The 70,178-nt window shown below is 47.7% G+C and overlaps 3 protein-coding genes and 1 pseudogene across 5 annotated transcripts; all 4 read left to right on the top strand.

The window, feature by feature from the left end:
* Positions 1-15,736: 15,736 nt before the first annotated feature.
* On the top strand, positions 15,737-16,969 carry LOC118643827 (annotated as a pseudogene).
* Positions 16,970-23,407: 6,438 nt separating this feature from the next.
* Positions 23,408-29,531, top strand: LOC118643826 (tropomyosin alpha-1 chain-like). Its single transcript, XM_036282196.1, has 2 exons — positions 23,408-23,566; positions 29,289-29,531. Exons 1-2 carry the CDS (start codon positions 23,453-23,455, stop codon positions 29,529-29,531), a joined length of 357 nt encoding a protein of 118 aa, XP_036138089.1. The 5' UTR covers positions 23,408-23,452.
* A 231-nt stretch (positions 29,532-29,762) lies between these two features.
* On the top strand, positions 29,763-45,096 carry TPM4 (tropomyosin 4). The gene is made up of 8 exons (XM_036240893.1): positions 29,763-29,930; positions 33,889-34,022; positions 36,726-36,843; positions 37,389-37,459; positions 38,635-38,710; positions 40,494-40,556; positions 40,639-40,708; positions 44,836-45,096. Exons 1-8 carry the CDS (start codon positions 29,799-29,801, stop codon positions 44,916-44,918), a joined length of 747 nt encoding a protein of 248 aa, XP_036096786.1. The 5' UTR covers positions 29,763-29,798; the 3' UTR covers positions 44,919-45,096.
* Positions 45,097-49,066: 3,970 nt separating this feature from the next.
* Positions 49,067-69,680, top strand: RAB8A (RAB8A, member RAS oncogene family). Of its 3 annotated transcripts, none has more exons than XM_036240378.1 (8): positions 49,070-49,223; positions 54,006-54,066; positions 55,868-55,928; positions 60,098-60,175; positions 61,670-61,759; positions 62,279-62,344; positions 64,066-64,116; positions 68,107-69,524. In XM_036240378.1, the coding sequence occupies exons 1-8, from the start codon at positions 49,100-49,102 to the stop codon at positions 68,197-68,199; spliced, it is 624 nt and encodes a 207-aa protein (XP_036096271.1). In that variant the 5' UTR covers positions 49,070-49,099; the 3' UTR covers positions 68,200-69,524. The 3 variants fall into 3 exon arrangements, with proteins under 3 accessions (XP_036096272.1, XP_036096271.1, XP_036096273.1); XM_036240380.1 differs by lacking the exon at positions 68,107-69,524 and adding an exon at positions 64,978-65,010; XM_036240379.1 differs by lacking the exon at positions 62,279-62,344 and having other exon boundaries at positions 49,067-49,223; positions 68,107-69,680.
* Positions 69,681-70,178: the final 498 nt, after the last annotated feature.

Genomic DNA, 70,178 nt, shown 5'->3' with positions numbered 1-70,178 from the left:
AGGGGGAGTGAATGGAAGCTACACAGACCATCTCCTAAGACAAAATAGAAATTACAACTAAAATAAAGACAAATCCTCAGGAAAAAGCAACAGAAAAGCAGCAGGCCAGGACTATATAACCAGGGACACTGGTAGGATCTGCAGAGGTGTGAGAGGGTGGTGGGATAGGAGCCCACGGACAGCAGCAATCTTAGCTGTGAACAGCGCCCTTGGGGAATAAAAACCAAGCCTGCTCACAAGTGCAGAGAGCTGGAACAGAGCGCTAAAATAGCCACTCACTTAGGGGCTACGGCAGAGGGAGGGCAGACTGGGCTGGAACTCTGTGGGGACACCTGGGATTTGGAGGGCACTCAGTTTTTGCTGAGTTGTGGCCACAAAGGATGGTGGCCAGTGTGCTCCTTCCCAGAGCTGTAGGGAAAAGCAGCAGCCCTCCCCCACTCGAAGATTCAGCCTTTGCCAGGTGAGGCAAAGAAATGCAAATTGAGGCTCATTAACAACAAGCATCTATCCCACCCTCTGGAAATCTTCTTATGCAGAACACTAGGGCTACATTCCAAGGCCCTGAGTAACTGAGACAACTAGCCTCCAGGAAAAAGCTAGAGGATAACTGAACCTTCCCTGGGATTGCAAATATACCCAGGAAAGTGAGACTTGACAGTGGTGTTTAACATGGGCCCACCCAGGTTCATCCAAACCCAGTAGAAGGAGCCACAAACAGCAGAAAACCAACACCCACAGGGAAAATTTGGCAGGCTCCAAAACCCACTGAGATAGCTAAAATGGTGAAACAAAGACGCAAATCCCAAATGAAAGAACAAGAGAACTCTATTGAAGATGAGATCAATGAAATGCAGCAAAGCAAATTATCAGAGGTAGAATTCAGAGCCATGATCTTGAGGAAGCTCAACAGCATGAGTAAGGACATCAGCACCATGAGTAAAGATATAGAAACATTGAAAACCAACCAAGAGGAAATGAAGAATGACATAGCAGAAATTAAGAACACATTGGAAGGACTAACCAGCAGAGTAGAGGAAGCTGAGGACCGGATCACTGAAATAGAAGACAGGATAGAAAAAAATCAACCATTCAGAAAACCAAAAAGAAAAAACAATTAAAAAAACAGGAAGATAGCTTAAGAGAACTGTGGGACAACTAGAAATGTAATAACATTTGCATCATAGGAGTCCTCGAAGCAGAAGAAAATGGGCAAGGGTTAGAGACTATATTTGAAGAAATAGTGACAGAAAGTTTCCCTAACTTGATGAAGGAAGAAAGCATTCAAGTTCAAGAAGCACAGAGAGCCCCACGTAAGAAGAATCCAAACAGGCCCACACCAGACACATAGTAATTAAAATGCCAAAAATTAAAGACAAAGAGAGAATCCTAAAGGCAGCAAGAGATAAGCAACAGGTTACCTACAAAGGAAACCCCATAAGACTCTCAGCTGACTTTTCAACAGAAACACTACAGGCCAGAAGGGAATGGTATGAAGTAATCAAGGTCATGAAAAACAAGGATCTGAATCCAAGATTACTCTATCCAACAAGGCTATCATTCAAAATAAAAGGTCAAATAAAGAGCTTTCCAGACAAGAAAAAGGCTTAGGGAATATATTAACACCAAACCAGCACTGCAAGATATGCTATAAGGACTGCTGTAATTAGTAGAAGAAATAGGAAGAAAAATATCACCACACTAAACAAAAATGGCAATAAATAAGTACATATCAATTATCATCTTAAATGTGAATGGTTTGAATGCTCCAATAAAAAGACACAGAATAGCTGACTGGATAAGAAAGCATGACTCACATATATGTTGTTTACAAGAGACCCACATCACAACAAAAGACTCATATAGGTTGAAAGCAAATGGAAAGGAAAAAAAAGCTGAGGTAGCAATACTCATATCTGATCAAGTAGATTTCAAAATGAAGACCATTAACTAGAGACAAAGAAGGCCACTACATAATATTGAAAGGATCTATCCAACAGGAAGATATAACCTTGGTAAACATATATGCACCCAATATAGGAGCACCAACATATATTAAAAATCTTCTGGAGGACTTCAAAGGAGAAATCAACAGCAATACAATCATAGCAGGGGACTTCAACATCCTGCTGACATCACTGAATAGATCATCTAGACAAAAAACTAACAAGGAAACACAGACTCTAAATGAAGTGCTAGATCAAATGGATTTAATAAATATCTACAGAGAATTACACCACAAAACTGCAGAATTCATATTCTTCTCAAGTGCACATGGGACATCCTCAAAGATAGACCACATGTTAGGGCACAAACTAAGTCTCTACAAGTTCAAGAAGACTGAAATCATATCAAGCATCTTCTCAGATCACAATGGCATGAAACTAGAAATTAATTGCAACAAGAACATGCAAAGACATTTGAAAACATGGAGGCTAAATAGCATGTTATTGAACAATGAATGGGTTACCATGGAGATCAAGGAAGAAATTAAAAACTTCCTGGAAACCAATGAAAATGAACACACAACAACACAAAATCTATGGGATGCAGCGAAAGCAGTTCTGAGAGAGAAGTTCATAGCACTACAGACCTACCTCAAGAAATTTTTTAAAAATTTCTAATTGACTATCTAACCTCACAACTTAAAGAACTAGAAAGAAAGAAGAAGAAGAAAAAAAAAACAGAGCAAGTAGAAGGAAGAAAATAGTAAAGACCAGAACAGAAATAAATAACATGAAGACAAAAAAAAAAAAAATTCAAAGGATCCATGCAACAAAGAGCTGGTTCTTTGAAAAGATAAACAAGATTGATGGACCCTTAGCTAGACTCACCAAGAAACAAAGAGAGAGAACCCAAATACACAAAATCAGAAATGAAAGAGAAGAAATAATAACTGACACCACAGAAATACAAAGGGTTGTTAACAAATATTATGAACAATTATACGGCAACAAATTTGACAATCTAAGCAAAATGGACAAATTTCTAGAAACACATAGTCTTCCAAAACTGAATCGGGAAGAGACAGAAAACTTGAACAGATCGATAGCAACAGAAGAAATTGAAGATGTAATCAAGATTCACCCAGCAAACAAAAACCCAGGCCCGGATGGCTTCACGGGGAAATTTTACCGAACATTCAAGAAGGACTAATACCCATTCTCCTCAAACTATTTCAAAAAATTCAAGAAGGAAGACTTCCAAACTCATTTTATGAGGCCAGCATAATCTAATTCCAAAACCAAATAAAGACACTACAAAGAAAGAAAACTACAGACCAATATCCCTGATGAATATAGACGCCAAAATACTAGCAAATTGAATCCAGCAATACATCAAAAAAATTATCCACCATGACCAAGTGGGATTCATCCCAGGGATGCAAGGCTGGTACAATATTCGCAAATCAATAAATGTGATACACCACATAAACAAAATGAAAGATAGAAAACACATAATCATATCAATGGACACTGAAAAAGTATTTGACAAAATCCAACACCCACTTCTGATAAAAATGCTCAGCAATCTAGGAATAGAGGGATCGTATCTTGACATAATAAAGGCCATATATGAAAGACATACAGCCAACATCATACTCAGTGGGCAAAAACTAAAAGCATTTCCCTTAAGAACAGGAACAAGAACAGGAAAACCACTCTTATTTAACATAGTACTGAAAGTCTTAGCCACAGCAATCAGACAGTAAGAAAAAATAAAAGGAATCCAAATTGGATAGGAGGAAGTGAAACTGTCATTTTTTGTAGATGACATGATACTATATGTAGAAAATCCCAAAGACTCCATCAAAAATTTACTAGACTTAATAAATGAATTTGGCAAAGTAGCAGGATATAAAATTAACATCAAGAAATCGAGGGCATTCTTATACACCAATGATGAACTCACAGAAAGAGAAACTAAAAAAAAAAATCCCATTTATCATCACAGCAGAAAAATTAAGATATCTAGGAATCAACTTAACCAAAGAAATAAAGGACCTATTTGCAGAAAACTACAGGTCATTGACAAAAGAAATAGAGGAAGATATAAAAAATTGGAAGCACATACCTTGTTCATGGATTGGAAGAATTAACATCACTAAAATGTCCATACTAGCCCTGGCCAGTTTGGCTCAGCAGTTAAAGCATCGGTCTGTGGTCCAGAGAGACCCGGTTCAGTTCCCACTAAGGGAATGTACCTTAGTTGCAGTTTGTCCATGAACCTGGTAGGGTTGTGCGGGTAGCAACCACTCGATGTGTCCCTTTCACGTCAATGTTTCTCTCTCTCTCTCCCTCCCACTGTATCTGAACAGAAAATGGAAAAATGTCCTAGGTTGAGGATAAGAAAAATGTTCATACTACCCATAGCAATCTACAGATTCGATGCAATCCCCAACAAAATACCAACGACATATTTCACAGAACTAGAACAAATACTTCAAAAGTTCATATGGAACCAAAAAAGACACCAAATAGCCACAGCAATCTTGAAAAAGAAGAACAAAGTTGGAGGGATCACATTACCAGATTTCAGATTATCCTACAAAGCCACTGTAATCAAAACAGTCTGGTACTGACACAAGAACAGGCAGATAGATCAGTGGAACAGAATAGAAAACCCAGAAATGGACCCAAGACAATATGCTCAATTAATATTTGACAAAGGGGGCAAGAGCATACAGTGGAGTAAAGAGCCTCTTTAATAAATGGTGTTGGGAAAATTGGACAGCTACATGCAAAAAAATGAAACTAGACCATCAACTCACTCCATACAGAAAAATAAATTCAAAATGGATAAACGACTTAAATGTGACCCATGAATCCATAAAAATTCTAGAAGAAAATGTAGGCATCAAAATTTCGGACATCATACACAGAAGAATTGTCATTGAAACATCACCTGAGGCAACAAAAATAAAGGAGAAAATGAACACATGGGACTACATCAAACTCAAAAGCTTCTGCACAGCAAAAGAAACAACCACCAAAATGGAAAGGCAACCCACTCTATGGGAGAGTATAATTGCCAATGATACATCAGGTAAGAGGTTAATTTCCAAAATATTATACAGAGTGCTCATACAACTCAACAAAAGGAAGACAAAGAACCCAATTAAAAAATGGGCAGAGAAGCTAAATAGACACCTCTCCAAATAGGACATACGAATTGCCAAGAGACATATGAAGAAATGCTCAACATCACTAATCATCAGAGAGATGCAAATTAAAACAACAATGAGGTATCATCTCACACCTGTCAGAATGGCCACCATCAGCAAATCGTCAAACAACAAGTGTTGGTGAGGGTGTGGAAAAAAGGGAACTCTAGTACACTGCTGGTGGGAATGCAGACGGGTGCAGCCACTGTGGAAAACAATATGGTGTTGCCTCAAAAATTAAAAATTAAAAATTGAACTTCCATTTGACCCAGTGATCCCACTTCTAGGAATATACCCTAAGAAGCCTGAAACACCAATCTGAAAGAATATATTACCCTCATGTTCATAGCAGCACTATTTACAATAGCTAAGATCTGGAAACAGCCCAAATGTCCATCAGTAAACAAATGGATAAAAAAAACTATGGTAAATATACACCATGTGGTACTATGCAGCTGTAAGAAAGAAAGATCTCTTGCCCTGGCTGGTTTGGCTCAGCGGTTAGAGCGTCAGCCTGCGATCCAGAGAGACCCGGGTTCGGTTCCCACTAAGGGCACATACCTCGGTTGCAGTTTGTCCCTGGCCCTGGTTGGGCCCTGTGGGAGGCAGCCACTTGATGTGTCCCTTTCACGTCGATGTTTCTCTCTCTCTCTCTCCCTCTCTCTTCCTCTCTCTCCTTCCCACTCTATCTGAACAAAAAATGGAAAAATGTCCTCGGGTAAGGATAAAAAAAAGAAGAAGAAGAAAGAAAGATCTCTTATCCTTTGAGATGACATGGAAGGACCTGGAAAGCGAAACAAGCCAAACAGAGAAAGACATGCAAAGATATGTATCATATGATCTCACTTATTTGCGGGATATAATGAACATAACAGTCTGAGGAATGGGGTAGTCCCAGAGACGTGGAAGTGGGGTACAGACTGACAATCCCCAGAAGAGGGGGTGGGGGGAAATAAACCACAGAATTTGTATGCAGGTATGTGTGAACAATGGACATGGACAACAAAGCTGGGGACAGGGCGGAGTGGGACGGGGAGGGGGGATTCAGTTGGGGGGGAGAAGGAGAAACATCTGTAACAAAAATTAATAAATTAATTAAAAAATTAAAAAAATTTTAAAAAGATAAAAAATAAAACAAACAAACAAAAGGAACATGTATGTTACTAATATTTTCTGTATTGCTAGCTTTCCACCTATTTTGTTGTTGTTGTTAATTCTCACCAAAGGATATTTTTCCATTGATTTTTAGAGAGAGTGGAAGGGAGGGAGGGAAGGAGAGAGAAAGAGAGACATTGATGTGAGAGAGACACATCCATTGGTTGCCTCCCACACACACCTTAACCGGGGTCAGAGATTGAACCTGCAACTCAGGTACATGTCCTTGACCAGGAACTGAACCCGTGACTCTTCAGTGGGAAGGCCAACGTTCTAACCACTGAAGCACAGTGGAGGGCACTTTCAGCCTATTTTGATGTGCGGAAAGCAGTTTCCATGTGCCAAGATGAGTAGATTTACTGATTGTATTATCCATTTTTTCCTCAACCCATCATTAAAAATAAACCTGTGACAGCCACCAGCCAGGTGATTCAGTTGGTTGGAGTGTCATTCTGTACACCAAAAAGGTTATGAGTTTGATTCCCATTCAGGGCACGTACCCAGGTTGTGGGTTCCATTCCCGGCCGGGGCATATATGGGAGGCAATCAACTGGTGCTCTCTCACATTAGTGTTTCTCTCTCTCTTCCCCTTCCTCTCTCTAAAATCAATATACATATCCTCAAGCGAGCATTAAAAAATGATAAAAAATAGCCCTGGCCAGTTTGGCTCAGCGGTTAGAGCGTCGGCCTGCGGTCTGGAGAGACCCGGGTTCGGTTCCCGCTAAGGGCACGTACCTCGGTTGCAGTTTGTCCCCGGCCCTGGTTGGTCGTGCGGGTGGCAGCCACTCGATGTGTCCCTTCACGTCGATGTTTCTCTCTCTCTCTCCCTTCCTCTCTCTCCCTCCCACTCTATCTGTACAAAAAATGGAAAAACATCCTCGGGTGAGGATACAAAATAAAAAAATAAATAAATAAAAAAAATGATAAAAAATAAATAAACCTAATACATAAAAAACCACAGGTTGACCACAAATCCCAATCAAAGACTGTTGTTGGAGACACTTTTACCTCTGAAATGGACTCTTTCAGCTGCATCACAAGGGGAAAAAGCAATGACAGAGGGGATTTGTGATGAGAAATAACCAAGCATTGTGCAAGTGTCAAGAAGCCTATTTGTGATAAGCATTTTTGTCCATGACCCTTAACCATGAACTTTGCCCCAGGGCATCTGCACGTATTAGCTATTAGTGCTATAGTTAGAGTGGTTAGAAACAGCCAAGAGTTTATTTCATCCTAACAGTGTCCCTTTTTTATTTCAATTTGGGAAACATTTTATAACCATTAATCACACACACCATTACAACAGTGGTGTGCCATTTAGTTTTAAAATAAGTATACATGTAGCAGGAGCATGTGCTCAAATAAATTTTACCAGTAGATATGTAAAAAGGTTTGGAACATAAAATGATGCTCACTAATCATCAAGGAAATGCAAATCAAAACATGAGATAACACTTCACACCCATTAGGACAGTTACCATAGTAAAACAGGAAGCAAGGGTTGGTGAGAATGTGGAGAAATCGAAACCCTTGTGCACTGTTGGTGGGAATATAATGATATAGCCGCTGTGGAAAATAGTATGGAGGTTCCTAAAAAGTTAAAAATAGAATGACCAGCCCTGGCCAGGTGACTCATTTGGTTGGAGCATCGTCCCATTCACCAAGAAGGTTTCAGGTCATGTACAGGAGGCCACTAATCTCACATTGATGTTTCTCTTTCTCTCTCTCTCTCTTCCTTCCTCTCTCTCTAAAATAAAAAATATATATATCCTTGGGTGAGAATTAAAAAAAGAAAAAGAATGCTCTTTCATTTCTTGGTAGGTTCCCTGAAAGAATTTAAAGCAGGGTCTCAAAGAGATATTTGTACACCCATGTTCATAGTAGCATTATTTACAATAGCTAAAACATGGAAGCAATCCAAATGCTTGTGAATGGGTAAGCAAAATGTGGTGTATATGTACGATGAGATATTACTCAGCCTTAAAAATAAAGGGAATTCTGACACCTGCTACAACATGGATGAACCTTGAGGACATTGTGCTGAGTAAAATAAGCCTCCACAAAGGACAATACTGTGTGATCTCACTTATATCAGGTACTTAGGGTAGTCAAAATCATAAAGACAGAAAGTAAAATGGAGGTTGCCGGGGTGGGGGTGGGGAGTAAGGAGGAGTTGGTTTAATGGGGACAGAGTTCCAGTTCTACAAGATGAACGAGTTCTGGACCTGGATGGTGGTGATGGCTGCACAGCAATGTGAATGTAGGTAATGACACTGAACTAGACACTTAGAAATGATTAATATCGTAAATGTTATGTTATATGTATTTTAACACAATTTTAAAATGTGGAAAAAACGCACAATGAGATACCAATCCACACCCACAAGGGTGGCTATAATAGAAAAATAGAAACAATAACAAGTGTTGATGAGGATGTGGAGAAATTGAAACCCTATGTATTGTCGGTGGAAACATAAAATGGTGCAGTCACTGTGGAAAAAAGTCTGTGGTTCCTCAAAAAGCTAAACATAGGATTGCTACATTATCCAGCAATTCTGCTCCCAGAGATATACTCAAAAGAACTGAAAACAGGGATTCAAACAAAAACATGTACACCAATGTTCACAGCAGCACTATTCACGATCACCCAAAGGTAAAAACAACCCAACTGTCTATCAAAGAGTGAATGGATAGACAAAATGTGTTCCTTCCATGCAATGGAATATTACTCAACCATGAAAAGGAATGAAGCTCTGACAAAGGCTGTGATGTGGATGAATCTTGAAAATACTACTCTGAGTGAAAGAAGCCAAACACAAAATGTTACACATTGTGAATGATTCCATTTATCTGAGATGTCCAGACCAGGCAAATCCATAGAAAGAGAAAGCAGACTGGGAGCTGCCAGGGGCAGGGGGAAGAGAGGAAATGGTGAGTAACTGATATTGGGGACAGAGTTTTATTTTGGGGTGATGAAAATGTTTTGGAACTAGATAGAGGTGATGGTTGCACATCATTATAAATGTACTAAATGCCACTAAATTGCTCACTTTAAAACGGTTAATTGATGCTGCGTGAATCTCACCCCAGTTTTTTTTTCTTTTTTAAAAGTAAAATCTAATTTTCAATTACAGGTAGCATTCAATATTATTTTGTTTTTCTCTAATTTTTATTAATTTATTTTGTTACAGATGTTTCTCCTTCCCCCCAACCCCAGACCCCTCACCTCAGTTTTAAAAGATGAATGTTAGGAGGCCATTGTCCCAGCAGTGAGGAGCCACAAACATACTCCAGTGGTTGCAGGTCCAGCAGAGCTCGGGAATTCCTCTGGGCCCATAAAGGAGTCCCCCAAAAAGGCTTGGAACCGCCACCACCACAAGCTCAGGAATATTGGGAAGAGCCCAGAACAAGTTACAGTCACATCCTCCCCAAAGACAAAGGCCCAGCAGGACAGCATGTGGGGAGGACAATTAGTAGGTGCCCTAACAAGATACAAGGGACTGAACCCGAGCTGCAAGGATGGAGGGTAAATGGTCTCTGCCCTCCTTGTGCTCCATTCTGTGGGTGCCCCAGACCTGCCTCCATAGCCCAGGACGCTCTCCCAGTGAGAGCTGGCTCACTTCCTGCCAGGCATCTCCACAGCCAGAAGAGACAACTCCCACGGGTGAGTGGGGAAAGAGGGAGGCAGGAAAAGAAATCAGCAAGCTTGCTGTGTGACTGTAGGGAAGTGGCTTTGCCTCTCTAGGCCTCAATTCATGTGTCTGTATAATGAAAACAAAATAAAACAGAAAACACCCTGCGTGTGTAAGCCCTGCTAAGTGGTTCTAGCTCTGGGTCTCTCGTCAAAGATTAAGAACTTCAGAACAAGAGAGATTGTAAGATACTGTTCTCACCTCTTCATCCTATAAATGGAAGTAAAAGCGCCTACTTTAGAGGATTAACTAATGAAGAATGTCAAACGCCTTGTCATGGTGGCACATGTACAGGATCACGTAAGAAATGTTCGTTGTTAGCAGCGGGGCAATAGGGAGCCAGTGCAGGAGAGGCAGATCATCTGCCCTTGGTAGTGGCCACTGTGAAGGCTGAACTGAAAGAGCAAGCTAGGGCCAAAGAGACCAGGGAAAGGACAGGTATGAAGTCTAAGAGCAACAAGATGAGAATCTGGTGGGGTTCTGGGAAGGAGGGAATGGGTCAGAAAGACAATAAAGAGGCCAGGTAAAACTGTCAGTCAGGATGCAGTTAGTGGGGCAGAAGACCTGGTGCCACCAGCATCTCTGGCCTAGGTGTCTGGGTGGTCAGCAGGGCCAGTGCTAAGCTTGAATACAGAGGGAGAACAGGATTGAAGTAGACGCTGAACTGGGTCAGACCCAGGGTCTGTGGGGGACTGGACAACTTCAGCAAAGGTGGAGCACCCAAGAGGTATGTCTGGACCTTCAGGATGAGAGCTCAAGGGACACAGTGACCTTGACCATAGAATGAGTGTGTAATCTATTTGCCCATCCATCTGGTCCTCTCTTAGTGGCTTCCTTGAAGGTAAGTGGGGATCAGGATGTGCGTGTGTGTGTGTGTGTGTGTGTGTGTGTGTGTGTGGTGCATAGATCATAATTAAGCTGCAACACAACTTGTATTCATCACCCAGCTTAAAGAATAAAACGTCCATGTACATTTCCCTACTCCTTCTCCCTCCTCTCTCTCTCCTCCCTCTCCCTCCTTACTTCCCTCCCCCGTCCTCTCTTCCTCTCTCTGAGATAATCAGCACTCTACATCAAGTGTTCCTCACTCCCATGCACGTTTTTCACCTTCCTACATGGGATGTATCCACAAACAATATACAAAATTACGTTGAATGTTTTTAAAATTTACAGAAGTGACATTATTCTGTGCACTTCCTTTGATGGTTATTTTCCTTCTGCCCAGCATAATGCTTTCGAGGTTCATCCAGGCTGGTTTAAGCAGTTCCACATTTCCTCCATTTCTATGACTAGAGACACCCACAGAGTGGGAGGATCACATTTGATGGGTGCACTCCTAGTATGACATTTCTCTTTCCAAATGTCCTTGAACATGCCTCACCATGCACCTTCCAGAGAAGTGCTCTGCGGTGGAATTGCTGGGTCAGGAGGGAGACCCTGTCTCTGTCACTATGTCAGATTTCCTATCCTCAGCTTGGGGACTGCATAACTGAGGATGCCGCATAAGTGGTTGACAAGTCAACAAGGAAGTGAGACAGGGTGTGTAGACTTCCTGGGCAGGGGAGGAGAGCTACAAGGCAGGGGGCAGCGGGACCACAGTCATACAAGGACAGAGGAGCAAGTGGTCACTATGGGCTAAGCTGTAGGAGAGGAACATTTTTGAGGTGGGTCTTGAAAGCAGAAGAGAAGTTCCAAGGGAAGAGCATGAGAGGCAGATGAAACACAGTGCAAAGGCCCAGAGGCAGTACCAATCTTGGACCAAGAGGCCTATGTGGCTTGGGGACATTGATGTGAGTGTTGAGATGGAGAGGATGTGAAGAGACTAGAATGCAAGATTCATTGTTTTTTGTTTTTTTACCTTTTTAAAAAGATTCCACATATATGTGATACCATGCAGTACTTATCTTTCTCTGACTTATCTCTCTTAGCATAATTCCCTCAAGTGGCAGGCTTTCCTTCTTTTTCATGGCTGAATGATATTTCATGGTGTATGTGTGCCACATTTTCTTGATCCATTCATCCACTGATGGTCACCTAGATTCTTCAATGCCTTGGCTATTGTGAATAATACTGCAATGAACATAGGTGTAAAGATATCTCTTCGAAATCCTCTTTATTGGATGCATAGTGGCACATGTAAAGTTTTGAGAAAAATGTTTAAAGTGTTTCATTTGAATTACATCTTTTTAAATCATGTGGAGATAACTTAACAAAGAGACTTGAATGATACCAAATTAAAACATCAGAATGTTTTGCAAATTTTGCCTGAAACTCAGAATTACATTATATCTGTACAATGTCCAAGAAAGTCTTCATGTAAATATTTTTCACTGAAATGACATTTCTAAACTACCAGCAGAATATCACAAACATCATTTGATCACAGTTTAGATTCAATAAATGTAATTCTATGCAGACTGGTGCAGCCACTATGGAAAACAATATGGTGTTACCTCAAAATATTAAAAATTGAACTTCCATTTGACCCAGTGATCCCACTTCTAGGAATATACCCTCAGAAGCCTGAAACACCAATCCGAAAGAATATATGTACCCCCATGTTCATAGCAGCACTATTTACAATAGCTAAGATCTGGAAACAGCCCAAATGTCCATCAGTAGACGAATGGATAAAAAAGCTGTGGTACATATACACAATGGAGTACTATGCAGCTGTAAGAAAGAAAGATCTCTTATCCTTTGAGACGACATGGAGGGACCTGGAAAGTATTACCCTAAGCGAAACAAGCCAAGGAGAAAAAGACAAATACCACATGATCTCACTTATTTGTGAAATATAATGAACATAACAGTTTGAGGAATAGGGTAGACCCAGAGACGTGGAAGTAGGGTACAGACTGACAACCCTCAGAAGAGGGGGTGGTCGGGGAAGGGAAGAGATAAACCACAGAACTTATATGGATGTACGCATAACCGATTGACATGGATAACAAAGCCAGGTACAGGGTGGGGGGTATGGGGAGGAGGGTGTTAATGGGGTAAAAAAGGAGAAACATCTGTAACAAAAATAAAATAAAAAATAAATTAAAAACATTAAAATAAAAACAGAAAAAAGAAATAAATGTGCCCTGGCCGGTTTGGCTCAGCGGTTGGAGCGTCGGCCTGCGGTACAGAGAGACTCGGGTTCGGTTCCCACTAAGGGCACGTACCTCGGTTGCAGTTTGTCCCCGGCCCTGGTTGGTCGTGCGGGTGGCAGCTGCTTGATGTGTCCCTTCACATCGATGTTTCTCTCTCTCCCTCCCGCTCTTTCTGAACAAAAAATGGAAAAATGTCCTCGGGTGAGGATAAAAAATAAATAATAAATAAATAAATAAATGTAATTCTACTTTTTTTTTACTTTTTCCAGATTTTATTTCAGATGTTGTTCTGAAATAAATCACAGCCTCATGTGATTAACAACAAACTTAAAATTCAAAGTCTTGAATTTTGCTTTCAAAAAAAATAAATTACAGAAATAATTTTAGTGACACTGTTGAAGCTTCATTGATCACATTTGAAATTGTACTGACTCACAGTTTTCCACAGAGCTGTGTTGTCTTTTCAGTAAATGGGTATTGCCACGACCAGAGCTGTGAGTCAAATGGCAATGTCATGCCCATGTCAACATTACGTTTCTTAAAGTTCTATGATTTTATATCTGAAAAGTCTCAATTACTTTTAAATGTACATTGTAGTGTTTCAAAAGTCTTATATTACTTTCTAAATGCTTTCCATCTGCTTTATCAACATTCTTTAGCGTAAAACAAATTTTTTTCTGGAACTTTTTATTAGTCGAATTCTTTTTAGTGTGACACTGAATAATAACGTCCTTTCCATTTTTCCTCATTGACTATTACAAATTTTCTTTATTTGAGCCAAAATAAATAAAACATGATTGCCATTCAGATGAAATATTTAAGTATTGGCCTACTACTGTAAACTACCCATATTTTTATTCAAACTTTTTTTTATTCCCAAAATATAAATTAATTGTTATATTTTACAGAGAGCCTTACACAGTAGCAAAACCATTCCAGGCCGCTCTGACTTCTGCAAGTATCGGATATTCCAGGGCTGCAATGTGCTGTAAACATTATTTCTTCTCTGTTCTCCCACAAATACAGCAGAATGGTGTTCATGGTATTTTTTTTTAATCCTCACTCAAGGATATTTTTCCATTGATTTTTTTTTTTTTTTTAGACAGAGTGGGAGGGAGGAAGGGAGAGAGAAAGAAGCATTGATGTGAGAGAGACACAGCGATTGGTTGCCTCCTGCATGGCACCAGGGATCAAACCTGCAATCCAGGCACATGCCCTTGACTGGGAATCAAACCCATGACTCTTCAGTCCATGGGCCAAGCTCTAACCACTGAGATAAACCAGCCAGGTTGTTTGTGATATTTAATAGGAACATTAAAAAGCTTTCCCAAGCTTTGTTGCCTTTTTGTTCTGGATGCTTTCTTCTAATGTTTTATTATAAGCTTTTGATTTATAATCATGAAAACATTGCACATTTGCAACTTACACAAAAATTACAATATACAAAGAATAAAAGCCAAAGTAAACCCTAGCTATTTAAAACCAGAACCAACCTGGAAATTTGAAGGTATTGATAAACTGGCAACGTCTCCTGTAAGCCAGAGCAAATTATACACCCACAACCACACTGCTCACAGTGACAACAGTCAAATTGGCAAAAAGCTTCACAAATGTTTCTCAGATGTCTCAGTGTACCAAAGCTCATTGCAACATTCAACAACAATTAGCTCAAAATGTTGAGTTTACATTAAAATTCATAGCATTTATTAATTTTACTTTGGAAGTAAATTCTTCAGACACACTATAAGGGTATTTTCTAGACTGTGCCAAATATTTCTGGATTTTAGCAATGGAACAATTGTACTAGTGCATACTATCTGTACATTAGCCTTGGATTAACAATAGAAGGTCATGGTTGCTCTTGATAGGAAAGGACAGGCAATGTTTTGAGGAGTGTTGGGGTCCAATGAAGCAGAGCAAGAGGCAGTAGCTGGAGGGGTATTTGGAATGAAGAAAGGATTCTATTTTTTTTTTTTTTTTACTTTTTTTCTTTATTGATGTTTAGAGAGAGATAGAGGAAGGAAGAGGGAGAGAGAGATAGAAACATCGATGAGAGAGAACATCAATTGGCTGTCTCCTGCATGCCCCCCACTGGGGATCAGGCCCACACCTGGGCATGTGTCCTGACTGGGAATCGAACCAGTGACCTCTTGGTGCATGGGTCAATGCTCAACCACTGAGCCACACCAGCCAGGCAGGATTCTTTCACAGATGGAAAAAATTTTGGAGTCCTGTCTTAGTTTGGGTTCTCCCCAAAGCAGGTTCTGAGTCAAGGACTTGAATGCAAATAGTTTTAGAAGATAATCCTAGGAGATCCAGTGAACATTTGGGAAAGAAAGGTGTGAATGTGCAGCTTCATTCTCTGGTCAATGAAGGGGTGATCCTTCTAGGGGTCTCTGAGAGATTGTAGCACACACCCCAGAACTACCTCACTCAGGACTGATGAAGCCAGGAGATTCACCCAATAAGCCCTGTTCTTCACTGTCCAAAGGTCACTCCTGAGAGTGTCAACTCCCAGCACTTTCTTGTTACCCTTGTGAGAGCTGAGGCTATTCTTGTGGCCAGATAAATCCCTGGGGTATAGAGATACAGGTGGTGGACGTGAGAAATGGTCAGTGTACCTGGGAGCCATGTGCCAAGCTGCAGGTGACATTCTGCAGGTGAGCTGTGAGCAATAAGCAGTGGGTTCACTGGTGGAAATAATGCAGCGAATGGCTGGGGGGATCCTACTGCGGGAGAAAGTGGGAAGAATTGATGAATGTCTGAACTAATGACGGGGGATGAGGTCCAGGGCGCAACCGAGAGACTGGCCTTGGCCAGGACCACGGACAGCTCCCCCATTTCCTCTCTGATTGATCCAGGATGGCAGTGAAAGGGTGAACCTCACCTGGGTCTCTGAGGCCCTTCTACTGGCCAGATAAATCCCTGGGGTACAGAGATACAAGTGGTGGACGTGAGAAATGCTCAGTGTACCTGCGCCTCTCAGAAGACCCCAAGCAACAGCAGCTGCTGTTTCTTCTGTTCCTGAGTATGTACTTTGTTATGGGGCTAGGAAACCTACTCATTATCCTGGCCACCACCACTGACACCCAGTTCTATGCACCCATGTCCTTCTTCCTGGCCAACCTGGCTTTTGTGGATATTTGCTTCACTTCTGCCATCATCCCCAATATGGTGGTCAACCATGTGTCAGGACACAAAGGGATCCTTACCTTGGCTACCTGACCCAAATATTCATCGTCTGGTTCTGGCATTGACAGTTTTCTGCTGACTGCCATGGCCTACAACCGTTATGCAGCCATCTCTCACCCTCTGCACTATGCCATATCTGTAAGACCTCAGCTCTGTGGCCTCCTGGTGGTGGCATCCTGGATCATAGCCTTTGGAAATGCCCTGACCCACACGGTATTACAAACCCACCTCTCATTCTGCACCGTCAACCAATTCCCCCACTTCTTCTGTGATGTAAGCCCTCTGCTGAAGCTGGCCTGCTCTGATACCTTCCTCAACAATGCAGTGGTACACACCGTGGGCGCCCTGCCCATCATCATCCCTTTGGTGAACACATTGGTCCCCTACACGTGCATCTTTGCTGCCATCCTGAGGATACTATCCATGAGCAGCAAGCAGAAGGCTTTCCCCACCTGTGGCTCTCATCCCTCTGTGGTGAAGCTGTTCTATGGGACACTCATTGGAGTTTATTTCAGCTGCATGTCCTTCTACCTGGCCCAGAAGGACACTGCGATGCGGTGGTGCACACTGTGGTCACTTCCATGCTGGACCGCTTAATCTACAGCTTTCACAACAGTGACACAAAGGGCGCCGTGGCGACCCTCATCAGCAGGAAGCCCGTTTTTATTTAGTGACCGAGTGTCCATCCGAGTGTCGACACAGAGTGCCTATCTGTCCTGAATTTCCCTGCCCAGTCCCAATCTTAAATGTTTCCTTCACATTGTTCTGGGCTCATTTGTTCATTACTTCATCCTTCCTACAGCTACTTAGTGAGCATCTATTACATTTTAGGCACTCTTTTAAGGGGTGAGGGTACAGCAGGAAACAAACAAAATCACTGCCTCAGTAGGAACCATCAGCCTCAGAAGGAACCAACCTGCTGACACCTTGATTTCAGGCTTCTGGTCTCCAGAAGTGTGAGAGAATGAATTTCCTTTATTTAAGCCACCCACATGTGACAGTTTGTTACAGAAGCCCTAGGAAACTAATACAGCAAGTAAGCTATTTATCATAGTACAGATATTGGAACCAGAAGTGGGTGCTGCCATCACAAAAATAAGAAATCAGCCCTGGTCCCTTTGGCTCAGCGGTTAGAGTGTTGGCCAGAGAACCAGAGCCGCAGGTTCGATTCCAGTCAAGGGCACGTACCTCAGTTGTGGTTCTTTGGTCTCCAGCCCTGGTCGGGTCTTGCGGGAGGCAACAATCAATCTCTCTCTCTCTCCTCTCTCTCTCTCTCTCTCTCTCTCTCTCTCTCTCTGTCATCTTTTTCTCTCTCTCTCTCTCTCTCCCTCCCTCCCTCGCACTCTATCTGAAGATAAATGGAAAAATATCCTGGGGTGAGGGTTTTTTAAACAATGAAAAATCAGTTTTGTCAGCTTAGTGGTGTGGTGGTATGGGCGCACACACTGCAGGCTGGAAAGCTGGTGACCATTGTTATGCCAAAGCACAGCATTTGGCAATACCATCACCTATGATAACCTGAGAGGCAGATCATATGTCTACAGAGACTGTGTTTCTAAAATTGATTGGAAAGAGCTAGAATGTCACTGTGAGTTGGCTGCTCCTTGATGCTTGTAGCAAGAAATTGCAAGAATGAGATGATCTTAGACATGAATTGGCCACTTTTCGGAGTCAGAAACATCTCAAGATTGAAGGAGCTAACAGCTTCCTGTTCCCCAAAAGAGTATAAATAGAAATATTGCCTCTCGCCCAAGGCTATTGTTCCAGATGCCCATGAACTGAGAATGACAAAGCTGTAGGTGGTGTAAGGAAACACGCATTGGGTATTTTTCCCAACAAGGAAACCAACTACAAGCACCTAGACCAGATGCGTACTAAGGTTTTCAAAGGAATTATCTTGCTAAAGTAACAATGAGCTCAATTTGCAAACTCATGGGACTTTTGAGCCTTTGCATTTTGGGTCTTTTTGTTATAAGAGCTTAACCTGAACCTTACCCCCAAGTAGGGCTTGAGTCCTGGTGTCTGGTCTCCACAACACTTCCCTCTGACCATGATGTGTTCTTCAGGTTGCAGTGTAACTCTTCACCGCCCAGGTCAGAAAAGCAGCAACCAAGGTGGAACCTAGGCAGGCTAAATGTAGAATCTCAAGAAAGACACCTTGGTGACAGGTGGCATCTCACAGAGAGTATATGGGTATCAACAACTATAAAGAGTCTGGGAGTTTCTCTACTTTCAAATTGTTGATTTAACCTGTGATGGTATCACCGATGCTGGCAGAAAATGCAACACTCCAGGGTCAGAGACAAAGGACTTAATTACTCACAGCACAGCAGGCAGCATGAACTTCGTGTTTGCTTGTTCCTCCCAAGTCCCACGGGGACAATGCAGGTGATCCCAGATTGGCATTGGATGGACACTGGGTTTGCATCACAGCTGAGGAACTCCAGGCTTAGAAACCCCAGTCTTTTCAAGTAGACTGCAAACAAGCCCCTCTCCTTTTACCTCAGGAGAGGCATTGCTCTTTATTATATGGACACCAAACAAGCCTGTCCTATGCTCCACAGGAAGAACTCTCTATCCTCCACGACTGTTTGCTATACAAACATCCTTGAAAATATAACCAGAACAAAAAGCTGTTCACACCCCTGCTTGTGAGTTACATGAAAATACCAGAAGCTCAGGAAGAACTGTCTCTCTATAGTGGTAGCACTGACTTCCAATGGGCAGTGGCAATCATCTGAAAGTCAAGTATATGAGGCTGTTCAGAGTATAGTGTAGTGGTTCAGTGTGTAGATTGTGGAGTCAGACAGCCTGGATTCAAGTCCTGGTTCTGCTACTTTATAACTGTGTGACCTTTTGCAAGTTACTTGACCTCTCTGCCCCAGTTTCTCCTGTAAAATGAGAATAATAATAGCCCCAATCTCACAGGCTTATTGTAAAAATTAATATAAGAGTTTATTATATATGCAAGGCACTTCGAACAGCGCAGAAAGATTGAGGGCCATGACAGTGTTAACTATAATTATTATTAATTATCATGATGATGCTGCAAAGCTTGTGGTCATGCCTGTTTTTCCACATTTGTGAGCAAACTGTGTAACCCACACAGTTCCTTTGGAATCTGTCTCAGAGATTTGGAGAGGACACCAGGGTTCTTGACTCCCTCCTCCCCACACACTGACTTAATAAATAGGACTGAGGGGCTGAAGTGGTGGTGGTTTCAGGTTCCAGAAAATCAAATGGACTCAGGTTCAAATCCTGCCTTTGCCATGTGTCAGCTGTGTGACCTTGGAGAGCAACTTCCCAGCTGGGGACCTCCAAGTACTTACTGCACAAGGGTCTGGGTGAAGGGAGAGCAGAATCCCCCTTCCCCTCACCAGCACTCGCCCCATGCGACCTGCTCAGCACATACTCTGGGTCATCCTTAGCCAATGCCATTTTGATTATCACCATCATATTTATTCAATGAGCAAGACTCCATAGAGTGCAAACTGAGTACACCCTTGTTCTTTTCCTCCAGCACTCAGTAAATTCACTCTGGCCCCACCATCTCTCTGCCTGCCTCAAACTCCAGGAGAGACTGAGGGGGAGGCACCCCCATACCCTTCTCAGAGGTCTGACCGTTGCTCTTGCTGTGCCACATCACTCAAGAAACACAAAGCCCCTCTTAGTTGTGGTCTTTGAATATGTAACACCCATACCACCCCATCACCCCTCTCAGTCCTCCTTCAGATCTCACCTCAATTGCTACCTCCTCCGGGAAGACTCCCTTGACTTCCACCCAAGGCTCATTAGGTCTCCATGTTAGATATTCCATTAACATTTTTATTGGACACTCTCCCACTGCTCCCCACCCCACCCCACCCTGCTCCTACCCAGGGATTCCTTCTTCCAACACCTGCATGTTTTGGGGTGGCGGTCTTTCTCCAGCTGCTGACGCTAGAGTGGCCCAGGCAAAGACTGACCAGAAGTGCTGGCAAATCAGCAACCTGCCTTTCCTGCCGCCCAACCAGGGAGCAGCCTAAGGAATGAGGATGGGGATTGGTGGATGAATAACCTAGCTCCCACCCCCTCAGCTCTGATAACTCCAAAGAGGGTGCTTCCTGCTGCCTTCCAGAGGTTCCGCGGGACTGCACCCTGGTTTTCCAGAGTGGCAACAACTGACTTCATTACTGCAGTTTCTGGTGCCTTCCCTTCTCTGTCTCACCTCCTACCACCTACCCTTGTCTCCTTGGGCTACCTCCCAAATAAGTTACTTGCCCCCGAATTCTTGTCTCAGGGTTGGCTCCTGGGGGAGCCCAACCTCGGACAGCAGTTTGCCTTACCCTAATGAAATCTGTAATTTTGGGCAGCTATTGGGCCTCTCTCCCCACTGGCCTGAGTCATGTCCACCCTCTTGTCTTCAACACCCACCCAGTGCCTGGCATGTAGTAGATGTTCAGTAAATGACTCCAAGTCTCCTAGCTCGGGGGGCCAGATGGTAACAGGGAGCTCTGCCCCCACTAAGGTCCTCAGAAGCCCCCAGTTGGAGAGTTAAGGTGTAGGAGGGGAGCTTACTTCTTCCAAGCTATATATGGCAGCCTCCTCCTCCCTGGTGCCCCAGGCTGCACAGCCTGGACAGCTGGGCCAGGGCCCCCAGGGACCAGGAACCCCAGATGACCCTTCAGGCCTGTCCAGAACTCCTGGAATGTCCACAAGGCAGGTACACAGAAAGGACATAATTCCAGTCCCAAGACTGCGGGGCAGAAGTGGGGATGGCACAGCTGGGCTCTCAGGCCATTCCTAGGTCCCGTCTCCCCTTCCAGGTATCAGATTCCACCTCCAACAGCTCCCTGAGCAGAGGCCTGTGCAGGGACAAGGGTCTGCCCTACAAGGCCATGGAGTGAGCAGGCACCTCCTGGGGGAGAGATCCCTTTTCAAGCTGCTGGTGTCAGACCTGGAATTAGCCACCCCACCTGTGGTGAGGCCAGTCTCGGGGTCTCCCAGGGGCAGCAGGGGTGGAGGGAGCTGACCTCTGATGACTCAGCTTGAGACAGTCAGGGAATGGGGGTGGGGGTGCTAGAACCTCTCTCCAGGTCTGTTGTAGAGTAAGCTAGGTCAGGTTCCAGCTCAGCCACTCACAAGCTGGGTGACCCTGGGTGGGCCACTCTGGACTTCAGCTTCCTCCTCTATAAAATGAAAATACAAACAGCCCCCTGTCTCAGGGTTCAGAGAGGCTGAAGTGAGGCGCTGTGAATCGAATGCTCAGCACTGTCCCTGGCACATGGAGGGCACTCAGTGAACAGTATCCCATGATCTTCCTCTACACGCTGCCAACCAGGACATGGGGGGGTGCAGAATTGGGGAAGGGTCTGGGCTGGGCCTCCTTGGTTCTCCAACATGAAGAGAAACCAATATCCTCAGAGCATGAAAGAGGTTCCAGAATGTTCTGTTTGCTACCATTTTGGTCCCAGTGCCTTTGAGTGGGGTAGTTCTAACCATGACCAAGAGAAGAAATAACAGCTTAAGGAGCAGTGAAGGAATCAGAATGGGGCAAAGGGGAGCTGAGAACTCTGGGTCTTGGCCTGAGCCCCAAGCTCCCCAGTGGTGCTGACTACTTCCTAGCCTCTCTCTTTATCCCACCACTCTGTGGCCTTGGGCAGGAGACACAAAGCCTCTCTGCCACATAGAATCGTGGTGCTGGGCTGCGGGTGCAGGGCTCTGTTCAGAAAGGCTTCCTGGAGGAGGAGCCATCTGATCTGGGTTTTGAAGGATGAATAGAAAGTTCCCTAGTTAAAGAAGTATGTGTGAGAGTGGACTGTTCATTTTAATTAACAATTTCTGATTATCTGGGTACCAGACACTCAGGGACCCTCAGGCAAGACCAAGGCACAGGCCTGCCACAAAGCAGCTCAGTCTGAAAGTGATGATCAAATAATAACAATAAGAGTAATAGCTCTCACATTCTGAGCATGTGCCCCTAGGGGTCAACCTGCGAGAGGCACTCTGTTTGTCAAGTGAATGAATGAGCAAACAAATCATTCTAAAGCAGGGAACCTGCCCCAGTTGATGGTGGAGAGAAGGAAGGTACAATGGGCAGAGGGGACCACAAAGGCAAAGGCCTGGAAGTAGGAAATGGCAGCCCTTCCTGGGAGCTCTGAGCTCGGAGTTAGGGAGAGTTGGGTGTAGGTAGGGATGGGGTTGGGGTGGGATTGGACAGGAGTCTTGAGTGAGAGGCTGAGGGGCAAAGGCCTCCTGTTCCTGTGGGAGCTGGAGAGCCACAGCCGGATTCTGAGCTGGGGAGGGAGGGCAGGCATCGGGGTCTGGTCTGGGACCGCCTTGGCCTCAGAGTTTCTGAGAAAAAGACAATCCAGGTCAATCTCAGCCAGAGATCTGGTGAGCCAGATCCATGGGTGCAGGGAAGATGACAGAGAGAGAGGGAGACATAAAGGAGACAGAAAGACAGAGAGAGAGACAGAGGGAGAGAAATGGAGATCGACACAGAGACATGGAGAAAGACACAGCAACAAAAAGAGAGAGAGAGAGAGAGACAGAGAAATAAAGAGAAACAGAGATAGTCACCAAAACAGAGACAGAGGGAGGAGATGATGAGACAAAGACCCTCCAGAAAGAGGTGGGAGTGGCCCGGGGAGGACCCCAGGAGCGGTAGCAGAATGTGGGATAGGGGCCTGACTCCAGTGCCTGGAGAGTCCTAGAGGGGAGGAGAAGGGAAGACAGGCGCCTCCCTAGTCCCCTCCACACCAACCCACAGGTTCTCTTCAGCCCTCCCAACCACAGATGGGGAAATTGAGGCCAACCAGCAGGCCACAGGGGATCCTCCTGGGCCAACACTGTGCCCCCAGGCTCATATGGGACCTGTGTCACCAGGTTAAAAATGGAAACAGGTCAGGCCTTTTTTTTTTTTCCTTTGAGAAAATCCTAGGACCAAATAAGGTACGGGCTGCGGGTGGCTGGTGAGCTGGCCAAGTTCTCCTGAGCGAGCGAGTGGTGGCTAGCCCTGCCAGCCTGGGCTTGGGCCTCTTCCAAGACTCACCCAAGCAGGGCGGCACACCCTGGGGAGGCTATAAGGGCCTCCACTCCACCCTGCTGTTCACTCGGCCGCAGCCACAGATCCCGCCACAGACCCTGCCACTCACGCCCCTCTCCACCCAGCCATGGAGGCCATCAAGAAGAAGATGCAGATGCTAAAACTGGACAAGGAGAATGCCATCGACCGAGCTGAGCAGGCTGAGTCAGATAAGAAAGCTGCTGAGGAGAAGTGCAAGCAGGTGAGGGGTCGGACGCTGGGCCGCACCAGGCTGCCCAGTGCCCTCTCTGAGCTGGCGAAGCTCTGGGCCAAGGGTGGCGTTCTCAGAATCTTTGGTACCTGGAGGTTAGGAAGGGGACAGGGGGTGATGCTCCAGCCAAGACTGAGGGGATCATTGTCTTCCCTGGAGGGGTCCCTAGGCTGGAAGAGAGGGGTGACAGGACCCACCCAACAAGGCCAGCGGGAGCCAAGTGAATAAGAAGGGGCATTTGTGTGTGCTGGATACATGTGTGCAAACATAAGAGTGTGTGTAGGTGTGTCAGCGTGAGTGTATCAGTGTGGGTGTATGTGTATTGGATGGAGTGGCTGGGGAAGTGTGTGTGTGTGTAAGTGTATTTGTGTGTGAGCATTTCTGTGTGTACACATGTACATGTGTGTTTGTGTTTCGGCTGGAGAGAGTGTGGAGGAATGAGTGGTTGTGAACACGAGTGTGTGTAGAGAGGTATGAGCGTGTGGCTGTTGGAAAGTGGGTGTGAAGAATGCAGCTGTGTTTGTAAGTCTGTATGTGTGAATGGTGGCATCAGTGTGGGGTTGTGTGCATGGGCGAGAGGCTGGCTGTGTGTGTGTTTTTGCAAAAGGTGGCATGACTAATGGAATGTGCGAGTATCACGGTGAGTGTGTGTGTCGAGGTGACTGTGTTGGGGTTGGCCTGTGTGTGCTTGCTGGGATTACTCTTTCTGTTAGTGTGTGTGTGTGTGTGTGCCTGTTGAAGTGAGGGTGGCAATGCAAAGCTGTGTGTGTGTGTTGGGGGGTGACCCTGTGCCCGTGTGACTGTGAGCCTGTGGGTCCACATTGATGGCTGCCCTGGGAGGGTGGCCACGTGTGGGTGTGTGGTGGGCCTGGCTGTGACTGGCGGCAGGGGCGGCTGGGTGAGGCAAAGGATGACTAAGAAGGTCAGGCATGGAATCCAAGTGTCCGGAGGTCAATTTCCCCATCTGTGGCTGGGAAGGCGGAGTAGAGATTTGAGACTTGCCATGAGGCTTTGCTTACCTGGGGTGCCCCTTGCTGTCCCTGCTGTGAACCTGGCAGGGCTGCCTGTGGCAGGCAGAGGCCCTGGACCCAAACTTTGGGGACAAGAGTCCCAGGAGGCTCCTGGAATAAGGGTACATCAGGGAGCGAATGGAGGAGCAATGGCAAAGGTCTGGGCTGGGCAGTCCCAGGGCCATGGCTGGGGGTGGAACAGAAATCAGTCGTAGAGGTCTAGGTAGCCAGAGCAGCCATGGGAGGTAGGAAGGGAGCCCTGCCTCACACAGAGCTCATCCACATCCCCAGGGTCAATTGCCAAGCCCTCAGGAGCACCAGGGTCTCAACTAAGCCCCAAGAACTTCCCAGGACAGTAACACCAAGTGCCCAACCCTACCCAGCACAGGCTCTGAGCTCAGAGCGGCCCTGTTCACAGCTGGTCACTCAGCACCCCGGAGCAAATGCCTTTACTTCTCTGTGCCTTGGTGGCCTCATGTGTGAAATAGGGAAGTAACAGAGGTACTTCCCTTGCAACCATGAAAGGATTAGAGGTATGCAGGGAGATCCCTTGTCATCGCACCTGGCACAAAGTAAGAGCTCAATAAATGCAGGGTTGTTTCCTGCCCCTCCCTACTTCCTGGGGCTGTGACACATCTGCATGGGTCAGCTCCACATCAGCCTTCCGTGCCACAAATGCTCCTCCTCCCTCCCTGTGCCCTCCTTGACAAACACTGCTGGCCCTGAGCTGCCTGCTTCCATCTATTATTCAGCCTTCACCATGAGAAGATTAGCAGAGAAAAGCAACTCGAAGACTCTAATTTTCACTAAGGTGTGAGTGACTGATATAGTGTCTTCTACCAAGGCAGACACATGTTCAAAAGGGAAGGCTTCTCAAAGCCTCCAGGCAGCTGTGTGGCCAAGGAGGCAGGGATAGGTTTTCTGGCCTTCAGCTGGACTTTCATTCTGTTTGTTTGTTTATTTTACCCACAAAGCCTCCCACTAGGGTGGACTTGTGCTCAAATCCAGGCCGGATCATCTAGTTTTGTGACTTAGGGCACATTGCTGCCCCTCTCTGAGCCCTCAGTGTTCTCATCTGAGAAATGGGGCAAATGATGCTTCCAGTGGCTGGGAATGAAACCTAAGACCCCCGAGGTCAAAAGCAAAAGCCAGAGCCCTATGGGGCCAATGGCCATCCTACCTGGAACAGAAGCTGGAGGTGACAAGGAACTCAACTTACCCAGAGTGCCTTATGCTTCAGAGGAGGCCAGAGAGCATGGGTCTTTGGATCAGCTTGACCCTCAGAAACCCTACAGCAAAGTCCCATTTCATGCCCCTCTAACCCCCCCACCCCCATCTATTAAGTGTGGGAATGGGACCAAGAGGCCCAGCCTGCCTGCTTCCTGCCCGCTCCTCTCCCAGGGCAGTGACATCCGCCACAACTAGCCTTTGACCTTATATCCTGCCTCAGCCCTGCCCGTGGTCCTCATTTATAGGGACGAAGGCGTATAGTCCATGGCCCTTCCAGCTGTTTTACAGGCAGGAATACTGAGGCCCAGAGAAGGAAGTGACTTTTCTGAGACCTCCCAGAGCCAGGGCAAGGCTCCACCCACCCAGCAAGGTGCCACCCACCACCACATGCTTTATGTGTGGAATTCAGAGGGAAAGGAACCAATTCATGTCGGTCTTATTTATTTTTCATACCAACTCCAACCATTAAAGGGTTTGGGGTTGTGTCATTGATTCATTCTGAGAACTTCCTCTGGGGTTCCGTGGTGATTGCCCAGCCTCATGCTGGGGTGCAGAGTGACCTTAGCCCCAGGCCTGTCTCCCAGGGAGAAATGGGGGACAAGCTGGGGGAGATGGAGCCAAATGTAGAGGGACACCCCTTGCCTCTAGGGTTAGGGCTAGGTCAGGGAGGGACAGGCACTGGAGGGTCCAAGGGGATGACAAGGGCTCTGCCCAGAATAGCCGAGCAAACTGCCCAGGAGCGGGGGCTTTGGTGCTGGGTATGAAAGGTCAGTGGGAGGAGGGTGTGCTGGTCAGTGGGCAAAGTATAGCCTAATGGTCAAGTGAACCAGCTTGGAGTCATTCTGACAAGAGTTCAAATCCCCTATCTGTATGGCCTGGGCAAGTCCCTTCTTCATTTGGGGGTCTCAGTTTACCCTTCTATAATATGGGCCTTCAGTAACAGGCCTGGCATATTCTAAATGCTTCTTAGCCCCCTGCCCACTCTATCCATATCCCCATCCATTATCCAAATTTTGCTGGAAAAGGTCACCAAAACCCAATCATCTTTGTAGCTGGATGGAGAACTCAGAGACTACCCTGCCAAGGCTTCCATTTTGCCGAAGAGGAAACCAAGGTTAGGAAAGGGGACAGGGGTCATACAGCTGGGGTTTGGAGTCAGGCTTCTGAACTCCTTGCCTGGAGGTTAAGGTCAGGCCCCACAGACCCTGATTTACGGCTGAGCTTCTGCTACCCTCCCCCTAATCCTCTAATGGTCCAGAGGTGGGGAACCTTTTTACTACCATGAGCCATTTGAATATTTATAACATCATTCTCAGGTCATACAAAATTATAAACTTAAAAATTAGCCTGATTGCCCTGGCCAGTTTGGCTCAGCGGCTGGAGCGTCAGCCCATAGACTAGAGAGACCTGGGTTCGGTTTCCACTAACCTCACCTCAGTTGCAGTTTGTCCCTGAACCCTGTTGGGGTCATGTGGGTGGCAGCCAGTCCATGTGTCTCTCTCGAATCAATGTTTTTCTCTCTCCCCCTCCCACTCTATCTGAAGATAGATGCAAAAATGTCCCGGGTGAGGATTTAAAAAAAAAAAATTAGCCTGCTTGCCCAGTCAGTGTGGCTCAGTGGTTGGGCGTCAGCCCATGCACCAAGAGGTCACCGGTTCAATTCCCAGTCAGGGCACATGCCCAGGTTGTGGGCCCGATCCCCAGTGGGGGGCATGCAGGAGGCAGCCAATCGATGTTCTCTCTCATCATTTGATGTTTCTATCTGTCTCTCCCTCTCCCTTCCTCTTTCTCTAAAATCAATAAAGAAAAAAAAATTTTTTTTAATTAGCCTGCTATATTTGGTCAGGCTAATTTGGTGAGGCATGTGATGTTAGCTGGTGTTGATTTTGTGGACTTTATGTAGCTCACGAGCTAGATGTTCCCCACTCCTGCTTCTAACCCCTTCACCATTTCCCAGCTCAGTGTGAGATATTCAGAGGCCCCAGGATGGGAGGCTAGGTGATATAACCTTAGGACAGGGGCCTTTTTAAGAATTTGCCTTGTTAAGGATTTGTGTGTGTGTGTGTGTGTGTGTGTGTGCGCGCGCGCGCACACACACACACACTTTGCACATCTGAAGGATGCATATGTAACCCAGATCAGATTTCCAGCTTGATCTAAACGCTGCAGGAACAGCAGCTTTTAACATACTCTCTTAAGGAAGAAAGAGAAGGAAGGAAGAGAGGAATGCAGGAAAGCAGGCCTGGCATGAGGACCTGTTAATAGAAGTGGGTTCAATTCCTGTGCTGTGTGGCCTGGAAAAAGTTACTCCACTACTTTGGGCTTCCTGCTGTGAAGAGGAAGCAGGAGGATAAAGTGGGGGCCCGAGAGCTGCTGGAAGCATGGACAAGATCAGGAGTCAAACTACCGAAGACATAAGTCTGATCAAGGCATGAGTTGCCCTGGCTGGTTTGACTCAGCGGTTGGAGCGTCGGCCTGTGGACCAGAGAGTCCCGGGTTTGGTTCCTGCTAGGGGCACATACCAAAAAAATAAATAAAATAAAACTTTAAAAAAAAGCATGAGTTGGACTAACCACCCCAGCCCAGAATTAGAGGCAGGAGGAGGTAACAACCTGGGGGTTTTCCTGAGAAGTTTTCCTGAGCTGAGGCTTGACTGATGTGCTGGGAGGCAACAGAGATGGAGAGGTGAAGGAGTGTGCGGTTTGTAACCCCTAAACCTAGGCTTCTCAAACTGGGGATGCAGGGATGAGGCCAGAAATCTCATGATAAACAAAGATGACTCAAAATTTGGGAAATGGAAGGAACATTTTTATTAAAATGAACACAAGCCAAATGTGCAAGAATTTATAAGATTTAACCTGAGCCTCAGAAGACAGTGGTCTTTGAAGGGTAGCTCTTTGCTAGCCAAGCCCCCAAAGTCCAGGTGTGGGGGGCATCTGAGCCCTGCAATCTTTCAGGGTATTTTTGTGAGACAGTGTGCAAACCACTCTTGGGCAATGGGGAGCCATGACAGGTTCTAAGCAGGGGAAAGATAAACATAAAGGTTCTCTGGCTTGGAGTGGTGTTACAGAACTAAAGGTGGATCAGCTGGAGGTAGGGAGTATCCAGGCCTAGAGTATGAGACTTCCCCTGTCAGTTTAACCTAGATTAGGGGGAGGCTGCACCCCTGAAATTGGGATGCAAAACTGAATGTTTCTGGGAAACATGTCAGGACTCAAGTTTCTCCAAAGCTGTACTTGATTCCCCATTGCGGGACCCTCATAAAGATAAGTACAGCTGGTCCCAGGACAAGAAAAGGATGTGAAAATCATATTTACAGGGAGCATTTACTGAGTGTTGCATGGTATAGTTATCCCGTTTTACAGATGAGGAAACAGGCCCAGAGACAGAGAGGATTCCTGTGAATGTGAGGGAAGTCCTAGCGCCACGGGGACGTGGTCCCCAGCTTGACCCGTTCCTCACTCTGTCCCCAGGTGGAGGAGGAGCTGACGCATCTCCAGAAGAAATTGAAGGGGACGGAGGACGAGCTGGACAAGTATTCAGAGAACCTGAAGGACGCACAAGAGAAGCTGGAGCTGACGGAGAAAAAGGCCTCGGACGTACGTGCGCAGGAATGCGGCGGCCGCGGCGGGGCCGGGCAGGAGCCTGGGGCAGAGAGGGAGGAAGAGGAGGAGAAGGAGGTGGAGGCGGTGCCTCCCTGCGCTTTCTCCAAATAAGTCCCGAAAAAGGGCATTTTCCAGCAGCTGCGGCCAGCGGTGCCGACGTCAGGCCCTCCCCCAGCGGTGCTGACGTCGGCGGCCGGGCCGGGTGACCTCATCGCCCCGACGGCGGCCGGGCCAGGGGCGGGGAGGGGCGGGGAGGGGCGGGGGCGTCACCAGCGCAGGCAAAGGCTCGGGGGCTGGGGCGCGGCTGCTGCAGCTTTCGCCGAAGCCAAGTGTCGCCAAGCCGAGCGCCCGCTGCGTGCGCCCCCGCGCCTCCTTGCCATGGCCGGCCTCAACTCCCTGGAGGCGGTGAAACGCAAGATCCAGGCGCTGCAGCAGCAGGCGGACGAGGCGGAGGACCGCGCGCAGGGCCTGCAGCGGGAGCTGGACGGCGAGCGCGAGCGGCGCGAGAAAGTGAGAGCCGCTCCCAGATCCCCGCCCCGGCCCCGCGTCCCCCATCCCTGGCCCGGCGTACCCCCGGGTCCCGAGCTCCCCTGCTAATCCCGCGCGCCCTCCTTTCTTCCCTTCTCCCGGCGCCTCTCGCTTCCCGCGCTCCCGCCTGCCCGCCACCGCAGCCGCTGTCCACCCCCCAACCCTCCTCAACCAGCCCTCGCGCCCCCAGCCTCCGCTGCTCCCGATCGCGGACCCACAAACGCCCACCACTCCCACCCCACCCCCTGCCTGGGGTTGGTGAGACCCCTGCCTCCCCGCCCTCCTCCTTCCCGGGCCTGGGACTGAAGAGGGAGCGCCGCAGCCGGGTTGGGTTGGGAGGGGCCGTCCTAGCGGGAAATGGGGGTGGGGGTGGGGGGATGTGGCCGAGGGCTTGTGCGACCCCGGAGTGGGTTAGGGGCACCAAGCAGCCATCCGGCTCCGGCCGGCGCCGGGATCCGGAGGGGGCGGGGGGACCCGCGGCTCCACCTAGGAGCGGGAAGTGAGAGTGGAAAGAGCTTCTATTGTCTGGGGTTGGACTGGGGTCGGGGAAGGTTGCGTCGCACTCTCGCCTCTTCTGAGGCTTCCCGGCTCCCGCCGAACTTCCCAGCTGTTCCCAGAGGCGCGGTGGCGACGTGTCTGCTTCTGGCAATGGGCGGAAGTTCAGCCCTGAGCAGTCGGCTTTTCGCTCCCCAGCTGGTTCCTGCTGGAACCAGGGCTGCGGAGGGGACCTTGCCTTCCTCCAGAGGGCCCTCGGAATGTTAGCAAGGGGCGATCGGTCTGTTACCTCTGCTGCGTGTCGCGGGGCCTAAGGCAGATAAGGGGGCTGAATAAGGAGAGGGGGTTTTTGCCCTCTCCATCCTCTGACTGTCCCTCGGGATGGGACAGACTGTGGCAACCCCTGGGGCTGGTGAGAGATCTGGATTCTAATTCCATCTCCTACCAGTAGGTACTTAACCCCTAGGAGAGAGTCGTCGTCTCCCCCACCCCCGCCTATAAAATAGGGGTGATAATAATGACAACTTCCTAGGGTAGTTGGGATGGTCCCAGGAGTAAAACTTCCCAGCGTGCATCTGGCACATGGTAGGTGCTCCATTCCTGTGTTTTTTCCTCCTCTCCCTCTATCCCCAGAAGAGCTCACAGTCTAATAGGGGTAAGGGGGACAGAGGTTCAGTTATGGGAGCATGACAGGGAAGAGGCCATCCAGTGGAGCTTCAAAATGGAGATTGAGCAGGAAATTCTGTCCCAGAATTTTCTGGGACAGGACACCTGGTTGTGGAAAGACTCAAAGGCAAAAAAGTTGGGGGAGAGGGTGGAAGCCAAGGGACCCTGAAAGCTGGAATGTTGTGACTCAGGGTGGGGACTCCAGAAGTGGAGAAGATGCCCGGGAAGGTTGAATTGCCATAAGTATCGAGCCCCAGACTGCTTTAGGGTTGGCCCGAGTTGCAGCCTTTAATCCTGTAAGCCTACAACAGTAGCTGGTTTGGCTTCTTTCGCACACGGAACCAGCGTAATCCTCCCTCTGATCTCATCCCAAATCCTTTCACTGGAGGACAATTACTTCTGCTTAAAAATGGCCCTCAGCCGAGAGCCAAGACAGGAGTGGGACGTCCATTTGGGAGGAGAGATGTTTTTGGAAAGTTGCAGACATCTTATAAAGTTCACTTTTCAAAGCACACTTGGTCAGGAGGGGGAAAGCCTGAAGAAGTTTCCTGGGCAAAGGAATGGGGCCCCAGAGCGGGGGGGAAAAAACTCTTTCTTAGTTGCCTGTAGAGAAAGCCAAGAGCCGGCGTGTGGCAGACTTCTGGGGCTGACTCCAACAGCTGGTTTCATTTAGATTATTGTGTGATTAACCGACATCTTCCTGTTCCTTGGCCACATGTATCTAGCAAGCCTCTTTTACCTTATAAGGGAAATCCTTTGTAGAGTGTAGAAGCTTTGATTGCAGGAAGGGGTGGAGCCCCAGATGACTAGCAGTGACTAGCAGTTTTTCAAAAATACATATATATGTATGCATCCATACAGATGAATGCATCTCAGAAATCTTTAGATTCTAGATAGTTGAAAATGTGCCCAAAGCCTGGTTGTCAGGATTCAGAATCCCCAATATAAGGAGCCACTCACTTTTTTCTTAGAGACAACTCCTAAATCAAGCTCCCCTGTATGATTTTAAAAATCAATTCCTTAACTGCTAACAGGTATAGGATTTCTTGTTGGGGTAACGAAAGTGTTCTGGAATTAGATAGTGATGTTAATGGCACAATTTTGTGAATGTACTTAAAAAACAGTGGGGGAGCCTGGCCGGTAGAGCTCAGTGGTTGAGCATCCACCCATGCACCAAGAGAGGTCCCCACCAGTTCGATTCCAGGTCACAGCACATGCCCAGGTGGTGGGCTCAATCCCCAGTGGGGGGCTCTCTCATAGATGTTTCTATCTCTCCCTCTCTCTCTAAAATCAATAAAGAAAAGAGGAAAAAAAAACAGTGGGGGATGGGATTCAATTTGTGCTCAGTTGCTAAAGGAGTTAAGATTCATGTAATTTAAGAAGAATAAAAGGCACTCATTGGAAGGAGTGGGTGACATTTCTTAAAAGAGTTCATCAGTGGTTTTTAATGGATTCGCAGAGGAAGCTGCCATCAGAAACACCTGTGGGAGCTTCCCCTCCATCTGCTGCTAGAACTTGGGCGCTGAGAAAAGTTGCCTGATTCTTTGTGTTTTGCAGCAGCTCTGGCCTAATTCCATTACTCCATAGTTTTGCTGTTCGAAAGGAGCAAGGAAGGGAGTGGTTTCTCACTCATTTTTACATCCTACCTCAACTCAGATTTACTTTTCTTGATATGAAGATGCCAGTGTGGCTTTACCTGGACCTTCATGTATTCTTTTGGTTGAGCCCCGTTTTCTCCTACTCTCAATATCCCTTCCTGAGTATGGCTGGCCTAGATGCCCAGGACTTCGAGGTTCAGGGTGCAGGTTCAGCAAGGAAAGAGCCCTGGACTAGAGCACAAAAGGCCATTCCTTACCAGTTCTGTTGCACTGACCAGAACTACTTCACTTCACTGGGCCTCTCTGTTTTCCTGTCTGTAAAATGGGTGAGATATGGGAGGATTAAATGAGGTGAAATCATGGCCATAAGAGCTGCCCTTCAGGGGAACTTAACCACAAGCCAGTACAACACCTCACCCTTCAGTGACAGTCCCCAGAGCAGTGTGAAGTAACAAGGCAGGAGGGATACGATAGGAAGGCTCAGAGCTGTGAAGCAACCAGCCCAAGCCAGGTGGCTACAAACTGGCAAAGGGAGCCAACACTTTTTGGTCCTGGAGTTCTTGCTTTTATGCACACCCTACCACATTACCTTGTAGGGGAAAACACCTTGAAAAGTCAGTAACACTATTCAGACATCTTTTCCATACCTGTAATCAAGATTTCTTTCCTTCAAATTTTGTCCTGTAATTTCTTGGCCAGACTTAGTTGAGGATGGTGTTCCATCTGGGCTGCCTTCTTCCCCGGAGTGTATGGCCAGGATTTAACTGAGAGCTCCATATTCTTGCATATATCTTGCCGTTGAGGTGACTGGGAGCAGACCTGATTATGTGACGGGATGAGCCAGGTCCCTGGTGGCCTTGTTCCCTAAGAATCCCATGCACAGAGGGGCCAGCACTGTCCTCTCACAATATACAGTATACTTGGTTTCTTCCATATTGACTTGACTACCCACCCTATACTGGGACACACCTCATCGTTGAGGGGCATGTGTTCCCTCATGTTTTCAGGGGAGATCATACAGAAAGTACATTCTCCGGAAAAGAGTGTGAATTCCTTACTGCCTGGATTCCTGGGTGGGCTCTGGTGGGGGATCGGGTTAGCTGAGGAAAGGCCACTGTGAGGGGGCTTCCCCGCTGCTGGCCTGTTACCTCCTCACCTGGCTGCACCTCTGACCTCCCCAGGCTGAAGGGGATGTGGCAGCTCTCAATCGACGCATCCAGCTCGTTGAGGAGGAGTTGGATAGGGCTCAAGAACGACTGGCCACGGCCCTGCAGAAGCTAGAGGAAGCAGAAAAGGCTGCCGATGAGAGCGAGAGGTAAGGATGCTTTGAACCTGGTGGCTTCTGGGAAACAGATCTGAATGGGTGGCTGACCTCATAGAACTGGGGTGAGAGTAAGAACAATCACATGACATGAACATGCACACATACAGTGTGTGACAGTGTCTTGAAAACCTTCACACTGTGTATAGAGGTGTTTGTCATTGTGATGACGGAAAAACTCCCATCAGGCAGAGGAAAGGGGAAATAAAAAGGCAGATAAGCCCTGGCCGGTTTGGCTCAGCGGTTGGACCGTCCGCTTGCGGTCCGGAGAGACCCGGGTTCGGTTCCCGCTAAGGGCATGTACCTCGGTTGCAGTTGTTCCCGGCCCTGGTTGGTCGTGCGGGTGGCAGCCACTCGATGTGTCCCTTTCACATCGATGTTTCCCTCTCTCTCTCTTCCTCTCTCTCCCTCCCACTCTGTCTGTACAAGAAATGGAAAAGTGTCCTCGAATGAGGATTAAAAAAAAAAAAAAAAAAGGGCAGATAAAACTGCAAGTATTACTGCAATGGTGATCAGTTTGCAGAATCTGAAAACCACTGTGTATCTCATCCAAGTTCTCAAGACATCAATTTCCAAGGTGATGTGAGAAGGGGGCAGGTAAAAACTTGGAACAGGCCATGCGTAGATGATTGTTAACAATGCTGTTGGGCAGGCTTTGGGCTACTGGACGGCTACACAACATGTCAGGGACATGCACAAACTTGCAACTGACTGCTTCTGTGGCATGAGCACTGCATTTGGCCTCCAGCAGGGTGCTCCATCTTCTGGAGCATGACAGTTTTCTGGCACAATTACCTCGGATTGTGATTCACAGAAGCAGCCATCTCTGTGTGGTGTAAATGTGTTCCTTGGGTGGCAACGGTGTGGGTGAGGCCAGTGGTCATTGCAGTCTACCACACGATCCTACCAGAATGACTCCAAAGGAGTTGTTCCTGATTGAGCTGCTGTGACCATAAACCAGAGATTAAGGACCAACTGGGGAATCTTGAAGATCAACTCTGGGAGTTGCCCAAGCAGGACATTTCTCCCCATGCAGAGGAATACCCATGCTGAGGGTAGAGACCCCAGGGCAGATTCTGCTTCAGTCACTTAGAGTTGATGAGGAGGCAGCCATGGAGGTGTGAAGGATCCTGTCTCAAGGTGCTCATGGCTGGGTCTGGGGCTTGGGTTAGCTGCTTCCGTGTGCACCATCAAGCCAGCCTGGCTGGATGTCTCATTTTCGAGATGTCCGCAGGGCAAACCCAGAAAGCCTGGGATTGCTCCTCACTTCTGTCATGTCACCAGAAGCCTTTGGTGACACTGGTGTTGGAAACTGATGTTTTTTGGTAAAGGGCGTTTTATATTTAGGAGCTGGAGAATCTAGGTTCAGGTCCTGATGCTACTTGCTACGTGGCCTAGGGCAGGTCACTTTGATCTCTTCAGGACTGCAGAGGGCTTTCCAAGCTTGCTCACATGCTAATCTTGAGGCCTCTACAGGTGTGCAGGGTGTTGTGACAGCTGTGAATGGTAGTGTCAGCCCAAGTGGAAGTATTTATGAGACAGCAGAAGTATGTGCTCCTCTGCTCTGGGTGGGCACTATACACATTGCTACGTTACCCTAGGTCAGCCTCTTTGGAGGTGCTGATCTTACCTGGATCACTCCAAGCAGTGTGGGCCAGTGTCAGCTTATTTCACGGTCAGCCAAGTGAATTATGGGAGACTTCCAGCTGTCTTTAGGAGGTATCCACTGCAGGCTCTCCTCGCCCCACATCTTGTTGGTACCCGGGTCTTACCTTGGCTTACCACTGCAATCCATTCATCATTCTGGTTTCCACTCACTCATGGTTTTGAAACCTTCAAGTGCCCAGCCTATGGTCCCACCACCCTGGCCTTCTGCTGTGTTTTGACGTTTCTCTGGAGCTTTCATGTGCAGCTTGCTCACTGAAGAATACCTTTCCCCTCCTCATTCACTTGTGGACTCTCTTCTGGAAAGCCTTCTGTGATATCCACACCCCCACCCCACCCCTACTGCAGCAGAATCCATCTTTCCTGTAGCCAAGCTGGCCCAGACCTCTAATCACATTATAGTAACAGTTGGAGTACAGGTGCACCCTGTTGCCAGTTAGAGGTGATTTAGGATGGGGACACAGCCCAGCCAGTGTGGCTCAGTGGTTGAACATCAACCCATGCACTGAGAGGGCCCTAGTTCGATTCCCAGTGGGTGCACATGCCTGGGTTGTAGGCTCGAGTCCCAGTAGGGGGAGTGTGGGAGGTGGCCCATCAGTGTTTCTCTTTCATTGATGTTTCCATCTATCTCTCCCTCTCCCTTTTTTCTCTAAAAATCAAATAAAAACTTGAAAAGAAAATAGAATGGAAACACAGACTCCGAGCCAGACCACTAGGTTTGAGTCCGAGCTCTGCACTTGGTAGCTATATAACCTTGAGCAAATTACTTTGCCTCTCTGTGCCTTGGTTTCTTCTGTGAAATGGGGACAATGTACCTGCTACATCATGGGGCAGTTTTGAAGTTTAAGGCACTTAGAGCAGTGCCCAGCATTCCGTAAAGGTGAAAGGTGCATGTGAGCAGCTCTACAATTTTCTCTTTGGAGTCTGGTTTTTAGCAGATGTCTGAGAAGTGCTTAGATGAGTAGGTGCGTGGAGGTGTGTGATGAGGCGGTACTGTGTGTATGGTGGTAATGACGAGATTGCTTCTTGCAGAGGAATGAAGGTGATAGAAAACCGGGCCATGAAAGATGAGGAGAAGATGGAGATCCAGGAGCTGCAGCTCAAAGAGGCCAAGCACATTGCAGAGGAAGCTGACCGCAAATACGAGGAGGTGAGTGGGGCTGGCAGATGGCGGCAGCAGCAGGAAGTGGGGAAGAAATGCATGTGTGATAGGGAGACCCTGGGGCCACCCAAAGGAAGCTCTCGGTTAGGTCAGCTGTCCATCTGTATCCACATCTGTTTTTCCAGAAACACCACTTGGCTGGAAACTATCTTCCACAATGCCGAAAGGTCCTGGGGAATTGTGTGGTGCTTGGTCTGACTTGTTGGGGAAACCAGCTGACCAGTTCACTCTTTGTCCTGCAGCTGCATATTTTAGCACAGTTTGGCTAAAATTGGGAATTGTGGTCCACAGTCATGGGTTTTTATACAGTAAAAGCCTGCCTCCATGGTCTCAGCTCTTCCTTCCCCTCCTGTCGGTCTCACTCTTGGGAGTCAAGGGAGGGACTTTTGATGTTCTGCAGGAGTTAAAGAGGCAGAACAAAGCCTCATCTTGGCAGATAGTCTGGGTGTGCCCTCGCTGTCTGCACTGGGAGGGCATCATACTAGATGTGGCTGTTGGGGGTCAGTCTCCGACAATCCTTTCTGTCTCTGCAGGTAGCTCGTAAGTTGGTCATCCTGGAGGGTGAGCTGGAGAGGGCAGAGGAGCGTGCCGATGTGTCTGAACTGTAAGTGGCAGAGCAGCAGAGTGAAGCCCAGCTGAGCTTTTGGGTTGGAGCTGGAGGGAGTTGGTTGACACCAACCAGGGCCTCTGGTCAAGTGGTTGGGCCTCTGGGACTCTTGGCTTCTGTTGCTGATAAAGAGAGGTGGCAACTGTTTGTACTTGCTGCCCACGTTGTGACTCTTCCCACAAAGGTATTAGGAAGTAGGAGTGAGACAGCTGGTAGCAGATAGCCCAGAAGTCTCATTCTCCTAGAGAGGGTATCTCAGTAGGTGTGCTTTCTTTTTTTAAATTTTTTTTTTTTTTTAATCCTCACCTGAGGACACTTTTCCACTTTTTTATTCAGATAGAACAGAAGGGAGAGAGAGGAAGAAAGAGAGAGAGAAACATCGACGTGAAAGGGACACATCGCGCTGTCACCCACGCGACCCAACCAGGGCTGGGGACCAACTGCAACCGAAGTACATGCCCTTAGCAGGAACCGAACCCGGGCCTCTCTGGACCGCAGGCTGACGCTCTAACCACTGAGCCAAACCGGCCAGGGCTAGGCGTGCTTTCTTAACAGAAAGCTGACCTATAGAAGGCAGCGTTCCCCCCACCCCCATCCCAGTGTTTAAATGCTTTGCTTCTGAAGTCATTATTTGGCCAAGACACATTCTGAGGCGGGGGGGGGGGGAGGGGGGAGAGAAACTTGACCAGAATCCTGAAATCTCCAATAAACAGAAATCCCTTCCCCTGGGCCCTCCGGCTCCACAGAGCATCCCGCAGCACTGAGGGGTCTGGTTTTGCAAATCCATTCTGGGCTTGCTTCTTGAGTGTCCAGTGTAAATCCTGTTTGCTGTTTCCCAGCCTCCTGCTCTCCATCTCATTCTTACACCTTCCAGAGCCAGCCTCATCAATCATAGATTCCACAAGTCCCTGTTGACTCAGCCTTGGCAGGAGCCCAGGAGCACTGTACAAACCTTCCAAACACTCCTCAGCCTGCCTGCCGCGCCTTCACCTGGCACGATAGGGTTTTGATAAATACACAGTGGCTCCAGCTCAGAAAGGGCCATTAACCTTTTCCCCACATTCCCTGTGGGGGCTCCAGGCAGTGTGGATTCCTCCTTCAGAAAACTGCTTTAAAGGGAATTGCCTGCTGTAAGGGGGAATGAAACACAAAAATCCTTTGTCTTTGTGTAGAAAATGTGGTGACCTGGAAGAAGAACTCAAGAATGTCACTAACAACCTGAAGTCGCTGGAGGCTGCCTCTGAAAAGGTTGGTGGTTGGCTTTAGTTGGAGGGTGACTGGCTGGACTTTCTTCTTTTTCTTCCCCCAAGGTACACAGACACATGACAGGGTGTCAGGGATTGGACCTGTGTTTGCTAACAGCAGCTTTAGTGCCCAGCAGCTGGGTTTTTTCCCCACAGAAGGAGGTGTCTGGTGGCTGGATTTCCCTCTTCCATGGGGTGTTAGCACCATCTTCTATCTCCACTTCTTATGAGGGTTGAGATAGAATGTGAGATTGATGCCTAGTCAGGCTCCTTACAGGGAGATCTGAGCATAACCCTGTAAATACAGAGACCCACTCTCACTTTAATCCCTTGGTTCTTACAGAAAACCTTCTTGAAGATTGAGCAGCAGATATCAGAGATGAAATTGGGCTTTTTAGGTTGAAACAGTACCCAGAGTGGTCACTACAGGATAGAATCACACTAGGAACAATGTGTAGTCTTCCTTGGCTCACGCTGCTGAATTCCCTGTCCTCATCGCTTCCCCACCCTTTCTCCTCCTACTATCCTCCATCAGCGTTGCACTTCAGTGTCACAAACATTCCATGTTCTCGCATCACCTCCAGTTCTTTGAACCTGCTTTCCATTCAGCCAGGAGCGACCTTTTTCTCTTTGCTTGATAACCTCCTATTCATCCTTTCGGCCTCTGCTTAAGCAGTACTTCTGAGAAGCCTGCCCCGACTGCTCATTTAGGTTAGGCTCTTTTTGGCTTCTTGGCCCCACCTACATGTTTTCCTATCATGATGGTTAATTTCATTTATCATAATTACTCAATTAATTGCATGCCTTCCTTACTGGACTGTAAACTTTAAGGATGGGGTCCATATCTGACTTGTTTAGAGCTATATCGTTAATCCAAGCCTTGTGCTTGGCATATATTTGATATGAGGATATTTGGGGAATGAATACAGTTCAGGTGTGCATGACAATTGCCCAAGGCCACTGGGATAGATGTTACAGTGACACTATGGCCTCTGCTTCTGTGAGGGCTGCGTCTAGTGGAAGAGATTGACAAGATAACAAGGTGCTTTGGGACGTCAACAGAGGGACCCGGGGAAATGGGGAAAGGTGTCATGAGGAGATGATCTTAAAAGCTACAGAGCATGATGGTGGCCAGGAGCTCAAATTCCAGAGTAAAGTTCCAGTCATGGCTTGGTCACTTGATGGGATTGAGGCTATCTAGCAACATAGCAAGCAGTTAATATTAATCTGAGTTGAACCTTGAAAGACACATGATTTCTGCCCTGGCTGTTTTGGCTCAGTGGTTAGAGTGTCAGCCCATGGACCAAAGGGTCTCCAGTTTGATTCCCGGTCAAGGACATGTACCTGGGTTGCAGGTTCGATCCCCAGCCCTGGTCGGGGTCGTGTAGGAGGCAGCCAATCAATGTGTCTCTCGCTCTCTCCCCCCATCCCCTCTCTTCCAGTCTATCAAAAATCAATGAAAAATATCCTCGAGTGAGGATTAACCAAAAAAAAACAAAAAAAAAACGACGCGTGGTGTTAATGAGGAAAGGAACATTCTATCCCAGGGGACCCTGTCATAGACAGGGCTGGGAGACCAGAGAGTACACAAAATCTGTTGAGAAAGTAGACGGCACCCTGGGGGAGTTGGTGGAAAATGGGGTTGGAAATACAGGGCCTTGAATAGCCACTCAATCATTGGCTCTATATTCATCACACTTTTATCTCAGGTTATCAGCTCAGTACCATCCAGAGGGGTCTCCCACAGATTCCTTTTTTTAAAAGCAGGATTTTGGTTTCTCCCACAGTATTCTGAAAAGGAGGATAAGTATGAAGAAGAAATTAAACTTCTGTCTGACAAACTGAAAGAGGTGAGTGATCATGCCCAGCTGGCCAAGTTTCTCCTGGCGCTGGTCTTGAAGCAATCAGAGTGACTCCTGTCTTTTTCTTTAGGCTGAGACCCGTGCTGAATTTGCAGAGAGAACAGTTGCAAAACTGGAAAAGACAATCGATGACCTGGAAGGTATGAAATTACCATCTAATGATGTTTGCTCTGTCTCTCCCTACCTGACACATCCAAAGAGAGTTGGGGGAAGTCTGTGCAGGGTCTGAGTTGGGCTGTGTTGAATTTAAGATAGTAAATTGCAGAGTGATGTCATATCTGGAAGTCTGGAGCACTGGAAGCAGATAGTGCAAATGAAATTTGCAAATGAAAGTCACTTTTTGAGAAATAAAATATCTCTGGTTAATTAGCTCCATATGTGAGTACAAAGACCCAAATATAGCTGATTTTTTTTAATGTCTTTAGAATTTTCTTCCATTTCCTCATTTCTGAGAGATGCCTTGCATTTTTACAGAAGTTCTCTCCCAGAGTGCTCAGAGCTTATCACTACATGAGAAAATGGAAATCTAGAGAAAGTAGAGACTAAATAAAGACTCCAGTCTGCAAGCCTGGTGCCCACAGATCCCAGAATTTCTTGTAGAGTTCCTACTTTTAAAAAAAAATTCTGTCCTGTGTTCTTTATGAAATAATTTGGGAATTTCAGGCAGAATCTCCTAAGTTGCAAAACTCATTCCACAGACCATGTGTCCTCTGAACCAGGTGACATCATTGAAAGTCAGAAACAACCTGGGGCACGAGACTGGTGACCCGTGTATTTCTGGTCACCACTCTTCTAAAGTTTCATTATGACTCATCCCCTGCAGATCCTCAAACTACTTGGAAATCACTCTGTCGATCTTTTGTTTTCTTGTTTGTTTTCCATAGGGCACAACTTCCTCCTAGTTCATGCTTTGTTTTCTCACTTTTTTTTTTCTTCCTTTCATTGTTCATCTGTGGCACACCATTCCGACCCTCGTGTTCTGTCCTCTGTACCTCTTCTTCTGAACTCTCTCCCTGGGGACATCCACCTTCTAGACGAACTATACGCCCAGAAGCTCAAGTACAAGGCTATCAGCGAGGAGCTGGACCATGCTCTAAATGACATGACCTCTCTCTGAGAGGCAGCAGGGTGCTGCCCTCTGTGCTAGTGATACTGAAGTCTGCCTTCTCACTCTGGTGCCTACGCTCTCATTTTCTGCCTCCTGGTTTGATTCTTCGAGCCACCTTCTGCTGTGTCGGTGACTATGTGACCGAAATAAAGACAGACGGTCTTCGTCTTCACACCCTCTTATTTTCATTTTCTCCACTTGCCACTTTGAGCCATAATGGCTGTGATGCCCTTGACCGTGGCTGCAACAGAAAGTGGGTGGTTCAAGTGGGCTCATTTTAGAAAGAAAATTATGCCCATGTGATTTTTTTTTCTCGATGACATGAAAACAAAACCCAATTTGGCACAAGCTCTCAGACTCGGGGTTAGTTCATTGGTTCTGCATGCTAGTAGCTGTTTTTCCTTAAACAGACATTGTTTTGAGTGGATCTTCATCCACCCTTTTAAGCAGCTTCATAGAGTCAGCGGAACTTGCAGAAACCAGCAGGCCTGGGTCTAAAATGAGGCTAACCTTGAATGAGGTTTGCTCTACAACTCAAACAGTGGCAACGGCATTTTGGTCTCTTTACTCCTTCTTGCTTTTGTTTCTCTGTTATACCCCGAGAATGGTGCCTGGGGTTCCCTATGTTTTCATTGTTCAGGGGATGTCTATCCGACTCCCTGCCCTCGGAAGAAGTTCACCTACGAAGCTCATTTCTGTACCTTGCCCTTAGAAAACTACCCTACAAAGAATTAAAGAGCATCCCGTTAGCAGGGGGAAAGAATGAAAGCTGCTGGAATGCCAAAGAAAGGAAGCGAGGGGATCCTTTCCTGAGTCCCAGACAAAGTTGCCTGAGATGCTAACATCTGCCTCCCCTCATACTGAGTTAACTAGAACAGGAACTTTGCTTTGGTTGAAGAAGAACTCCTAAAGTTAGCCTGTGGTTAAAAGGTCATGTTTATAGTGACCACAAGTTCATAAAATTTTCCAAGAGAGTCCAAATTTCAAAGTCTATTCAGCCCTCCCTTGCCATCTACCCTCACCCCCTCAGGTTGTCCCAGTAACTGACATGTTGATGTCCAAGGCACATCTTCCAGACTGTCCCTCAAACCTAATAGTGGCAAGAAAATCTCCAGTCCTCAATTTAGGATCCCTGTAGCTTGTTATTCCTCATCCTGTTTGATTCAGGTGGGAAACTGTCTAATTTTTCTTTTTTTTCTTTCTTTTTTTTTTTTTTACCTTTATTGATTTTAGAGAGAGAGGAAGTGAGAGGGAGAGAGAGAGAGAAACATGGATGAGAGAGAACATCGACTGGACGCCTCCTGCATGCCCCTCACTGGGGATCGGGCCCTCAGTCTGGGGATGTGTCCTGACCGGAAATCAAACAGACGACCTCCTGGTGCATGGGTCAGCGCTCAACCACTGAGCCACACCGGCCGAACCGATTTTTCTTTATATTCACTGCTCCAAAATACATCTCCCCTAAATGACCTACACCCTTCCACTCCCCAGCATCTTCCTGTTTCTAACTGCCATCCAGCAGGAACTTCTGCATAAACCACACCCCTCACACATTGCCATACATCCACCCTTGGAAAGGTTACAGACTGTGGAGGTGGGTGTATTCTGTTTGCTCTCTCTGTGTATTTGTTCCTGGGATTTTTCCAGACATATGTGTAGCCTCCACCCTTCAAGACAGCCCTGCCTCTCCATTCATTCTGCCCAATTAAGCACATAAGTGCAACTTTTATTGACAGGGGTTGGGGCTTTGGAGATCTACTACCTGTTGATAGTCTATGGGCCTGTCATGATTCTCAAGGGCAATGAACACTTTCAGGGGAAGTTATTTTATCTCAGTTCTAATAAGAAAGTAGTTTCCAGAAATCCAGTGGCAAGATGAAGTGAGGTCAGGATTTGTAGTTGGGATATCTGGGTCTGGATTCTAGCTCTACCACATTAGCTATGTGACTTTGAACAAGCTACTTAGCTTTTCTGCAAAATAAAGGTGGTATCTTAGTTAGTGTGAGGATTAAATGAGGTAATGGAGAAATTAGCTCACACAGTAGTCAGCATCCAGTTTTCATGTGTCCTTTCAGACTGGATAGGCCTGGGTCACTGTTCTCTCTCTGATGGCATCCTCTGAGATCATCAGAGTGGCTTGGTTTTTTAGGTGCCTCGTCAAATGAAAAGTTCCGTAGTTGTATTTGAAAGGCTGCCATCTTGTGTACTTTTTTCTTTCTGAAAATTTCCAAGATGATCCTGTCACATTTTATGAGACATTTTGCTTCCCTTCAGTATTTTAATGAGTCTTAGCCTAGTCCCTTATCAGCTATCACTCATGGCAAACCAGTTCTCCCTCCTGTTCTGCCATGCATAACTCTAAATGGCATCTTACTTTTTAAAAATAAATTGTTTCATCAGCTCAATCACTTAATAACATACCAGTAGTCTGGCTTAAATTTCAATCATGTTGCATTTCCCTGGGTTTGGCTACATTGCTATGGACACATAGACACAATACCACAATTATGTGTGGAATTTCAATAGTCATTCACAGAAACTCCAAAAGAAAGATGGGTTACAGGGTTATATTTTTCTCCTAAATGCTCAAGGACTAATTAACTGGCTCTGGGGGGAAGACTAAAATCTTATATTTGTATAGCACTTCATAAGTTCTGAAACATTTCTCATAATAATCCCCATACCACACAGTGGTATTGTTATCCCCATTTGACAGATGGGGAAACGGAGACCTAGAATGGTTAAATGACTTACATCAGTGGCACAACTGAGATTTAAATCCAGGTGTTCTAACTTTAGGATTGTCAGGTATAGCAGATTAAAATATCGGACACCCAGTTAAATTTGAATTTCAGCTAGGCAATGAACACTTTTTTGGCAAATATATATCTCATGCAACATTTGGGATATACTTATACTAAAAAATTTGTTTACCTGAAATTCAAATTTAACTGAGCACCCTGTATATCCTGCAATATGATCTGACTCCTAGATTTGGTACTTGATCTCTATTATTCTGTGGTGTTCTATTATAATTAAAATTCAGAGTACTTTCTCTACCATGACTTCTGCTCTGGCAGTATGGATTTTAGGGGAACCCCCCCCCTTTAACAAAGATGCGTATTAATTTCTTTTTTTCCCACTCTTAATCCTTACCAGAAAAACTTGCCCAGGCCAAAGAAGAGAACGTGGGCTTACATCAGACACTGGATCAGACACTAAATGAACTTAACTGTATATAGCCAAAACAGAAGAGTCTTGTTCCAACAGAAGCTCCAGACCTCCATGTCTTTCTCTTCTCTTGTAAGAAGTTTCTTTTGTTACGGCATCTGCGCAAATTATGAATGTGACCAAATATTTTGTATCAGAGAAGCTTTGAGCATCAGTTAAATCTAATTCCTTCTCTCTTTTTTTTTTTTTCCCAAATGGCACCAGATTTTTTAGCTCTATTTTTATCCTTAAATTGCATTTATTTCTAAGTTAGGCAGGGTGTTTCCTATTGAATATTAATCTCTTAAGACTGAGGGCATTTGGTTTCTGGGAGATTACACAACCCCACACTTTAAAAGTACAGACTGTAATATCTAGTCACTGGTCAATTTAAAAGAATAGAACCTCAGGGCCACCGTTGGACACACTTCAGGAGGCCAGGAAAATGGGTGGGCATTTTCCATCCAGAGCAAAAAAGGTGGGGGAAAGAGGCTATTGTGGTAAGTCATAAACCACAGATAGATTAACCTAAACATTCTGGCTCTTTTCCACACTCTACCATGCAGAGCAAATATCCTCTGAGCAGTCAGCATGAGAATACTTGGGAAATAGTCATAACATTTACTCTGATATGAGGCCATTCACTCAGCAGGAATGACTATGGTAGAATTCAGTTCTGTTCAGGAAGTCATATCAAAAAGACTAAAAGCCTTCAATAATTGAACAAGAGTGTTTTTCTATTAATTATTGGGCAGAAAGGTCCTCTCTGGCAGTAGAGATAAAGTAACTGGCCTCATATCATCTGTGTACTTTAGGGAATGGTAAATTGAAGATATACTTATTTAGGACTGTAATTCCTTTGTCAGGGCCAAGTTTATAAAAGGCCAGGAAACTCCTGATTCAACTGGATATGGAGTATTTTATAGAGAAAGCTGCACATTTTGGCTTTGTTATATTTTTGCTTTCTTGGTTAACATCTCAGCTGAAACATTCCATATTCCCCAGTAGTGAGGGGAGCAACTCAAGTTTACAGTTCTGACTAAAACTCACCCTGCTTCTAGCTTATCTGACTCGTCTGCCCTTCACTCCTATTTATTACGCATCACACTACCCAGGAGATACACTAGCAAATTGTGCAATTTAATAAAACCTACACTTTTCATTTAGATTCTTGCAACTGTATCATATGTAATAGTATCACTTTTTCTACATTTTGGTCAAATAAATTTTTACATAAACTATAATTTGTGTGAATATTAGAATGTGTGGGGACATATAAGGCATTTTGGTTTAATGAATATTAACAGGATGGAGAGATAACTGTGCCATGAACTTTGCAAATTTTATTTATTAGCTTTATACCATGACTTCGTGATTTAAGGATTATGATTTCTTTAGTACAGTGAGAACACTTTGCCTCAGTAACTCAAAAGCTCCTGTCTTGTTATCCCCCAAACCTGAGCCAGGCTGTGAAGAATGAGTAGGACATTAATAGATGAAGTAGGAGCAGGAAAGATGGTCCCCGTTGCTTTAGTTAGGAAAGCACAGGCCTGTCTGGGAAAGGTTTTCTATATATTGCATATATAAAGAAAAGAAATGGGGAAAACTGGAAGGTAGGCTGGTCCACCTTGATGAGAGCCTAAACATAATTTGGTCAGGAGTGAAGAGCCACTGACATCAGGAAAATCCACTTAGCATTCATTTTCAGGAAGGATTAAATTGGGGATACACTAGAGGCAGGAAGACCAGTCAGAAAGATGTTTCAATTAATCCAGGGTAGTACTTGCCATGGAATGAGAAGGAAGAAGTGATCTGAAGGAAGTAATCTTAAGATTTAGCTGACTGGATATCAGGGAACTTAAGAAAGTGTCAAAGATGACTGCAGTTTAACTACCTGAATTGCCTTGGTATTTGCTTCAAACTCTAATCTTGAAGAAGGGGCTAGGGAATCAAAAAGAGAAATGAAAGCCTTAAAAATATTGATGCAGTATGCAAATAATGTTTTGTTACCAAGTACAATTGAACATTTCCTGCTATTCAACATTTAGCTGACACTGGGCTCGATTAGATGGTAGATGAGAATGTCAATAAAATATAATCCCCTCCTCTAAATGCCCTACCACTACTAGTTGACATTCCTTCTTCATCTCTCCCACTTCCTTGGGCTGTAGTCTAACTTCAGGATACTGTTTTAGTCATCCTTGTGCCTCAACACTGAACACAAGTGTTCAGTGTTTATTAAACTGAACTGTCACAGCTCTGGGGAGTTCCCAGTCCCAAAAAGTGTGGTGGCATACAGGGTAAGGTTAGGCCTACGTTGTGAGGACTTTATCCTGCCCATAGACCATGGGCGGATATTGGGTAAATGTTTTAGAATGAGCACACTGCAGGATGGAATCTGGATTAGAGGATGATCAGGGAATCAACAGAAGATATGATCTGAGGGGCAATGGAAATGAGCAAGATTCAAGAGCTACTTAGAACATCTTTGAAAACCAGGATGCGCGGAATAAAAGAAAAGTCTCAAAGACAACTTACATTTCAGCTAGAAGGAAACTGAGGACAAGCTAGTGTGAGTAGGTGATGAGGTCAGCTGCGGACATGCTGAATTTGAAGGATCTTTGACAAATCCAAAGGCAGATGCTGAGAAAGCAGTTGGACATGGAGAGATGGCTGGGCACTGGATTCTCTAAGAAGTGAGAATCACCCATGTGGAGAGATACTAGAAGCCACAGATGAGTGAGTGAGATCACCCAGACAGTGTGGACAGAGAACCATGAGGCATATAGAAATCTAGGGGACAAGTAGAACCCCCCCTAAAGACTGCAAGGGAATCTGACAGGCAGCACCCAGAGAATGGAAGCTGTAGGTAGTAGGTGAAGAAACAGGTAAATAAAATGGGGAAAGTGCCAAGAAAAGAATTCCCAGAATCTGTGGTCAATAGCATCAAGTACCATGGGGACTGAAGCCTACGATGTGATCTACAGCTCTCTGGTTGATTCTTTTCCTAAACAAGACAAACAGAAAAGGCTGACGTGCAAGGGAGGAGAGCCGAAGTCATCTCCTGAAAGATCCAGAAGATGCTGGGCCAGGCTCTGATGCCCCAGAGTGGCACAAAGCCTTTAGGCCATGCAGGGAATGTGGCCCATCTCTGAGAAGCAGGAAACCCTAGTGCTCAAGTCTTGGCCTCTGAAGCTTTTGAGTCTAAATTCAAAACCCAACTTCCTCCTTTGGGGCCTGGGAAAGTCAGCCTCTCTGGCCTTAGTTTTCTCACCATAAAACATGGTTAAACAGTAATAACTATCTCAGTGGGATGAAGTGGGGATTAAACATTTTAAATACTTTTGTATAACTTTCCACCATTGGTGGGCACAGAACCAACGTTCCTAAATAATTAAATTTAACTCTCACTATCCTAACCCACTGAGCAAGCTCTGAGCTCCGAAGGGCTGACGAGGTTGGGGCGGGACAAGCTCCAGAGTAAAAACTGGAGGCAGTGTGTCCTGGACAACCTCTAATTAGGTCCCTGGGCGCTCAGGTGAAGTCTTAGGTATCTTTAAATAGGTTCTCGCTTCCACGGTGATGATCCCCCTACTTTCCTCTTCGGATTCCCCTGGCCTGACGCGGAGGCCTCCAGACAACACGCCTGGCCAAAGCCACCACGCCTTCCCACACTCGCCCCGGCCTCTACTAAGCCTGCGCGGGCCGAGAAGGCGGGAGCCAGAGATCCCCATGCGCGTGCGCCCTCTGCCGGCACCTAACGGTTTCTCCGGCGCGCGTGCGCTAGCTCCCCAGGCCCCGCCCCGGGCTGCGGGGGCGCGGAGCCGTTGGCGCCGCTCCCAGCACCCCTCCTCCCCTCGGGGGACAAGGCGGAGCCTCCCTAGTGTCCGTGGAAGAAAGCGGGGATATGGACGCCACGCCCCTTGTCCTGGTCTTCATTTGAAGCCCCTAGACTCCTCACCGCTGGCCAATCACAGCCCGCCTTGTGCTGAGCGTCGGCCAATGAGGGGCACTCTCCGGCCGCTTCCGGCTCCGCGCCCCGCTCGCCCCTTCCCCAGGTCTCCCCGCGACGGGCGGGACACATGGGCGGGCATTGACACGGTGACGTGCGACAGGCTGGGAACCAATGGGAGGCGGATGGGGCGTTGATGGACGGGGCCAGCGACCAGTGGCGAGGCGCTGGCCGCACTTCCCGTCGGGGAGAGAGTGTAATATGGCGAAGACCTACGATTACCTGTTCAAGCTGCTGCTGATCGGGGACTCGGGGGTGGGGAAGACCTGTGTCCTGTTCCGCTTCTCCGAGGACGCCTTCAATTCCACTTTCATCTCCACTATAGGTAGCGGGGCCGGGGAGCGGCCGGGGTCGCCGGAAGCCCGGGTTGGGCGCGCCCCTGTGAGGCAGGGGCTGAGAGGGCGGCCGGGCCAGACAGACACAGGGATCTGAAAGGGTCGAAGGTTTCGGAGGGGGAAAGAGCTGCTTCCTCTGCCGCCGTTGGGGGTTTCTGCACCATGAAGGGGACCAAGTGCCCATTTTGCAGATGAGACTGAGGTCCCAACCTTCAGCCCGCTCTTCAGGGAATAATTTGTCTTAGGCTGGGGTCTTGGCGCCGTCATCTCATTCGGTCCTCACAGCAGCCTTGAAGCTGTTCTTTTATGGCCCCCGTCTTGCAGAAGTGAAACTGAGGCATGTGGAGTTGGCCGTGGGAAAAGGCCCGTGACATCTAACCTTATTAAGAATTTACTGTGTGCCGGCGCTATATGTTCATTGTCACACTCCCTGGTGCTCTGTGTTAAGTCTATGAGCCCATGTCACAGGTGAGGAATCTGGGGCTCTGGGAGATGTGGGACTCTTCCAAGGTCATAGTCTGCAAGTGGCAGAGATGGGATTTGAATCCATGTGTGTTTGACCCCAAAACTCAAGGTTTAGCCATCCTAGAGACTGAGAGCACATGACAGACACAGTGATCCACCTTGGAGCCAGGACTCTAACCCAGACCTCTTCTGCTCTTTCTTCTGGAATATTCAGGGGTTAGCACCCTCTTCCCCATGGGTGAATTTCTTATAGAAGGAATGGTGAGAGGGAGTCCAGAATCTTTCCCTGCCCTGCCTTCTATCCCACTTAAGGGCCACAGCAGTGGCAGGTGACAGCTGCCTTCCCTGGGACCTGTCATCCCGAGGAGATGCCAGATAAAAGCTTCACTGAGAAACCCAAATCAGCCGCTACCACAGACAGCCCTGACTTCCCTATCGCTAGGCCCAGGACACCGGTTGTCACTTTGCAGAACAGCGTTTCCTGTGAGGCCAGCCCACATTGTGGTTGAACAGAATCGACTTGTTGCTTTTCAGCCTTGATAGCCACAAAAGTGGAGTTGACTTCTCACCACACCACAAAAACAGCTATTAACCACGTGAAATGTTTTGACCTGGGAATAACACCAGTCTATGCAGCCTTGCTCTGCAGTAGGGAGTCAGAAGAACAATGGTCAAGCCCAGGAATTGTTTCTGAATGGAGAAAACCTAGGGAACAGGCTCTGCCTTACCCCTGTGTAACTTGAACCCAGACAAGTTTTTCTCCTGAACCCCACAATTAGCTGCTGATTGTCCTCCTCCAGGAGCTGCACTTTTCAAAATAATTAGGTGCCAGGTGCAAAGTGGAGGAACTCTTCATGCCTAGTTTCCAGCTGTTCACTCTTGAACAATCACTTCACCTTTCTGAGCCCTGTTTTGGAGTGATGCTCACTGTCTTGCTTCTTGCCTTTGGTGGTTGAGGATCAGAATTGTATCGTGAATAGGAAATTGTCTCTAATGCATGGCAGCAGAATGGTTCTTATAGTGACAGCATTCCTTCCCAGGGTGCGGGTGTTTCTAATTCCTTCCCCTCCCCCACTCCAAGGTCAAGCTTTGGTATAACCCTTGTGCCCCTACCAATCAGGAAGTGATGTTAACACCTGGCAAGCTGTGGGTCACTCACAACCCAGATCTCAGTTTCCTAGTATCAGAAACTTCTCATTCAGTACAAGCACTAGTAAGATCAGTTCAGGGGTGGGTTTTTTGTTCGGTTTTTGATTCTTGACTAGAAAATCCAGGCTGGCGCTTTAGGGCTCTGAGGAGGCTGGACTCCACTTGCAAGAGACCATGACTTAGGAAGGTAAAGGGGGTACTTGAAGGTAGAGGTGGCACTTGGGAAGGTAGAGATGGCACTTGAACCAGGATCTCTCCCTCCCACTCTGTTTTTGCCTCATGACACTTGTAGCCTTCCTGCAGGTCTGTATCTTCTGGAAAAGTTTAATTTACTGTGACCTTGAAGTTATAGCCTCATAATTCTTGGGCCTTGTAAAGTTTATACTTCCTAATTAAATTTGGTGTGTTAATAAAACCCAGGAGGAGAATAGGACAGAGTGATGTGAGGCTCTGCCGGTTGAATGGTGCTTCTTGATTTCATAGATCCCAGTGCATCTGCGATGGAGGGGGTGTGTTTTAGGAAGGGATGTCACTGGGCCACTGAGTCCTGAAATGCAGCTTAATGAATAAAGGGGGTTCTCCATTAGCACTGAGTGTATCTCTGGGTTTTCTTTATAGATCAGAGATTAAGTGGCTGTTCATTTTTTGCCCAGATTATGTTTTGCTAAAGCCTGTTCTCATAAGCTCCATTGATTATGGTGTGAGTTTGGCTCTGTGGTTACTGGAATTGATTCTCCCCAGCCTGGCTCAGCCCCCACCACCTCCTCGGGACCCCATTCATTCATTTCTTCAGGGGGACAGATGACATAGGGGAAAGTGCTGTGTGAACCATGCACCACCCAGATCCCATTGCTCTTAATTTTTTCATGCAGTCATCTTTCCCTGACACCTGCTGCTAGGCATCTGCCTTGGTATGTGGGCTAGAGAGATGACTTGGATGAATCAGAGGGAAACAAAACTGTAACAAGGCCTATAGTCAAGATGTGTGTATAGAACTGGGCAGTTGGCTTCTAGAAAGTACATGTTCAGCCCTGGCCAGTTTGGCTCAGCGGTAGAGCATCAGCCTGCGGTCCAGGGAGGCCTGGGTTCGGTTCCCGCTAAGGGCATGTACCTCAGTTGCAGTTTGTCCCTGGCCCTGGTTGGGTCATGAGGATGGCAACCACTCGATGTGTCCCTTTCACGTCAATGTTTCTCTCTCTCCCTCCCTCTCTCCCTCCCCACTCTATCTGAACAAAAAATGGAAAAATGTCCTCGGGTGAGGATAAAAAAAAAAGAAAAGAAAGAAAGTACATGTTCAGCCCCTTCCACACTGTCATTGGGTATGTGGCCATAAAACTTCTGAGTCCCTGCCCTCCTGGAACTTATGGTCTAGTGGTCACAATTCAAGTGCAGGCTTATATTCTATGTGGTCCCAGGACAGATCCTGATGTGGGCAGGGATGGAATTAACATTGCTGTCATGGATTCTGAGGGTTCAAGTCAGGCCTGAGCCTCAAGGCTTCACAGGCAGAGATTTAGAACAAACTCACAGAGGCAGAGGCTGGGTTTGGCTGTTTCCCTCACACAGGCCATTCAGATCTGCAGGTTTTGCTCTTAATGTTCTTGGAGCAAATAACCAAATAGACAACGTCAGGAATAAATTCATGAAGAAAAAAAAGCAGGTAGAGGAGAAAGAATGGTCAGGAAGGCTTTCCGGAGCAGATGACTTGAACAGTGACCTGAGTGAAGGGAGGGAAGGAAGCTAGGTGATCATGGAAGGAAAGACCATTCCAAGGGAAGGAAGAACAAGAGTAAAAGCCTGAGGCCAGAGTATACTTGGGATGGTTAGGAAGCAGCCACCTAGGCAGTGTGGCCAAGATGTGGCTAGAGAGGACGGCATGAGCTGTGGGTGCTGAGAGGTGACCAAGTTAGACAGGCAGCTGTTTTCACTTCAGCCAAGGGTGTGGTGAGAAGCAACGGTAAGGTGTTTCGAGTTTTTGTAACAGTTTTATTGAGATATAATTCACAGACCATACACCTCATTCGTTTAAAGTGTACAATTTGGTGGCTTTTACTCTATGGCCAGAGTTGTGCGACCATCACCACCATCAACTCTAAAACACTTCTATTATACCAAAAGAAACCCCAAACCCCTTAATCACACCACCCTACCACCTACCCATGGGGCCCCATCTCCTCATTCCGCTCACAGCCTCTGGCAACTGCTAATCTCCTTTCTGTCTCTCTGGATTTGCCTGTTTTAAACATTTTATATAATGGAATCATACACTATGTGGCCTTTTGTGTCTGACTTCTTCCACTCAGCATGATGTTTTTAGGGTTTATCTATGTTATGATGTGTGTCAGTGCTTCGTTTCCTTTTCGTGGCTGAGTAATATTCCATTATGTGCATATACCATTTTATATATTCATTCATCTGTTGGGAAACCCATTGGAAGGTTTGGAGCAGAGTTTAGCTTTGTGATGTGGTTGAGTTTGTGTTTTCAGAAGCTGGGGAAGGGACTGAGGGAGCAATGGTGGGAGCCATTAGAGCAGCCAAGGAAGTTAAGAGTCGCCCCGGTCCTCAAGAAAGGGACTAAAGCCCAGATGGGTGGGAGAGTGGAGGGCAGAGTCAGGAAGGCTTCTTAGGAGGTGACTTTAAAGTGGCTCTCAAAGGAGAGAGAAGTTTGCCAGGCTGATCGGTGGGTTAGGTGGGGACCACCACAGAGAAGGAACAATATGTGCAAAAGCTTGAGCCTACCTGTATCGGGCATCTTGGGGCCTATTGCCCTGAGTGCTTGGAGGGTCAGGGGCGGGGTGGTGGGAAATGTGGGTCTCTGGCCTGCAAAAGGCTCTGCTAGGCCCACTCCTTAAGGCTGCCTGTTGGGAAGGGAAGAGAGCAAGCCTTTGGCACCGGAGCTACCTAGGTTTGCTCACCAGCTCTGCCATCTGCCAGATTCACTACAGGCAACTCCTGCCCACCCTCTGAGCCTCAGCTTCTCCTTTCCTGAGATGAGAAAGTTATCCAGGTGCCTCCTAATTTGTTATGAGTATTCCAAGATCCTTTGTTCTCAGTGCTAGGGGTGGCAGCTGTTACCTGCACAGGTTGGAGGTGCCTCCTTCAGATGCAGCTTGGGAAATGGGCTGGCAGTGATGTGCCCTTTTTTTCTTTTCTTTCAGGAATTGACTTTAAAATTAGGACCATAGAGCTTGATGGCAAGAGAATTAAACTACAGATATGGTAAGAGTCATTGCATTCTTTACCCAGAGAACATTTAAGCAGAAGTCCCTGGGGTCCCCTCCCACTCCCTATGACCATGGCCTCCATCTCTTTGTGTCCAGCCTAGATACTTTCTTCAGGAACTTCAGGAACTGTTGTCTGCTGGCTATCGGGGCTACAGTCTATGTCAGCACCTTCTGGGAACATAGCTACAAGTCCCCACTAGCTGAGCATGGGTCTGGGCATGAGAGTGGCCTGTTCCCATTGAACTTGGAGAGAGCCCTCCGTGCCTGACGGTGGTGGAGGCTGCCAGGAGGGCGAGATGCCCCAACTGGCATTTCCTTCTGAGCCTTCAGCTCACTGAGGAAGGCCTAGATCACTTCTTCTTTTCTCTCCCATGGCAGCCCAGGCCTCACTTCCTAACAGGCAGATCTGAAACCCCAGGACCAAAAATAAGCTGAGATCAGCTCTCACCTGGGGCTGACTTCTACGCCACACAAAATTAGAGAAGTGTGAGTCCTCGGCACTGATGCTGGTCTGCAGCCCACAGCTCTGAGAGCTTAGGCTGAACTCAGATGGTCAGGTGTAGGGAAGCATGAGCTTGCAGGGAAGTGTGAACCCTGAGCAAAATAAAGAAAAGTCATATTTTGTAGGGTGGCACCATCTCTTTGGTCCAGAACAGCACCTGTGTGTAGGAGGGAGTGCCTTGAGATGGTCTATAAAGCTGCCCCCTTCCTCTTGCAACTCAATTTCCTCCATAGCTCGATCCCCCCATCCTCAAATCTCAGAGCATGAGCATCACTCCTGCTTGTTTCACAGTCCCCCTCAACTTCATTGGTATTCACCTCTGAATCTGATTTCAGAACCAGTATCTGGATGAGGCCTAAAGCCTTGCCCATCCTTCAGAGCTCCTAGTCTGTCAGCTCTGGCTGCCTTGTAAGTTACCACCTTGTAAGTACAAGCCATACAAGTTCCTCCACTTCCAGCTTGTGTTCCCCAGCAGCCTTGGTGCCCAAGTTCACAGTAACACTGTACCAGGAGGCAATTTTGCTTTCCTTTCTGTATTCCTGCTTCTGCTCTTAGCAATCTCAGTGGGGTTAGTGACTTTCTTAAAACTTCAAGACCAGGCCATGATTGAGAATAAAATGATTAACCACACATGTCACCTGCCATTGGCATCAGAAACTATCGGCTTAGCCCCACATGAGGCTAAGTCTAGGCATGCAGATCCTTCTCAGGGTTGGGGGTTGGGGGCTAGGGGGATTTGGTACAGAGTTGCAGGAGGAGCCCTGGGCCCAGAGACAAGAGACATGACCCTGGCTCTGCACCAATCTGTTAAGTCACCTTTAAGCCAAGCACTGAATACCCTCCATGCTAGGAGCTGGGCTGGGCACAGGCACGTCAATGAGGAAGGACTTTCTCCCTAGCCTCTACCAAGATGGTGTGAATGTGCTTCCTGAGTCCCCACGGAGGTCACCACAGTGAGGACTGAGTTCCCATGTTACATGACCAGTCCCTTCCACATTTGTGGTCCCAGATTTTTACAAATATAACATCCAATCATGGTTCTTCTGTGACCCAGAAACTCCAGGGTGAACCCCCAGGGAGCAGAGGTGCAGAGGAGGTGGCTCTGTCATCCTCCTCAGTTGGTAGACATCAGCAGGTTCTTAACCTGTCTGAGCCACAGTTTCCTTCTCTGTAAGAACAGGACAGTGAATCAGAGTTGACCCGTGAGAAAGTCAGGCATCTATCCCTGGTAAATGCTCCTTGTTCTCACTGTGATCACATCACTAATATCTCTTTTCCTCCTTCTCGTCTCCAGGGACACAGCCGGCCAGGAACGGTTTCGGACAATCACAACAGCCTACTACAGGGGCGCAATGGTATGGATTGGTGTTTTTTGTTTTTTGGTGTGTTTTTATTTGTTTGCTTGTTTTTTTAAATCCTCACCGGAGGATGCTTTTCCATTATCTTTAGATAAAGTAGGAAGGAGAGAGAAACATCGACGTGAGAGAGACACATTGATTGGTTGTCTCCCGCACAACCCAACCAGGGCCGGGGACTGAACTGCAACTGAGGTACGTGCTCTTGACTGGAATCAAACCCGTGACTCTTTGGTCCAAGGGCTAACCCTCTGACCACTGAGCCAAACCAGCCAGGGCTGGTGTTTTTTGTTTGTTTGTTTTTTTGAAAGCCAAAGTGAAAGTCACTGCTTGAATTACCAAAACCTGGCCATTTCTGAGGAGCCCCATGATCTGGCTCCTTGGGGGTCCTTGGTCCCAGGGTAAAGTTTTAGGAAAAGACTGTGTGTCTCTCCCCCATATACATATATCCCCTTCTGGCTTCAGAGACAATACAGGGTTTAAGAAAACCGAATTCTTTGGGAATGAAGGAAGACACAAGGAGCCGGTTCTTCCAGGTGAGGTCAGTGAAATCGGAGATGGCATGCCCTAACACTTCGGAGTGTTCACTTGGCCCGCGTCAGTCTCTATGGAATTTGCTACCGATAACTTGAAGGTGGTCCAGGAGCCGACTTGCTCTGGGCTGTTGGCTGGGGCTCAGTCAGGGTGACGTGATCGGAAGACTGGTTCATCATCCTTCAAATATTTTTACTGAACATCTTCAAGCCAGGCTTGAACTGAATATAAGGGGAGACCTGGAATGGGCCTGGGTCCTGCCCACGAGGCCCTGAGCAGGTCAGACCTGTGTGAGGTATATACAAAGCAGGGTGCTCAGGGGCCAGAGAGCAGACACAGACCCCTGGTAACTGGCTCAGTACCCTGGGTCACCCTCTCAGTTTTGTCTCCTTATTTACAAAATGGAACAGAGAATAGGACTGGGAAGGCAGCTGGGAGGATAGATGGCCATCTCTCCATTTCAAGATCCTAGCACACCTGCCTTTTGGATGGCCCACACTCTCATTTAACCGCATAGACATCTGTTTCCTCCACTAGGCCATAAGCTCCATGAGGGCAGGACCAGGTCTTGGTCACTGCCATATGCCCTGTGCCAGGGATTGTGCTGAGTATGTGGTGGGAGCTCAGGAAATGCTGGTGGACTGCAGAAATGAATGGAGGCATTAAGTATTTAGAGTGTCCACACAGCGTCTGAAACATAATAGAAACTCAGTCACAAGGATTGCAACCTTAGCTCTCCTCATTAAAATTAATTTACTAATTTCCCCCTCACCTTGCTGTGCTCTGGTAGGGTGGGGACCTCAGGGCACTGGTGTCCTGGGGGACCTTCTGCTGTGTGGCCTCAAGAAGGCCCTGTCCTTCTCTAGGCTGAAATAGTAGCCCCCTACCCCCTTCACCAAGCCCTTCCCTGTGCCAGGCATTGGGCCCAGGTCTCGGCTGTAATTCCCTGACTCCCCTGAGTGTGGGTGCCCTTATTGTCCCTGTTATATAGATGAGGAAGCTGAGGCTTGGTGCCATTGTATGCCTGGCTTAAGTTCATGCAGAGAATACATGGCTGGGCTGGGCCTAGCAGGCTCTTCAGTGCCCACATTCTCAGCCCATCCTGACCAGGCTGGAGTGAGCCATCTGTAAGCTACTGTCCAGCTCCAAGAAATTGTGGCTTATGATCCTCAGACCTGCACTAACCCATACAGAAGCCACTAGCCACATGTGGCTATTTGAATTTAAAGCAGTTAAAATAGGAGATCCAGTTCCACAGTCTCCCTGACCACATGTCAGGTGCCCCAGAGCCTTATGTGACCAGCAGTGACCTCACAGGACAGTGCACAGAACATTACCACCATTGCTGCCCCATCGTCCTCTCTGTTCATGTGGTACCAGACCATGGAGTCTCAAAAATGGGAGTACTGGATTCCAGGTCTAGTGTCTTGTTGTGAGCTTACAAACAGCTATGGCGAGCTGTGCCCAGATAGGGGCCAGGAAAATGGTCACTGGGAGCCCTAAGGGGAGTTCTAGGGAGGACCTAGAATAGAATGACATCATGTTTTCCAGGTACTTATGCTTTTTCCTGATAGAGAGCTCTATCCATTGCCTTCTTCACCTCCCCCTACCCTCACCTATAGGTAAAAATCCAGGACCTTGGAATCTTGGCACATGGTGCCAACTTTGTGGTGTCAGTGAGAATCTTGGGCCATCAGAGAGGCCAGTCTCTGGATAAAGGTGAAAAGTCCTCATAGCCCTGTGACATTCTGGTCAGTAGGAGTGTAGCTGCTAACCAGAGACCCCCACTGTGCTCAACTTATGGAGTCTGCCCACTAGCATCTTCCACGCATGCTGGCCAGGGCGAGGCAGACATCAAGTTCACTAAAACCTCCTCTAAGGCCTCTGTTCAGTTTCCCAGGAGACCCTGGACTGAGGGCCCCAAATGGTATTTTTGAGGGCTCATGACCATGGCTGTGGCTGGCTATAAGGCCACTGTGTGTATCCTTAAGGTCACAATGGGGATTTGGAGGCTTTCTTTTTATTGATATATTTTTTAAAGAGAGGAAGGGAGAGAGAGAGAGAGAGAGAGAGAGAGAGAGAGAGAGAGAGAGAGAGAGAGAGAGAGAGAAACATCAATGTGAGAGAGATACATCAGTCGGCTTTCTCCTGCATGCCCCCTACTGGGGATGGAACCTGCAACCCAGGCATGTGCCCTGACCAAGAATCGAACCGGGACCTCTCAGTCCATGGGACAGTGCTCAATCCACTGAGCCACACCAGCCAGGCAGTACTGGCTTTCTTGCCCTGTCTCTGTGGTGTTGTCACACACCCTCACCCCCAAGGTTCTCTGCCTGGTGCACACAGCTCATTTTCTTACTCTGCAAACTCAGTTGGTCTCAGAAACAAAGTCTTGACCACACTAGAGGTTGCGGACACAGGACTGGGCCCTGGGAGCGGGTAGTGTGAGGGAATGGAGCAAGCTGGACCTGGGCAAGAGAGCTTGAGGCCGTGTGCCTCAGAGCCCAGATGCTGGGCTGCCAAAGGGGGGTTGCAATGGCCCTGCAGGCTGGTTTGCCATTGGCACCCCTCAAAGATATCTGGACGGTGGCCCTGAGCATTGCTTGGTCCTGCGGAGGGCCCAGAGAGGTTCTTCATAGGAGCCAGTTTCATCAGCTTCAGGATTAGCCCCACTTGGGCTTGAATCTTAAAAGTCACTTCTTTTTGTACCTTAGTTTCCCCTCTAACAAATGGGGATGTTTGCTCCTCACAGTGATGGTAAAGTCATGGGCCCAGGTGGAGTGGGTTTACTCAGTGGCTCTACGGGGACCCATGGACCATATCCAGGCACTCACACATTTATTATAGAACCACTGGACCTTGGTGCTGCCCAGCCTCACGCTTCAAGCCAGCCCCTACTCTGGTGGGGTCGCCGGAGGCATGGGGATGTCAGGATCAGGCCACCTGGGGTCAGAACCCAGTTGTGCCCTTTACTCTCTCATGAGATCAGAAACAGGGACCTAGCTCAGTCACCGCACAGTTTCAGGTTCCCATCCGCAGAGTGGGAATGGTAGGACCACCCGGCCCAGGCCTGTGAGGCTTTAGGGAGACCCCACTGCAGTGGCTGGCACATAGGAGGTATCGGGTGAGGGGCAAAGCTGGGGCACCTAGAGGAGGCAGCATTGACTGAACCTGGAAGGTGACTTGGGCCAGGGCAAGGAGAGGAATGAGGATTTGGGGGAAACCAGGCACAGTGGAGGGTTGGCAAGTGAGGAGCACAGTGGGCGCCATGGCTGTGGAACACTGTATAGGGTGGGGAGCTGGGAGGTTGGCAGGACTTTGGGGGCTGCTGGGTGGGGTACATGGGCCACCGTACTTATCCTGTCTGCAGTGAGGAGCTGGGAAGGTCATTTGTGAGCATGGGGTCTGGTCTAGGGGGTAAGGGTCATGTTGGTGGCTGGCGGGAGGTGGAGGGAGCCTGGGAAACCAGAGATAGGCTGGTGCTAGAGCCCAGCAGAGGAAGAGCCCCAGAGATGGTGAGGAGGGAGTTGTGCGGAGAGGTGTCATGTCAGGGTCCCTGCTGCTCTGCCTTGCTGGGTCTTCCCCCTCAGAGCTCGCAACTTTTCCAGAGTGCATCTCTGTCTCCCCCTGCTTAGGGCATCATGCTGGTCTACGACATCACCAACGAGAAGTCCTTTGACAACATCCGGAACTGGATTCGGAACATTGAGGAGGTAAGGCTTGAGGGAAACTTCCCACCTGTCTCTCCTGGGTTCTCACCCTGGAGCCCCCTGGTTTACAGATGAGATCACTAGGCACAGAGACGGCCACAAGGAATTTGTAGAAACCTATAGGGGCGTGGCCAGAGCGAGGACTAGAACCCAAGTGTCAACCCTGGAGACCACACTGGCCTAGCCTGGTTACAGAGTAGCTCTGAGAACCTGTTTCCCCATCGGAGCTGTTTGGTTTGGTGAGGTCTCGGTCATAGGAGAAGTGATACCCAAGCTCTCAGTCACTGTGAGCATTTGGTGCTTTCTAGAAAAGAAAGGTTCTAGAAGTGGCATGACCCTTATCTTTGGAGGGTGTGGTGAGAAGCTGTATCAGGTGTACTTTGAGCCATAGTAGAGTGGGGTGTGAGCTGGTGTGAGCTCCCCGTTTAGGTCAGCAGCACTCGGACCACAGCTGGCTAGAAGAGAGGCCTTAAACCATGAAGGTAGGGGATGGTGACCAGCCCCAACTCCCCATCCCAAAGCCAGTATCATCACTTTCCTGCACCCCAAAGACCTAATCTCACAACAAAGGCTTCCTGAACAAAGGTTCTTACAGGTTTTGATGATTCACCAGGTAGGGCATCAGTTCTGAGGTGTGGCCAGAGGACTTTCCCCTTGTAAACAGCCCCAGCAGAAGGTTGCTCACTGCCAACCCAATGGTTATGAGCAGTTGCACTGGGCCTCCTCCCCAACAACTCTGCTTTTGCTATCAGTAGGCTGTGCCTGGCTAAGGAGGAAGAACTGCCCACACTCATGATGTCTTTGTGGAAGTTCTGTTTCTGGCCAGCAGGTAACAGCGCCTTCCAGTTGGCAGGAAGTCAGGCTGGGAGCCATGCAGGGCATTTTAGTGAGATCAGGTCTGAGCTGCAGCAAGAAGGTCCTATCCTGTGCCTCAGGCCTTCAGGAAACCAGGGCCACTGCACCGGGGCATGGTGGGAGGAGGTGTGGGGGCAGGAGGTGTGAGGGCAGAATTAAGGGAATCCCAGGTGATGGCAAAGCATCCAGAGCTGCCACCACTCCAGGCATAGCCCATTTCTAGAACCCAAAGAGAGTGAACTAGAGCAGGGTATTAAACTTCCAAGACAGCAGCTGGGGCCCCAGCAGAGGAGCCTGTGAGGGAGAGGGAGGTCAGCAGGGGTACCTCCCATAGAGTCCACTGGAAGCCCAAGGACAGATAACAGGAGTCTGGTTATTGCAACCCATAGAGAAACCATCCCCAGCGGCCAGAAAGCATGCACTTGGTCAAAGAATCACCCAGAACCCTGGTCTTGGCCCTGGTATTGGTTGTGTGACATGGTACAGGCTAGGGTACTCAGCCTCTGAGCTTCAGCTTGTCATCTGCACAAGGGTATGCCTAGCGGTCCTGACCCCACCACTCTGATTTCAGGAGTCAGGTCACAAGTTGGCCTGTGAGCCAGACTAACTGCTCCTCTCACTTTTGTCTGTCCTCCCCCCCAGCACGCCTCTGCAGATGTTGAAAAGATGATACTTGGGAACAAGTGTGATGTGAACGACAAGAGACAAGTGTCCAAGGAACGGGGAGAGAAGGTGGGTGTGGTAGCTAGCTTGGGCCTGGCATTGCCAGGGACCTCAGGATTTTAGGGTTCCCTGCATGGAGGCCAGCCCTTTTGTGCTCCGCAGCATTTCTTCGGTGCTCACTAAACCCCTCAGAACCTTCATGAGCATAAGATGACCTACCATCGCAGTTTGTCCAAGAGTGGGGGTCCCAGGATGTGGGACTTTGCCAGGCAAAGGGAGACGAGTCAGTCACCCCCGTGGGGCACATGCTAAAGACTGTGAGCAGTGAGGATCCTAGGCTGTGCTGTGTGTGTGCCTGCGTGGTGTTTCATGGGAACCCATCGAGGCCACAGGGAGCAGAGGATGGAATCATGGTTTGAGCCAGGCCCCCTCCACCCTCCTGCCCTGCTGTCCACTGGTGGCTCCAGGGAGCAAATCCACAGTCCCCAGTCCATGCTCCCAATTGCTGTTCCCACCTTAGGGTGCTTCCTAGGTGTCAGGGGCACCTGGTGGCTGATGCGTGTGCATATATGTCTCCTTCCCTTGCAGCTGGCCCTGGACTATGGAATCAAGTTCATGGAGACCAGTGCAAAGGCCAACATCAATGTGGAGAACGTGAGTCCCAGGCCCACAGCACTAGCCCCTTCAGGCTGAGGGTCGGGCTACACCCTCTGGGGAGACTCTGCCACAGGGTCTGGCCATAGGCTGTCGGCTGCCCTGTTGGCCATCTATCCAAGAGGTACTTCCTGGGTAGAGCCATGTGCCAGGCTCCTTGAGATGCCTGGCTGGCCCCGGGGTATTACTTCCTATTTCCCCCTTTCCCCACCTCATATTCTGATGTCAGCAAGTGCAGGCCCCAGCTGGGCACCTGGACATTTTCTCACTGGCTCTCAAGGAGCCCTGGGAAGCAGGCAGTGTTTTGAAAATTGTGAAACAGAGTCCCAGCGGGCTGGTACCCAAGCCCAGTTTTGGGTAGTTGCTCTGGGCCATGCCACCCACACAGACAGGTACCAGTCACAAACTCAGATGGAGTAAGGAGCCCTGGCCAAGGCTTGGCCCAGGCCACCTTCTCCTCTCCACAGACAACTCCAGCCTTGCAGTTGACCTACCTTTCCCTTTGTCCCACCACCCCAGTGATCTTTCCAAAACAGATCACCACATCACTCCGAACCTCAACCCCCTATGCTTGGTTTGGAAGGGTCTCCCCAACGGGCCCCAGCCCTGTTTGCAGCCCACAGATCAGGCCTCGTCCACTGCTCTTCATCCTGGGCCATCTCCACACTTTTGCTTACGGTCCCTATCCTTGCAACCCCTTTCTGTCAGGGTCTGGCCCAAGTGGTCCTTCCCTAAGGAAGTCTCCACCATCCTTAGGCCCACCACTTTGAGTCCCCAGCACCCCTACCCCCTCCATGACAGAACGTTCCATATCACGTAGGTGTTTGCTGAGACTCCACCCCTCTTACCAAACCAGGAGCCCCTCAGGTGCAAGTGCCAAGGCTGAATCATCTCTATGTGAGGCCCAGGGGCTAGAGTGTGGTTTGTCGAAAGAGCAGACGAGCCCTGGCTGGTTTGGCTCAGTGGCAGAGCTCAGCCCGCAGACCAATGAATGGCGGGTTCAATTGGCCAAGGGCACGTATCTCATCCCCAGCCCTGGTCGGGGTCGTGCAGGAGGCAACCAGTCGATGTGTCCCTCTCATGTCGATGTTTCTCTCTTTCTCTCTCCCACTCTATTTGAAGATAAATAGAAAAATATTTTTGGGTGAGGATTAAAAAAACTAGGAATGAAGAAAGAAAGAGCGGATGAAAGGGAGGAAAGAGGAGGCTGCAACAGAGGCAGAAGCCTAGGATCAAGCCAGTTTGTGAGCCTTCACCATCCCTGAAAGTCAGCCCTTTCACCCCATCCCAGCCCTTTCAGGCTTCTCCTCCAGTCAAGGACCCACACTGAAGCTTGTTTGGTTAAATAGCTGCTTGTCTTTCTCTCTGCCCTGCCCCTGACCATCAGAAAAGGGGCAAAGCAAGCAGTAGAGCACAGGAGTCAAGGATGGGTTCTCCTGGATCCTTCTAGATTGATCAGTTAAACTCTAAATGCCTTGGGGCAAGTCACTTTGTCCCTCTGAGCCTGTTTTCTCCCTGACCAATCAAGGGTGATTCACTTCCCAGGTTCATTGGCTCAGGAGAGGTGGTAGTCTTGGTAGGTGGGGGTAGGAGATGGGGCTGGACAGGTGAGAGCCCTGCCCTGCTGCCCCACTGTATCCATTCCGTAGTGGTGCCCATGAATCAGCAAGCCCCCATCTGCTTCCTGCTGCTGGGGCACTAACAACGTGTTTATTCCACAGGCATTTTTCACTCTTGCCAGAGATATCAAAGCAAAAATGGACAAAAAATTGGTGAGTATGTCCTTCCTAATCCCTGAATGGTTCTCTATTGGAGCCTGTCATTTTCCACCTCTAGTGGTGTCACTCAGCCCTGAGCAGATCCTGCATTTCAGCGCCCAACTGGACCCAGTAGGGCATGGCTAGGAAGAGGGAAGAGGTAGCAGGTGTGGTTGGAGCTCGGCTCCTGGACATGCTCATCTTCTTTGTTCTTTCTCTGTGGCCCAGTGCTGCTGAGCTCCAGGCTGTGTCTAGGCAGCCAAGGCCCTGCCTGCTAAGCACACTGGCTAGCAGGGGACACATGGACTTTCCCATCCTACTCTGGAAATGACAGTCCCAGCAACCCATCCTGATGAGTCTGACAGGTTAATAGCCCTTTTTCCCCTGCCAGCCCCAAATTCTGCAGGTTGCGTTGGCTTTACAACCTTTAGTAGGTACCAGGGCTCTGAGACCTCCAGGAGGTCCTACTTGAATCCCTTCCATCCACCCTTTCATTATTTCTGGCTTTTTTGCTCACCACATGAGCATTTCATAGTCCTTAACACTCAGCAATTAGTGCTTACTTAGTCGGGTCTGAAGTCTCAGCTCTAGTGCTAAAATGCTGTTGCGTTGCCTGGAGCCTCAGCCAGTGGCCACTCTTTCCCAACCAGCTGGTGCTCCCCAGCGCTCTACTTGTGGCTCGTTTAGGTTTTGTCAACAAGAGTGCACGTACAGCACAGAACGCTATTCAAGTAGATCACACCTGATTTAAAACGAATGTATTTTCATAATTCTAAGGTACCATGAATTGAATCATAGGGCACAAGATGGATTTAATGGCAGCTCTTTGACCAAAACGGGAAATAGTCTATGTAAATCTATATACTTCTCTTACAGAAATTGTCTTACAACTGACCTGCTTTTTTTCTTGAGTATAATGGTAAATTTTTGATTCTTAATGATCCTTCTGGCTCACTTTTGCCCACTGCACTTATACTAAGCATCACAGCAACACTTGGCCCGTGCTTTTGATACTGGCCTGTTGATTGCCTCCAGAATGTGCCTTATCTTATTAGGGTCACGAAGTGCTGCTGTGCAGCCATAATCCTTGCATTTCTCTCTTTTTTTAAAGTGTTTTTATTGATTTTTTTTTTTGAGAGGAAGGAAGGGAGAGGGAGAGAGAGATAGAAACATCAGTGAGAGAAAAACATCAATCAACTGCCTCCTGCATGACCACTACTAGGGATCACACCCACAACCTAGGCATGTGCCCTGACCAGGAATCAAACCAGTGACCTCATGGTGCATGGGACAACTCTCAGTCCACTCAGCCACACTGGCCAGGGCTCTCTCTCTTTTTTTTTAAACAGAATCACAAATTTCCAACAGTTAAATTCTTATCATCTTTTTGTTTATATTTAGCATTGCAGCCCCATATTTTGTATCTTTTTTAAAATTGAAATTGTATCTGACATACAACATTATATAAGTTTGAGGTGTACAGTGTTAGCTGGATACATTAATATATTGCAATATGCCCTAGCCAGTTTGACTCCGTGGTTAGAGCACCAGCCCACAGACTGAAGGGTCTTGGGTTTGATTCCCAGTCAAGGGCATGTACCTGGGTTGCAGGTTTGATCCCTTGCCCGGGTCAGGGTCATGCGGGAAGCAACCGATCAATGTGTCTCTTTCACATGGATGTTTCTTTCTCTCCCTATCCCTCTCTACTTCCTCTCTCTCTCTCTCTCTCTCTCTCTCACACACACACACACACACACACACACACACCACACACATTAAGAATCAGTGGAAAAAATATCCTCGGCTAAGGGTTAAAAACAACTATAAATAAATAAACAAATAACTACATATGATTATCATGATAGTGTTAGCTGACACCTCTGTCACAATCACTTGTATTGAGAACAATTAAGTTCTAGTCCCTTAGCAACTTTAAGGTTTAAAATATAGTATTGTTGACTCTAATTACAGTGCTCTTCATTAGAGTCCCCAGGACTTGTTTATCTACCAGTGCAAGTTTACATTTATCTTTTTCATTGCTGATATAGCCAGCTCTGCCCACCCTCACCTTCTCTCTTAAAAGTGTTACAGAAGACCGGGCTCTGCTGCTGCCCACCCCACCCCTAGACCTCTGGCATTTTCTCCCTCAGCACAACCCAGTGCTTCTCACTGCACTGAGAGCAGACTCCACACACCTTGCCAGGCCGCCTGGGCCTCGTGCGCTGCCTGCTGCCACCCGCCGCCACCCGCTTCACTTTGTCACCTTGGTTTTTCTCTGTTGCTCCCCGTGCTTCAGCCATGCTGGCCTTTTTTTTTGTTCTTTTGGGCTTTCCTTTTCCTCCACCTGGGGTGAAATTCTCATAACAAACTCTGTAGCTTACACCACACACATTTTCTTAATGTCCTGGAGGTTAGGAGTCTGAAATGGGTCTCACCAGGCTCAGATCAAAGTGTCAGCAGAATTCATTTCTGGAGGCTCCAGGGGAGAATCCATTTTCTTGTCTGTCAGCTTCTAGAGGGCACTGTATCCCTGGCCTTAGAACCACTTCCTCCTCTTGGACCCTGTTTTTATCACCTCTCTTTCTTAGACCACAGCTGAGATTTCTTTTCTCTGCCTTTGAAGATCCGCAGGATTAGACAGGGCTCACCTGGATGATCCAGCATGCTCTTCCCATCTCACCCTAGTCACATCTGCAAAGTCCCTCTTGCCACATTAGGTACCATGCTCATAGGTTCCAGGGATTAGGGTGCAGATGTCTTTGGGGGCTGTTACTTTGCTGACCACACACCTGGACTGTCCCAGGTCTCACTGCCTCACTTCATGAAGTCTCTGCCATCACCATCAAAGCATTCCTCCACCCCTTTCCCTGCCTTTTCTCTCATTCCTCCACGATGATGGGGAATCACCACTTTTGTTTATCCTCATAATTTTCATCTCCCCCATACAGTGTGAGCTTTCCGGAGCCGGGGGTTCTTGTTCACCACTACATGTCCAATGCCCACAGAAGTGCCTGACAGCATAGGCATTCAGGAGTTACTGTTAAGTAAATTGAGGTTTTACCTAAGAGCTGAGAGATGAGAAAATTAGTCAAAGGGGAACTGAACCTTTCTAAACAGGGTGACAAGGGAGAAAGTAAGATTTACATTCCCAGAGTTGGCAGGGGCCGGACTACAGAGGCTCCGAATGCTGGATGACAGATTTGGAAACTAGGGGGCACTGGTGTGTTTCAAGTAAGGCTTGAGTGGACATAGTTAAGGGTTTAGTTTATATCACATGCAGCAGAGTGGAAGGTGCACCAGGGGAGAAGTGGTAAGCCATAGCCTTAGCACAGAGACATGGAGACCGTCCAGGTGTGAGTGACATTGGGACCTTGAATTCAGTACCTCCAACCCCTAAATTCCAAGGGACAGAGTCTGCTGCCCCTTGGCCGCCTCACTGATAGGGCTAGAAAGAAGGATTGAAGGGTGGGTGAATGGAGAGAGGGAAGTAGGGGAAAGAGTGAGATAGAATGAATGGAAAGGTGTTGAGGGGATGAATGGAAAGGGGTGGATGAATAGGTGAATAAGTAATGGAAAGAATGAATGGTGGTTGGAAAGGTTGGTGGGTAGTAGAAAGAAGTATATCTGAGTTTGTGAAAGATGACTTGTCAGTTGGAAGCAACAATTGGATAGATGATGGAAAGGGATGGCTGGATGGAAGGGAATGGACAGATGGATAGTGGATGGAAGGGGATGGATGGGTAGATGGATGGTGGTTGGAAGGGGATGGATTCATTAATGGTTGAAGGTGACATGGTTGGATAGATGGGTGAGATGGACAGACTTGCGATTGGATGGTTGGATGGATAGATGATGGATGATTGGTTGAATGGAAGGATAATTGATGGGTAGACTTGCAGATGGATGGTTGGTTGGTTGTCTCCTTGGTTGGCTGGCTGGCTGGTTGGTTAAGGGACATAGTGCTGATGCTCAGCCATAACCTCAGAAAACATCTTGTGACTTCAGGAAGGCAACAGCCCCCAGGGGAGCAACCAGGGAGTCAAAATCACACCAGACCAGCAGAAGAAGACCAGCTTTTTCCGATGTGTTCTTCTGTGAGGAACGCCGCCTTACTCTGAGCCTTGCTCAGCCGAGCTGACTGTGCCTGTCCTGAGTGAGCCCTTCACTCAGCCGGGGCCTTCCCCCCTCCAATGCCCCTGCCATGGCCACCGGGCCCAGGGCCACCAGAACACAATTGAGAAATTGTTTATTTTAGTAACTGTCTGATCTTTTTCAACTTTGGAGATGAAATAAGTTAAGGATTTGCTATTTTTCCCGCGATGTCCACCGAACTGGCCCATGCATTGTGTACCTGGAGAGAAAGATGGAGACATCATGACCAGCAAAAGTGACCAGTGTGGTGGGCCTCCATCTCTGGGGCGTGACATAACTAAAATTCTACTGCAAAGCCTGTCTACATCTCCCACCACAGAAGCAAGGTTCCCAAAGGCCAGTGATGGTTCCAGGAGTGCTGAGCTTTGCACCCTCAGTGAGGTGACCCAATCAGGCCCAGGAAGCGTCCGCCGACATGTCTGACACCCATTTTCACCTTTTCTCTGTTTTGGACAAGTGACAAAAACATTTCTTATTTCCCCCTCCCTCCTCTTTTTGACTCTCAAACCAAAGGAAAGCACAAATTAAGGAAATCCTGTGTAGAGCGCTCGGACGGAAGGAGGAGTGGAGGGGCCTTTCCTGTTCACAGCAGGTTTCGGTCTACAGTCCAGCCAGGCCTCGGGCGTGGTCAGTGGACCTCGGCAGTCCCTGTCTGATCATCAAGGGGACACCATGCATCCCACGGGTGACCCCAAAAATGCAACCACACACTCTTCACCCACAATTAGGGAGTTCACCTCTTGGCCCCTAAACAGCCCCACTCCTCTTTGTCCTCCCACAGTCTCTAAATCAGACATTCTTTCTAGCTGAGATTTTTATTTGTCCAGATCTTTAGTGCCATGAAGTGATTCCATCTTTGATTTCTGATGGCAGACCCAGGGGACCAGGGACACGTATGTACCTGTGGCTGGATGTGGCCAAGATTATGAAGCATCCCTGGTGACAGACTGACCACAGAGCTGCCTGGGCTGGTTTTTAACTGCTGTCATTGGTTCTGTTTCGACAGCCCTACCTTCCCGTAGAGAGTGTGCATTTGAGACCAGGTCTGAGGGGTGTCACCAGGGAGCCTTTATATTTCTTTTTCTTATACCCCACCCCAAGCTGCTGTCTACCCAAGCCATTGGCATCATAATTTCTTTTTTGAATTAAAACCAATGTACCAGCCACAGTCTGCTGTTCCCTTGGAATTTCTTAATATGCTCTGTTTACATCATTAAACACTTAAGGAAAACAACAAATTAAAGCTCATTTTAAAGTTCCTAGATTTTTATGTCCACAGTTATCTGTAGGTGGAGAAATGTGTCTAGGCATTGGATGGTGGGTTTGCAGAATGCCCATTAAAACACAGTTCAGGGCAGGACAGTGTTGCTCAGTGGATTGCGCATCATCCCGTGGACTGAGAGGTTCCTGTTCAATTCCCAGTCAGGGCACATGCCTGGGTTGCGGGCTCCATCCCCTGTAGGGGGCGTGCAGGAGGCAGCTAGTCAGTGTTCCTATCTCACATCAATGTTTCTTTTTTTTTTTTTTTTTTTAATTATTTTTCCTTTATTGACTTCAGAGAGGGAGAGAGGGAGAAACATCAATGAGAGAGAATATCAATTGGCCACCTCCTGCACACACACAACCCCCCTCCCCCCTTCCGATCGGGCCCACAACCTGGGCATGTGTCCTGACCAGGAATCGAATTGGCGACCTCTTGGTGCATGGGTTGATGCTCAACCACTGAGCCACACCAGCTGGACTCACGTCAATGTTTCTATCTCTCTCTTCCTCTCTCTGGGTGGGATCAAAATAAAGGTGGTGTGTACCCCAGGCCCTAAAGAGGTGACACCATTATCAAAAGGCAGACTTGGAAAATTAAGCTTCCCCTACCTAGCTCTGTCCCCACGCCATAGAAAAACAGGTGACCCTACTCTTGGCGCCAC

This window comes from Molossus molossus, unplaced genomic scaffold (assembly GCF_014108415.1).
Source record: "Molossus molossus isolate mMolMol1 unplaced genomic scaffold, mMolMol1.p scaffold_m16_p_4, whole genome shotgun sequence".
NCBI lineage: Eukaryota > Metazoa > Chordata > Mammalia > Chiroptera > Molossidae > Molossus > Molossus molossus.
The sequence above is the reverse complement of the archived record's forward strand: the minus strand, read 5'-3'. Positions and strand labels throughout refer to the sequence as shown.

Bases quoted from the DNA above. Each gene is read 5' to 3' on its own strand.
- LOC118643826 (XM_036282196.1), top strand. From the start codon at position 23,453: ATGGAGGCCATCAAGAAGAAGATGCAGATGCTAAAACTGGACAAGGAG. The intron at 23,567-29,288 runs GTGAGGGGTCGG...CTCTGTCCCCAG, and splicing joins CTGAGGAGAAGTGCAAGCAG to GTGGAGGAGGAGCTGACGCA.
- TPM4 (XM_036240893.1), top strand. From the start codon at position 29,799: ATGGCCGGCCTCAACTCCCTGGAGGCGGTGAAACGCAAGATCCAGGCG. The intron at 38,711-40,493 runs GTTGGTGGTTGG...TTTCTCCCACAG, and splicing joins TGGAGGCTGCCTCTGAAAAG to TATTCTGAAAAGGAGGATAA. The intron at 40,709-44,835 runs GTATGAAATTAC...AATCCTTACCAG, and splicing joins GACAATCGATGACCTGGAAG to AAAAACTTGCCCAGGCCAAA.
- RAB8A (XM_036240378.1), top strand. From the start codon at position 49,100: ATGGCGAAGACCTACGATTACCTGTTCAAGCTGCTGCTGATCGGGGAC. The intron at 49,224-54,005 runs GTAGCGGGGCCG...CTTTTCTTTCAG, and splicing joins CACTTTCATCTCCACTATAG to GAATTGACTTTAAAATTAGG. The intron at 64,117-68,106 runs GTGAGTATGTCC...TTGTGACTTCAG, and splicing joins CAAAAATGGACAAAAAATTG to GAAGGCAACAGCCCCCAGGG.